This window comes from Balaenoptera acutorostrata, chromosome 15 (genome assembly GCF_949987535.1).
Source record: "Balaenoptera acutorostrata chromosome 15, mBalAcu1.1, whole genome shotgun sequence".
NCBI classification, from domain to species: domain Eukaryota; kingdom Metazoa; phylum Chordata; class Mammalia; order Artiodactyla; family Balaenopteridae; genus Balaenoptera; species Balaenoptera acutorostrata.
The window spans coordinates 56,126,716-56,194,635 of NC_080078.1; the positions used below are offsets into that span (position 1 = coordinate 56,126,716).

The window sequence follows — 67,920 nt, forward strand, 5'->3', positions numbered from 1 at the left end:
TGCAGCTCAATATCAAAAAAACAAAAATCCCAATCCAAAAATAGGCTGAAGACCTAAACAGACATTTCTCCAAAGAAGACATGCAGATGGCCAACAAACATGTGAAAAGATGCTCAACATCACTAATTATTAGAGAAATGCAAATCAAAACTACAATGAGGTATCACCTCACACCAGTCAGCACGGACATCATCAAAAAAAACTACAAACAGTAAGTGCTGGAGATGGTGTGGAGAAAAGGGAACCCTCCTGGACTGTTGGTGGGAATGTAAATTGATATAGTCACTATGGAGAACAGTATGGAGGTTCCTTAAAAAAATAAAAGTAGAACTACCATAGGACCCAACAATCCCACTCCTGGACATATACCCAGAGAAAATCATAATTCCAAAACATACACACACCCCAATGTTCATTGCAGCACTATTTACAATAGCCAGGACATGGAAGCAACCTAAATGTCCATCAGCAGAGGAATGGCTAAGGAAGATATGGTACATATACAATGGAATGTTACTCAGCCATAAAAATGAAAGAAATTGTGCCATTTGCAGAGACGTGGATGGACCTAGAAACTGTCATACAGAGTGAAGTAAGTCAGAAAGAGAAAATCAAATATCTTATATTAATGCATATATGTGGAATCTAGAAAAATGGTACAGATGAACCTATTTGCAAAGCAAAAATAGAGACACATGTATGGAATAAATGTATGGACACCAAGGGGGAAAGGGGGATGGCATGAATTGGGAGGTTGGGATTGACATATATCCACTATTGATACTAAGTGTAAAATAGGTAACTAATGAGAACCTACTGTATAGCACAGGGAACTCTCCTCAGTGCTCTCTGGTGACCTAAATGGGAAGGAAATCCAAAAAAGAGGGGTTATATGTATACATATAGCTGATTCATTCTGCTGTACAGCAGAAACTAACACAACATTGTAAAGCAACTATACCCCAATAAAAAGTTTTTAAAATAAAAAGTAAAAAGAAATATTTGATTTGGGAATTCCCTGGCAGTCCAGTGGTTAGGACACCATGCTCCACTGCAGGGGACATGGGTTCGATCCCTGGTTGGGGAAATAAGATCCCACATGCTGCACGGAGCTGCCAAAAAAAAAAAAGAAAGAAAGAAATATTGATCTGTAAGTGCTAATATTTAAGTCAACTAGTAGAGCTCTTTTACAAATTAATTTTTATATCATCTGGAGGTAGAAACATCATATTTTTAATGTGCACACAGACATACATACATCCAGCTAGACACAGACAGAGATTCATAGTTTTCCTGCTTGAGTTTTAAAAGGCCTCTTTTCCCTTTTTTTTTTTTTTTTTTTTTTTAAGTTTTAGGTTCTACTAATTGAGCCAGGGCTGTAGTCTCAGGTAATGTGGGCTATGTTTACATTTCAAGGACATGACAAGAGTTATAATTTCAAATATTCTCCTAGGAGTGCTTTTGTTCTCTCAGGGTCAGAATTTTAAAAAGATGTTTTATCAAAGTAGCTTTTTCTAACTGTGCACACAAAAAAACAGTTTTGGAATGTCAAAAGTGTCCCAAGTGTCCCTGGCCACTGTAGGGCTAGATAAGTACTTGCAAGTATTAGCTCTGTACCAACTGTACATGAACCTAACTGGAGTTCCAGTGGGTGGCTGCCTGTCCAGGAGCTGGTAGGCGTTAAAAGCAAAATTTCCCACCCTTTTTTTTTTTAGTTTCATTTTACTGTAAAGGACAAATATTTCCAATTTTAAGCCACTTTTTTTTTTTTTTATTGGAAAGCAGAGGAGCCCTGACTTGTTTAGAGCATGGGACTGACATGATCAGATTTGTGGGGGGTTTTTGGGGTTTTTTTTGTTGTTGTTGTTGTTTTACTAATTTTTGGCCACAGTATTCTATTCTATTCTATTTATTTATTTATTTTTGGCTGTGTTGGGTCTTCGTTTCTGCGCTAGGGCTTTCTCCAGTTGCGGCAAGCGGGGGCCACTCTTCATCGCGGTGCACGGGCCTCTCACTATCGCGGCCTCTCTTGTTGCGGAGCACAGGCTCCAGACGCGCAGGCTCAGTAGTTGTGGCTCACGGGCCCAGTTGCTCCACGGCATGTGGGACCCTCCCAGACCAGGGCTCGAACCTGTGTCCCCTGCATTGGCAGGCAGATTCTCAACCACTGCACCACCAGGGAAGCCCTAAGCCACTTTTTAAAAAAAAGGTCAGCCAACTCAGTTCACTCCAAAGTTCCTTCTAGGCTTTTCCTGCCTGGAAATTCCCTCTAGGTTCTCTGCCTAGTAACTTTCCCCTAGGTCCCTTCCACTAGGAAATGTACCGGTTTGTTATCTTAAGACTCCAAGTCTTAAGATAACAAACAGCTCAAATAAAATTCATGGACTGTCACTTAATGCAAGGAGACCCAGATATCAGGAAAAACTCACTGAAGCACCTGAAAGGTGCTGTGAAGCTGGAGGGGCTCACGGGGCCCGTGCTTTGTGCCAAGCGCTGGTCCAAAGTAGACTCCAGGCGATTTCAGGTGGGTTTCTCTGACATCCTACAGGCTATGCCAAGCAATGTTATTGGAAATAATCAATAAACAATCTATAATAGGAATAGAAAAGAGTTTTATTTGGCCCAAATTGAGGACTATAGTTGGGGAGATAGCCTCTCCAATAGTTCTGAGGAACTGCTCTGGAGAAGCATGGTTTTCAGCACTTTTACATCTTGTCAGAATAAAGAACATCAAACAAGTCAGGGATACATTCTTTCAAGGTTTCAAAAACAAACAGATCAGCACAGCACATACACAGCGAGTCAATATGTCCTTGGCAACTGGGAAGGGTGTCTTATCATCGAAGGAATACCAGCACTGCCATCCCAGGAAAGGAGACATTTAATCTTTATTTTTAATATGGACATTCTTCTAATCAATGCACCCTTTTCTTTAATGATTAAAGCAGATGTTTGATACACCACAAACAGGCTGTTTTATCAATAGTTTAGCATAAACTTTAAGCTAAATCATTTATAAGCCAGAATGATTTCCCCATACTTCAATATGTGAAAATTTCTTCCATTACAGAGATGACCAGAGGATGGAGATCAGTGGGCCGTGCAGTGTCCTGCAAAAAGCTCCAGCTCTGGGGTCACTTGGATGTAGTGTGAATCCCAACTCTGGCCATCTATTAGTGCAGCAGCCTAGGGTTAGTCACTTAACACTTCTGAACTTCAGAAAATGTTTAAAAATAGGATCTACAAGGATGAGTTGTTTTTAAATTTAAGATTATGATCTATGTGAGATATGTATGTGTGTATGTGTGTGTGTGTGTCTGCACATATTTTCCCTAGGAGCAATGGTTCATTATTGGCTAATTCAGTGTTCATGGCAACTTTATAGAACATAATTCCCATGAATAATAAGAATCAACTGTATATAATATGTTTCTACTACTAATTCTTAATTTACCAATTTTAGACATCACCTGTGGACTTCCACGTGTAATAGATGAGTATTAAGTTTTCTTACAAAACTCCCACCTCCCAATATAGGTATATCTAGACTTATTTTTATTTTAGTTCTTCTCTTGGTTACTTTTATTACTTTAAGTAATATACTAAAACCTTGATTACTTGTTTATCAACCATATCTTTTAGCATCCCATAATGTAACATGAGGCTTTTAGCACCTCTAACATTTGCCTTCATCTATTCTTTCTTTCTTCCACCCTCAAATTCTGTCACCTGTGCCTTTATTTTTGCATTGTTGAGGTTGACTGGAGGGCTTTTTCCCCAACCAATTCTCTAAATTCTCTGACATAAATTGGGTGTCCTTCAAGTCAGTGCAATTCTGACACTGGCCACCTGGAGTAGCGGCAGACCCCACAGGTTTAAGAGCTCAGTCCCACAAGACTGCCCTCACTTCAGACGCCAGTTACAAGAATTGCATCCCCAAGTTACCTGTACTCTGACTTGGTTACAAAGTCATGGGTTCCCACAATCCCCCTCCCTCAGTGCCCAATAATTTGTTAGAAAGACTCACAGAACTCAGAAAAAAACACTGTACTTACTACTCCAGTTAATAAGAAAGGATACAAATGAACAGGCAGATGAAGAGGTACAGAGCATGAGGTCCAGAAGGGTGGCAAGTGCAGGGGCCTCTGTCCCTGCGGAGTTGGGGTGCACCACCCTCCTAGCATGTGGATGTGTTCACCAATTCAGAAGCCCTCCAAAACCCATCACTGAAGGGTTTTTATGGAGGTTTCATTACATAGGCATGATTGTGGCAGTTGGTGATTAACTCAAGTTCCGGCTCCTAGTGATTAGAGGGTAGGACTGAAAGTTCCAAGATTTTAATCAAGGCCTGGTCTTTCTGGCGACCAGCCCCCAGCCTGAGGCTATCCAGGGTCCTGCCAAGAGTCACCAGTTACAATGAAAGACACTCCTGTCACCCTTATCACTCAGGAAATTCCAAGGGTTTTAAAAACTGTGTGTCAGGAACTGGATAAAGACCAAATATCTTTCTTATTATATCACACTGACAATGTTTACATTCTGTTTCATAACTATAATTAAGTCTTATTTGCTTTGTTTATAGATTAATTTTTGAAATTGAAAAAGTTATATTTCCTTTTTCACATCCATTTGCTTTCCTGAATTTTCTAAATGACTATTTTTTCTTGTCCTACTTTCCTTTACCATATCCCAAATCTTTTTCCAAACTTCTCATAACATCAGATATTCTACGATGTCTTCTTTTGCCCCAGAGACCTCCTCCCAGGGCAGTCAATTCTCCCTTGCTTTTCTGGATTGGATCTACTGTTTCCTGCATCCTAGGTCTTCCTCCCTCTTGATTCACTTCCTTGTTTTCTAGAGCTCATTTTGAGAACGTTTCTAAGACAGGTTTTGTGAGAATTAAATTTTCTGAGTCCCAGCATGTCTGAAACATATTTGATTGATGGTCTGACTGGGTATAGAGTGTTCATTTGGGTTCTTTTGTAGATAAGCTGTTTTTTCTTCCTAAAAGCTTTTAGGTTTTTTATATTTCCACAGTGATCTTACATTTCACAATGCTGTACTTTGGTGTAGCTATCTCTTATTTATTTGATGGGTATCCAGTAAACTCTTTAAACTGGAGGTTCATGTTCCTCATTTCTGGGCAGTTTCTCACATTATTTCTGTGATAATTTACCCCACTGTATTTTTGCTCTTCTCTTGTATTGACCCTCTAGGTTTCTTATCTTTTTACTCATTTTTTTGTGTTAAATTTTCTCATGTCAATTATTTCAATAAAACTGGAAAAAATAAATTAAATAAAATAAAATAAGGATTTTTTAAAGTTTGCTTCTCTCTCATATTGGAGGATTTCCTTAAATGTTTGATAGCATTTGAGAATGAGGATATAGTTTTTATGATCTATTTGGGAGGTTTCACTGATACGCTTTGCTTTAGGGTAATTGAGTGGGGAGTTGGCCTTTATACCAAGTAACCTTTTCAAAGGAAACATTTAACTTCTTCTTTTTTTTTTTAATAAATTTATTTATTTATTTTATTTTTGGCTGCCTTGGGTCTTTGTTGCTGCGCACGGGCTTTTCTCTAGTTGCGGCGAGCGGGGGCTCCTCTTCATTGCGGTGTGCGGGCTTCTCATTGGGTGGCTTCTCTTGTTGCAGAGCACAGGCTCTAGGTGCGCGGGCTTCAGTAGTTGTGGCTCGCGGGCTCTAGAGTGCAGGCTCAGTAGTTGTGGCGCATGGGCTTAGTTGCTCCGCTTCATGTGAGATCTTCCCAGAGCAGGGCTCAAGCCTGTGTCCCCTGCATTGGCAGGCGGATTCTTAACCACTGCGCCACCAGGGAAGCCTGGAAACATTTAACTTCTAAAGAGCAGAGCCCTCTGGATTTGGCCCCGCCGGGTGGAGATCTTGCAGCCATATATTTACCCTGAATGTGACAGTGAGGGGACTGACTATTCTTTATAGAGACTTTCTATTCATTCCCTTGTTTTTGACAATACATTTCATATCCACTGTCTGTCATACCTGACATTTCCAGGACTTGAGTTTCTCTGAGAATATTCTGGAAAGCCTCAGTTACATTCCCATTTTCACTCCTAGACTATGGATTTCACTACTCTGCTTCATTACTAACCATTTCTTCTTCAATTTTCTATCTTCTAGGAAATCTTGAAATCTCTTATTGGCTGATGGCCTTTCTCCTGTTAACCTTTGTCATTGTAGGTTTATACCTTTTTATTCCTATACTATAATTTTAGCAGGGAGTCAATAGGAAGGAAAGATAAGTATGAGTTGCCAATCAACTATCTTTAACCAAAAATCAAAATATGAAGTTAGATTTAGAAAAATAAAGGACCATGACCGTTCTCACACTCAGCATTCTGGATTTTTCAAAATCATACCTGCTACTATAGTAGTAGCTAGTGTTTATTGAACATATATTACAAGAAAGCAGGACAGAAATCATTCCAATATTTCTAGAGCACCTTACACCTGCATTGGATTTGGAAAGAGCTCACTGTGACCCTTTTCCTGCTAACCTGGGTGTAAACTGTCACATTTTCCCTGAGGTGCAGTCTGAAAAAGTTAATAAATTCCTACGGGTTCACCTAAGTGACAATTCCTCCCCTTCTTTGGTCCCTTACCTGTGAGCAAGAAAGGAGGCGAGGTCTTACTTCACTGGGATGAGATGCAACAGCCTCAGAGTCTCCAATTCCTCCTCTTTCCCAGAGAACACCCCATCCTTTCTTATTTACTTATTACTCTAGTAATAAATAAAGTTATTGAACATTTTCCATGTTCCAGGCTCTGTGCTCTGTGCTTCAGGAACATTCTCTCATTTCACAGCACCTTACGAGATGGGTATTATTACTCCCATTTTACAGAACCAGAAACTGAGATCAGAGAGCTCTCAGTTTCGTCAGGGATCCAAACTAAAACATGCCCAAGCCCTCTGATCTGTTGTGTCAGCAGTACCAGCAGGTGAACCCAAATTTGTCAGTTTTCAAATCCTGAACCACCATGCTATAAATTCACTGCTGGGGTAAGAATACCAGACATGGGCCCCAAACCCCAATCCAGTTTGAAAACTCTGGGTTACAGCAAACAACCATCTGTACATGGACTTTTCTCCCCCTGCTCACTGGAGGTCATAGCTGAATCCAGAACCCTGAACGCTCCTTATCGTCTTAGTGAGTTGCTTCAGGGTCAGAGCATGCTCCTGCCACCGCCTTCCTCCTCCTCCTCACTTTAAATAATTTTAGACTTATAGTAAAGTTGCAAAAATGGTACACAGAGAACTTATCTACCCTTGTACATAACTACAATACACTTATGGAAACCAGGAAATTAGTACTGAAATAATACTATTAACTAACCTACTGCCCTGTTCACATTTCACAGGCCTTCCCCACCCATGTCCGCTCTCCATTCCAGGACTAAATCCAGGATCGCACATGGCATTTAGCTGTCACTTTAGTCTCCTCTGATCTGACACAGTCTCTCAGTTTTTCTGTCTCTCATTCTCACTTCTGAAGAATATTAACTACTTATTTCATAAACTGTCTTCCAATTTGGGTTTGTCTGACATTTTCTCATGATTAAATTGAGGTTGTATATTTTGGGCAAGAATACTTCAGAAGTGATGCTGTGTCTTCTCAGGTGTGTGAGGTCAATATGCATTATTACAGATGATGTTCATTTTGATCACTTGATTAAGGTGATAACTGCCAGTTTTCTCCACTCTGAAGTTACTATGTATCTTTCCCTATGTAATTGACAAATACTTTGTAGTGAGATATTCTGAGACTACAAATATCCTGTTTCTCAACATACTTTTACTCACTTATTTTATAATCCATCAATGATTCTTGCCTATGATTATCAGATGGAAACCTCAGGTACATCTTGTCTTTGCATCTCACTCACTTCCAAATTAAAGTTGTGTCTGTGTGTGCCTGAGCGAAAGGATCTAGGTCATAGGCCTGTGCAAGAGAGGTTGAGAATTTGAGCTCTGATTTCTAGACTGAAATAATAACATAAGAATTTCTACAAATATGTAAAGAGGACTTTCCAAGGGTGGTAGGCAGCCATGAATATGAATGATGTCCACTACGATAACTAAGATATTTTAAAGTGAGAAAACTAAACACAGAAAAAAATATGTATAGAATACTACCATATAAAAGTTAAATAGTCTACGGACAAAGACTATCTCTGGAAGGTTCAAGAGGAAATAGTAACAGTTTTCTCCGGGGAAGGGAACTTCATTATCAGGAGAGGATGAAGACTTAATTATCAGTGTATATTCTTTTGTACCCTTTGATTGAGATGGATGCTAAGGAAGGAAGAAGGAAGAAGAAAGAAATAAGGAGGGGAAGGGAGGGAGGGAGGCACCATCTTTCTTGCTCTTCTCACTCTCAACAGCAAGGAGCAAGGCCTTCTTTGCTCTTCCTCACACTTCTTCATCCGGTGCCTGTCGATACATCAAGACACACCTCTCTACCCTGTCAGGGAGAACATTTTAGAACTTGCCTGGGCATAGAAAGTGCTCATTATCTGTACAGCTGGAAAGGAGGGTGTAGCTATAATAGGCACATTCTGCTTCTTTGCACTCAATAGAACACGTTGTCCACAGACATGAACACAACTGCTGAGTCTCAAGGACTCAGTGAAAACAAAAATACATTTTCGGTGACTCTTGCCATTTCTTAGTTGCCAGACTTGCAGAATGTTTATAAGCTGAATGCGCAACACAGACATTTACATTGGGTAACGGCCTATTTGTTTTGTCAAATAAAAGCATCAATCAGGAAAAAACACCTCTTTTCTCCTTCTAGCAGCATTCTCATTCTCTCTAAGTTAATTATAAAGAATTTTTTTAAACTTTGAGGGCTCGTGTGGTGGAAGTAGAAAGGTGTTAGAGGAAGAAAGTCACTTGTGCTTCACAAGTTGAAGTAGCCAGGATGGTCAAAGGCCCTCTACTGCTGTGTTTCCCTTTTCTGTTCAGCGATTAAGAACATGGCCACGGGCTTCCCTGGTGGCGCAGTGGTTGAGAATCTGCCTGCTAATGCAGGGGACACAGGTTTGAGCCCTGGTCTGGGAAGATCCCACATGCCGCGGAGCAATTAGGCCCGTGAGCCACAACTACTGAGCCTGCGCGTCTGGAGCTTGTGCTCCGCAACAAGAGAGGCCGCGACAGTGAGAGGCCCGCGCACCGCGATGAAGAGTGGCCCCTGCTTGCCACAACTAGAGAGAGCCCTCATGCAGAAACGAAGACCCAACACAGCCAAAAATAAAAATATATATATATATATAAATTAATTAATTAATTAAATTAAAAAAAAAAAAAAGAACATGGCCACATCTCTCATCCACTCCAATGTATTTATTACCAAGCTCTTACTGCTCTCCACATAACAGGCCAATAAATCGAGAAACAAGCTGTTGGTGCAAGGAACAGCGAATTTACTTAGAAAGCCAGCAGACTAAGAAGATGGTATACTAGTGTCCCAAAGAACCATCTTCTTGGAGTTAGAATTCAGGCTTCTTTTACACTAAAAGAGGAGCAGTGTGGCTGGTTATTTCAAACTTCTTGGTGCTGGAATCCTTTGTGCTTGCAGCTATCCATGTAGGTCAGGTCACCATGTTCCTGTAAACCTCTGTTCCACAACATTTTATCTCTACATGAATGAGAAGTGTTATATCTTTAAAGGGAGGCAGAGCCTTGAGAATGGGCTATCATGTACATTTCAGGTTTGTTCTTTTCTGTTACACACTCATATCCCACATGATAATGCAAACATGACTAACTTAACCTATTGAGGGTAATGATTCTCAGGCCAGCTTTGCCATATATAAGTATCTGATAATAGTTATTGTTTCAATATTTGCACCATGAACATGGAAATTTTTAAGATCAGGAAATACATCTCTTGAACTACAATAACTATCTGCTAACTAAAAAATACCTTAAAATATTTTTCTAGAAACTACAGGTTATTATAGGCAACTAAATCTTCCAATTCCATCTCAAAACCCATCTCCTCTCTGAAGCCTTTTCTCATACTCCCCACCACGCCACACAACTGGGAGAGGTACACACCCGGGAGAGGTACACATCCCTCCTCTTTATTCCTTCACATCATATTATGATACGAAGATAAAGTCTGTGCCTAATCTGAGCATTCTCAGCACTTGTTTTGGTGTCTAGCTCACAGTTATACAGTGGCTGAATGAATAAATAAGCTTATTCATTGCTTGATGAGTATGTGTGGATTAAATAACAGACTCAAAGTGTTGATTCTGCTTGTTTTTTAAGAGGGATTAAGGTGAGTATTGCTTGTTTATATATGTATGAAATTTTGAAGTCCAGAATATACTTTTTAATACACTTCTAAACCAGAACCTTAGGGGATGAGTTGGACCTGCATCACAATAATAGCTAGGTAGTGAAAAAAAAAAAAAAAGCCTAGGACATTCAATATGGATGAAACTAAAAAATATAATGCTGAACAAAAGAAACCTGACACAAAATAGCATACATCATCCAATTCCATTTATGTATGGTACAAACATCAGCAAAACCCATCTGAGGATTAGAAGTCAGGATAATGGTTACTCTTGGTAAGGGGTGGTAGTAACTAAAAGGTGGGATTAGGGGGCTTCTGGGGACTGGCAATGTCCTGTTTCTTGATCGGAATTTCATTACACAGGTGTGTTCAGTATGTGAGAATTCATCAGCTGTATATTTATGATTTGTGTTCTTGCGTATAAATATATAATATTTCCATTAAAAAGCTTTAAAAAGAATTTAGGCCAAGCAGAAAGCTTAAAACCAGTTAAATTCTTTGGCACAATCCAGATAATTTCAACTAAAATGGAAAACCAATTTGGTGTAAAGAAAGCCGTTACTGCTTCATGATCATATCCAAGATCCTGAAGACAGTCCATGGTCTGATCAACCATGCACAGTCTCCAGAAACCAAGTCTTAGACACTTTCTGCTCCAAATAAGTGCATATTTGCTCAGTTGGTATTAGGTATGCAGGGAAGTCAGACCAGATGACAGCTGACCACTTTCCTATAGTTGACAAACTCTACCAAATTAGGAAATTGTTTCAAATTTTTTAATCATTTTAATTATAAAATCCCATATTTGCTGACGGTTGTTCAACTAACCTTTTAAAATTAAATGTAAAGTACTTTCAAAACCATAATAATGGCTGAATATGGTCATGTCCAAGCAAAAACAAAGATTCCACTTCTAAATTTTACAACATCTTAAATTAATATTTAAGTTATCAAAAGCTTTACGTACTTGACAAAAATCACTAAAGACTACTATACTGCGTAGAACTCCTCCATGGACTGAATGCAATTCTGGTGGTGGGAATTCCATCCCCTTACCCATTTTACAGATGAGAAAACTATAATTTCCTATTTTATAACCACTGTATCCTCAAAGCTCAGCCCAGGCCTGGTGCATAGTAAACACTCAACAAAAGTGTGTAATTTGGGCGAAGGAGGCTTGGAGAGGTTGTGTAAATTCCCCAAGGTCACCCACCCTTCCTGCTCTCTTCGGAAGTGAATCCAACAGGAGGGTGAGCGGAGGGCTGGGTGGTGAATGTGAGGTGAGCCACCCAGACTTCCGCGAGGGGCGTGGCCTTGGGTTCCCCCGGGGTCTTCCATCGTGCATGTTTGGGGTGCCTCACCCTTCTCAGGGGTTTACACCACCCTCTTACTCAGAGATGAACCGCTTTTTTTTCTTCCACCTGGCGACCACAGGTCCTCCAGGCTCTCTAGAGGGGAGGCGGTTGTTCTCGCCCGAAGCCGAGGCTCCTGGCGCGTGGACGCACCCCGGGGTGTGAGTGACTGGTACATCCTGAGGGCGGGGAAGTAGCAGGACCTTAATCACCGGGCTAGTCCCGGGCGGGCCTCGGGGAACCAGGAAACTGGAGGCGGTCTAAGAGAGGGTGGGCAGGATGAGAGGTCGCAAGAGGGGCACGGGGCTGAGCCTCCGCCGGGTTCTCCCCGCCCTCTCGCCGCGCGGTAGCCCGGCGACCACCCTTTGCCCGTAAAGTCTGCGGAGCGCCCCCTCCCCGGGCAGCGGGACCTGGCAGGCGGGGGCTGGGCGTGCAGCCGCCTGCCCGCTGTGCTGGCCGGCCTTGCCCCGGGGGCCGCGCGGGGCGGAGACTGGGCGGCGGGGGCGGGCGCCAGTCTAGGTGGCAGGTCCGCGCGCAGCCTTCTCCAGCCGAACCTCGCGGAGCAGCTGCCGCCACCGCGCGCCCCTGGCTCGGCCGGAGTGGCCTCTGGCCGGGTCTCCAGGGGGCAGCGACTCCGCACGCCGCAGGCTCCGGAAAGGAGGTGGGTGGCGAGGGGCCGGGACCAGGCGGGGAGGGGAGGCTGCGATGGGCACCGCTGGTTCCCGAGACCCCCGCCCCTGCCTTTCTACAGCTCCTTGCACTTAAATGGCTGCTGAATTAAAAACCGCGTCCTCGGCTTGTGACCACCTTCTCCGTCCTTGCGTATCTGGCTGCGCAAAGTAAACTCTCCGTCCAGCTGCGGGTACTGTATTTATGGGGGTAGGGGGCAGGTTTCTACCCACCCACCACACTCCCCTGGGCCCCAGGACCCTGCAGAGCTGGCAAAAGACAGGCCAGAGGCCTTCGGACCCACTCACTCTCTGATCTTCCAGGGAAGCGTTGCGTCTATTTCCCCCCGTCTTTCTCTCTGTCTGCCTGCCTGCGTCTGTCTGTCTTTCTTGATTGAGTTTTCTATAAAGGACCCGAGGAAGTGGTAAACTGGGCTTCCCCAAAGGAAGGCAGGTCTGGTGGTGCGCTTTGCTTCTTGTTCTGGTCTTTAACTTAGATGTGCTTTCCTCAACAAGTAACAGCTTGCTGAACATGAGAAGTTCGCTCAAAAAGGCGCAGAAAAGATAGGAGAGGAATGCGGGGAAACCAGATTGTCTGATTTTAGCCAGAATTTCGTTGTAAGGGAATCACCATTTATTTCCTAAATGAGAAGTGTTTTGATTGCCCAGGTTAGGAAAAGAAAAAACCCTGTGTCTGATTGTTCACGAAACAAGCAGCAAGGAGTCACCTTAAAAGTAAGGTTATTTTCTTTATGTACAAAACATTGTAAATAACAAAACCTCAAATCATAGCATTTTAGAGATTGTAAGGATCTTAAAGTCAAATACTTCAATGGCGTGTTATGAGTTTGAGTTATCTTTATTGTGTCCTCACTGGGAAAGATTTATGTTAGTAGGAATGCTTAGTGAAGGTACTGAGAGTTTAGCTCAGAGTTTTAAGAGTTGTACAATATATCCTTGTAGCTTATTTTTTTTTAAATTATTTTTATTGGAGTAAAATTGCTTTACAATGTTGTGTTAGTTTTGGCTGCTTATTTATTTTATACATAATAGTTTGTACCTCTTAATTTCCTACCCCTATCTTGCCCCTCCCCCCTTTCCTCTCCCCACTGGCAACCACTAGTTTGTTCTCTATATCTGTGAGTCTGTTTCCTTTTTGTTATATTCACTAGTTTGTTTTATTTTTTTAGATTCCACATATAAGTGATATTGTACAGTATTTGTATTTCTCTGTCTGACTTATTTCACTCAGCATAATACCCTCCAAGTCCACCCATGCTGTTGCAAATGGCAAAATTTCATTATTTTTTTATGGCTAATATTCCATTCCACATCTTCTTTATCCACTTATCTATTGATGGACACTTGAGTTGCCTCCATATCTATTGTAAATAATACTGCTATGAACATTGGGGTGCATGTATCTTTTCTAATTGGTGTTTTCGGTTGTTTTGTTTTATTTTGTTTCTGATATATACACAGTAGTGTAATTGCTGGGTCATGTGGTAGTTCTATTTTTAGTTTTTTGAGAAACTGCCATACTGTTTTCCACAGTGGCTACACCAATTTACATTCCCACCAACAGTGTAGGAGGGTTCCCTTTTCTCCACATCCTTGCCAACACTTGTTATATGTAGTCTTTTTGATAATAGCCATTCTGACAGGTATGAGGCAATATCTCACTGTGGTTTTAATTTGCATTTTCCTGATGATTAACATGTTGAGCATCTTTTCCTGTGCCTGTTGGCCATCTATATGTCTACTTTGGAGAAATGTCTATTTAGGTCTTCTGCCCATTTTTGAATGGGTTGGGTTGTTTTTGCTTTTGTTTTTGTTTTTTAATTGAGCTGTATAAGCTGTTTGTATATTTTGGAAACTAATCCCTTGTCTTTTGCATCTTTTACAAATATTTTCTCCCATTCCATGGGTTATCTTTTCATTTTGTTTATGGTTTTCTTTGCCATACAAAAGCTTTTAAGTCTAATTAGGTCCCATTTGTTTATTTTTGTTTTTATTTCATTTGCTTTAGGAGACAGATCCAAAAAAATATTGTTACAATTCAAGTCAAGGAGTGTCCTGCCTATGGTTTCTTCTAGGAGTTTTATGGTTTCTGGTTATATTTAGGTCTTTAATCCATTTTGAGTTTATTTTTGTATATGTTGTTAGAGAGTGTTCTAATTTCATTCTTTTACAGGTAGCTGTCCAGTTTTCCCAGCACCACTTATTGAAGAGACTGTCTTTTCTCCATTGTATATTCTTGCCTCCCTTGTTGTGGATTAATTGACAAGTGTGTGGGTTTATTTTTGGGCTCTCTGTTCTATTCCATTAATCTATGTGTCTGTTTTTGTGTCTGTCCCATACTGTTTCAATTACTGTAACTTTGTAGTATAGTCTGAAGTCAGAGAGCGTGATTCCTCCAGCTCTGTTCTTCTTTTTCAAAATCGTTTTGGCTATTCGGGGTCTTTTGTGTTTCCATACAAATTTTAAAATTATTTGTTCTAGTTCTGTGAAAAATGCCATCGCTATTTTGATAGAGATTGCATTGACTCTGTAGATTGCCTTGGGTAGTATGGTCATTTTAACAATATTAATTCTTCTAATCCATGAATGTGGTATATCTTTCCATCTGTTTGTGTTGTCTTCAATTTCTTTCTTCAGTGTCTTATAGTTTTCCAAGTATAGATCTTTTACCTCCTTAGGTTGGTTTATTACTAGGTATTTTATTCTTTTTGATGTAGTGGTAAATATGATTGTTTCCTTAATTTCTCTGATAATTCATTGTTCGTGTATAGAAATGCAACAGACTACTGTATATATATTTTGTGGTCTGCAACATTACCAAATTCATTGATGAGCTCTAGTAGTTTTCTGGTGGCATCTTTAGGATTTTTTATGTATAGTATCATGTCATCTGCAAACAGTGACAGTTTTACTGCCTCCTTTCCAATTTAGCTTCCTTTTATTTCTTTTTCTTGTCTGATTGCTGTGGCTAGGTCTTCCAATACTATGTTGTATAAAAGTGGCTAGAGTGGGCATCCTTGTCTTGTTCCTGATCTTAGAGGGAAATACTTTCAGCTTTTCACCATTGAGTATGATGTTAGCTGTGGGTTCATCATATATGGCCTTTATTATGTTAAGGTACGTTCCCTCTATGCCCACTTTCTGCAGACCTCCTCAGAGGTCACCATAGTCCTGGCTTAATAAGTGATCTAGTTAGTTTGAAGGGAGGAACTGAGTCCTGGAGCTAATTTTTCAAGTGGCTGTTGCAATTTGAGGGTGTGAGAGGAAGACCAGCATTAGCTGGAGCTTGTTATGAATGCAGGGTCTCCACATCCACCCCAGACCTGCTGACTAGAACCTGCATGTTAATAAGATCCTGCTGAATAGAATCTGCATATTAATAAGGTTCTCAGGGTTCGTGTGCACTTTCCATTAGAGAAGCCCTTTCCTGGGCCGTTTGCATGCACAGATGTTTCTTAAAAACAGGCCTTATGAAAACATAGATTTCTCATAAGCTGTCTTTACCTAGCAAAGTGAAAAACATTTGTTGTCACTTAAATGACTGATTTTTATTTTAAATCTTAAAATAGCCAGGAGAGGTAGTATCATTTGCTTTCTATTTAAGAGAGAGCTGACATTTTTAAGTTCTGCCAATTTGGAATCCCAGTGTTCCTATTACCCCCACAGCACTCAGTTCTGATACTGCTTAGCTTCTTTCATCATAGTTCCTCCAACGAGGAGAACACTATGGGTTTGAAGTTCTCACCCCTAACTGTACTTTGAAGAGTGGGTTTGTATGTCTGTCACTCCTGTTTTAAATCTGTTGCTAAAGGTGTGTCCAAAAACTTAATTGATACACTTGTTTATCAACCTCTATATGATATAAAATGGTTACTCAAGTAAATCAAATATGTGGCAATAACTAATGACCTGTATCTCTATGTGCTTAAGATAAAACTACCTTATATGACTAGAAAAGAAACAATTTTGCTCTATTTTTATTTTTTGAATTTTCATACTAGAAGATGTCATCAGTATTTATGGGAGGAATGTAATAATACATATGTATATACATTAGAGATAAAGATTTTTTTTAATATTTATTTATTTGGTTGTGCTGGGTCTTAGTTGTAGCAGGCGGGATCCTTAGTTGCAGCTCAAGGGCTCCTTAGTTATAGCTCACTGGCTCCTTAGTTGTAGCATACAGACTCATTGTGGCATGCATGTGAGTTCTAGTTCCCTGACCAGGGATCAAACCCAGGCCCCCTGCATTAGGAGCACTGAGTCTTAACCACTGCACCACCAGGGAAGTCCCAAGATAAAGATTTTAATTTCCTCTTTTTTTTTTTTTAATAAGCATTAAGTCTGATTTTATCAGCTTCCTCATTTTTAATTAATTATATTTATTTTTGTCTGTGTTGGGTCTTCGTTTCTGTGCGAGGGCTTTCTCTAGTTGCGGCGAGCGGGGGCCACTCTTCATCGCGGTGCACGGGCCTCTCACTGTCGCGGCCTCTCTTGTTGCGGAGCACAGGCTCCAGACGCGCAGGCTCAGTAGTTGTGGCTCACGGGCCCAGTTGCTCTGCGGCATGTGGGATCTTCCCAGACCAGGGCTCGAACCCATGTCCCCTGCATTGGCAGGCAGACTCTCAACCACTGCGCCACCAGGGAAGCCCTTAATTTCCTCTTTTAATTTCCTTTTTTTAAGTCAGTTCTATTGACATATAATTTGCATACAACAAAATACATCAAAGTGTACATTTAAATTCAATGCATTTTATTGTATACAAATTATACTTCAATAAAGTTGATTTTTTTTAAGTGTCAAGGATTGCCATGATTTGTTGCCTATTGCTAAAATAGTTCAGAGAAGGTCAAGAAAAGTCAGTAGAGAAGGATGGATGCACTGAGCAGGCACAGAAAATAGCCAGGTGGACTTGGGAGGGTGGAAAAGTGAAGTACATAAATTTAGAAGGCTTGAGATCATTTTTATAAGACTTTTTGTCTTTAAAGTTAAGATGCTGAATTTAATATCAGGAACCCTGCTGCATTTTTGAAGACAGGACTAAAATGGGGGAAGAAAGAGTTTTGCTCTGCAAGGTCTGCTTGGCGAGTCCCAGTCTCCTTCTGATCTGTCTGCCTTTTTACGCACAGACACCTGCATTTGCCACAATGCTCTCATCCAGTGACTTTGCGTCTGCTTCTTGGGAACTCGTGATCCAAGTTGACCATCCAAATGAAGAGGAGCAGAAGGACGTCACACTGAGAGTGTCTGGAGACCTGCACATTGGGGGAGTGATGCTCAAGTTAGTGGAACAGATCAGTAAGTTGCTGCTTCTTTATGGTTTCTCTACATTTGAAACCCTCTCTGTTGCATCACCACTAAATGGCTGAACTGGATTGTCTGACCATCTAAATTTTTTTGATCATCCATCTTGTAATGGCCCCTGCCTGCAAGAGGAAGAGAAATGGGAAGACCTGAAGGAGCCCAAACCACCCCCTGACCCCCATTGTGAAAATTTGAGTCTTTGCTGGCAAACTAAAGCTCCCCAGTAGGTGTAAAAATCTATTTGCACAAGAACGGGACCCCTTCCATGTTGACTTTAGACCACACCTGGGGCCTTAGATTATTGTGTGATTCTCTGTTAATGCTTGATTGCTCCGTGATGCAGGCGGCCTGGTGCCAATGTGTCTTTTAACATTGTCCACCATTTGCTACTCACCCTGTTTAAAACAAGGAAAGAAGTCTTCAGGGTCAGAGTCTTCACATCACGAGTCAACATGAGGTACCTAGAATTTAATAATGTTCTATTTTCTTTGTATTTATTTTTTCTCTTCTACTTAAGACCACAGATGTTGGCTTTTCATTTACACCAGTGATATAAAGTATTTTTAAGTAAGCTTTCATTGGAGTATCATATACGTACAGAAAAGTGCACTTATTATAAGTGTACAGTTCAGTGAATTTTCACAGTCTTAAAACTACCACCCAGATCAAGAAAGAGAACATTACCTGATGCCCCACCCAAGTCCCACACCTAACCCCTCCCAGCCACTGCGCCACCAAGGGTAACCACTATCCTGAATTCTTACTCCATAGGAATAATTTTACTTGTTTGCAAACTGTATGTAAGTGGAATTATACAGGATAATATACTCTTAGGCATCTGCTTTCTTTCCTGCCACATTATGTCTGTGAGATTTAACCATGCTATTGCATATAGTTTGGGTTCATCGATTCTCATTGCTGTATAATATTCCATTGTATGATTATGCCACAGTTTATCCATTTACCTGTTGATAGATATTTGGATTATTTCCATTTGGGGGCTTTTACAGATAGTACCTGTCTTTTGGTGACTATATAGTACACGCATTTCTAATGCGTATATAGCTCAGAGAAAAATTACTGAATAGGACTTTCCAAAATAGTTATAGCATTTATACTTCTTCTAATAGCACTGAGAGAAAGGTTTTCTAATCTAAATAGAGAGAAAGAAAGAGGGAGAAACTATTTTTTAAGTAAATAAAATACCAGTGGCTCTTAATTTAGCAAAATAAAAGATTGAATATTGACTCTAACATTGGCAAAGGGGAAAGATTCAACCTAGATGCCAAGGGGCATTGAAGAAGGAGAAGAATTCAGTGTTGATGCTACCATTGAGAGAGAAAATATTCAGCTCTGATTTCAGTGTAAACACTTTGGAAACTGGGAATATGGTGGAACTAATAAGAGATGGACATTCCTGAGAAGAGTGAAATGTCAGCTTCCCAGTACTTCTGCGTGGAATTTGATTGGGAGCTGTTGATACTCCCTTGTGGAAGGATTCATTTCTATTAGAGAAATAATCTTGATTAAACAGAGGTGATGCTCCTGGCCTTCCCAGAAAGGACCATGACACCAAGGGACTTGGGAGAAGAGAACTTTAGTATTTCATCAGGAACAAAAATTGTATGTTTCTCTTCCTTTCATAGTATTTAAATATAAAGAAGGTAAGGTTCAGTCTATCTTCTACCTGCCCCACCTTAGGGACTTTTACAAGAAGCCAAGAATGATGAAACCTTGGGTTGTAGGAGGAGGTGGGAGCTGAAGACCAGCATTGGCTTCAGTTTTGCACACAAGGGATTTGACTCTGAGTGCTCACTCTCACTTTACTGCACTGTGTTCTCCGTTCTTGCAGACATAGCCCAGGACTGGTCAGACTTTGCCCTTTGGTGGGAACAGAAGCACTGCTGGCTTCTGAAAACTCACTGGACCCTGGACAAATGTGGGGTCCAGGCAGATGCAAAGCTTCTCTTCACCCCTCAGCATAAAATGCTTCGCCTCCGCCTGCCCAATGTGAAGACAGTGCGACTGCGAGTCAGCTTCTCGGCCGTGGTCTTCAGAGCGGTCAGCGACATCTGCAGAGCCCTGAGTGAGTTCCCACAGGCACCTGCGCCCTCTGGACTCTCAGCAGAGGAGGACAGGAAAATACGTGCACTTCTGCCAACAAGCAGTTGGCTTTACAGAACACGTCCCTTATTAGGAGCATACTTTTCAAGCCCAGTTCTGGAGACTTTAGCCATTTAAGTGAAGTTAAACCAAACGAAACATTATTGGAATAAATCAGGTTCACTTCCACAAAGCTTAAAACTATTTCAAAAGAGATTTGTAAACAGAAGAGACAACCCCAATAAGATTTCCCCCCCAAAACTCATTTCTCTAAGCCATACTGAAATCATCATTATATTTAAGACAAAAAAGAGTTCCATTAAATTATTATCACCATAGAGCCGATATGTCTTTATTGTTTTTGAGATAATGGTGATGCAATGTCTTAATTGCTTCCTTAACATTTGGCTCCAGTGAATAACTCTGTCCACAAACATCATTTGTGGAGTTTATTTTAAGCAGAAAAGTCCACTTAATTATGGATCAGAAACTTTAACAGCCATTAGAGACAACACTGTCCAAACCATTTCTTCTTCCTGGGACTTCCATAATAGGAGCAAACCCTGGGTCAGGAAGGTGTTCTTATTTTATATTTTTTGAAAGTGTGTAGGTATATTCTTGAATTCCAAGGCAAAGATTTAGTATTTGAACACAGTATATACAGTACGTGAGTGAGTGATCTATCTCCCCATTAAACTGTAAACTGCTCATTCATTCCTTCAACAAATATATATGTATTGGTTTGGCAGGCCCTGGGATGAGTGCTAGGGATGGGTTAAGCAATAAAAATAGCCCAAAATCTCTGCCCTCCTTGAGCTTACATTGTAGCATGCAGAGACAGAAAATAAATCATGTAAAAAATAAGATGTTAAAAGGAGATAGGTAGTGGAGAAAAAAAGGAAAAAGTATAATAGTGTACACAGGATTGAGAGTGCCAGTGTTGGGTAGTGCAGGCTGGTATAGTATTAAATAAGGTGAAGACAGAACCATTTCTTGAGCATGTCTGTGTTCCTAACACCTAGGAGAATGCCTGGCACACATCAGCTGCTTAGTAACTGGTTGTTGACTGAGCAGATGAATGGAAGCTTCCATTACAAAACATAAGTTCCAGAATTGTCCCTGATGCATGGTGAGCAAATGACAAGTACAGGGCGCCTTGCTTTCAGTAATATTCTAATGAAAATTTGAAGACAGAGTGAATGAGTAAATAAAATTCTACATTACACACACCACAGTTGACTGGAAGCACACATTGTAGCTGGGGCCAAAAACTTGAAGTTTTGAAATAAACAGAAACATTCATACATTCTTTTCTTTTCCAGATTATACCTTCATGGTAGTTCTAAAGGGCTCAACTTGGCATTTCTAATAAACCCTTTTTTTTTTTTTTTCTTTTTGACCATGCCACATGGCTTGCAGGATCTCTGTTCCCCAACCAGAGATTGAACGCGGGCCACAGCAGTGAAAGGGCCGAGTCCTAACCACTGGACCACCAGGGAATTCCCTAATAATCACTTTTTATATGTGACCAATTGAAACTAAATCAAATTTAGCAATAGGATGATTTTTTCCCTCGAAGAAAAGACAAGACACAAATCTTGGGCTTGGAGATATCGATGTTTTGTTTTGTTTTGTTTTGTTTGTAAAGCTTCCACTGCAAATTTTGATTCATCTCCAGGTTTTGTGTATAAATTATGCATTTGGAATGGTCACAGGTGTGTGTTGCAACCTGACAGTCACGCTTGGTTACTGGGAGGGAATCGAGCTCAATTGCCAGCCTCAGCCTCAGCACCAAGCAGTGTTTGAACCAAGAGGTAGGAGGACCTATGGAATCAGTGCATTTACCTCCAGGAAAGCTGCCCAGAAACTCTAACATCCACATTCCTTGGCTTTTACCTAGGATCATAGCAGCCCAGTGTGTTTATAAAGTTATCAGTTCTGATTGGAAATGGCAGTTATACGTATATTTGATTAATGGAGGAAAATGGGGACTATCTTCTTAGTTTGAGCACTCCAGAAGCAGACCTGAGATAAGAATTCAAGTACAAATATTATTTATTTGGAAGGTGATGCCAGGAAACACTGGCTGGGAGTGGGAAAGTGAGACTGGGAAGAGAAGGCCACTAATGAGCAAGTATCACTGATCAAGTCACACTGTGGGCAACTGGGGACCTCTGGGAGGCAGTGTGGACATGTCTTGGAGCTGTGCCACCCAAGGGGCAAGGGAGCTGGGGTGTTAATACACCATTCTCATCAGTCATTGAGTCATCGAGGGCTGTTCTTGGGGAGCGTTAATTCTCTGAACTCATGTGGCCTGTTGCATCTGTATCTGAGCAGTGTGGACTCTGGCATCCAGAGCAAGCCCTTGGGTAGAGAGACACATCCTAGCTGCCATTGGAAGGGGGTCAGAGCGCACTGAAATGGTGATGGCCAAGGGGTGGGCAGGACACCTACCATGTCTGCCTCGGGTATGAAAGTAGCTGTTGGGCAGAGAAAGGCTCTGAAGACCGCTGGTCTATAAAGAAAAAAGGTGGGGTCTTTGGTTGTTGCTTAAAAACCTAAAAACAGAAAAGGAAGGAAGGGAGGGAGGAAGGAAAGAAGCAAGGAGGGAGGAGAAAACGTAGTAAATAGATGACACATGCATAGCGAAATGCTGAGAGCAGTTTAAACAGAGTGCTGAGCACAGGAAGGAGCCACTATACTATTCCCTTCACATTGGATATGTTTGAAACATTTTCACAGTAGATTAAAAAACAAACTAGAAATTTTCCTAGACTGAATCTCCCTCAACTATCTGACCCCCACACACACCCATTTTAGGAGTCACTTATCCCCTTCAGTTTCTTCAAAAGGAATGCAATTTAGTTCCATTTATTTCTCAGGAATTTCCTGAGAAATGGTTTCAGATGCCCAACATGACTCTGAGTCTTAGAAGGAATTTTCTTTTTACTTTTTGCATTTCTTCTTTCTTTTTATTTATTTACTTATTTATTTAATTTGTTTATTTTTGGCTGTGTTGGGTCTTCATTGCTGTGTGCAGGCTTTCTCTAGTTGCGGCGAGTGGGGGCTACTCTTCATTGCGGTTCGTGGGCTTCTCATTGCGGTAGCTTCTCTTGTTGCGGAGCACGGGCTCTAGGCGCATGGGCTTCAGTAGCTGTGGCACTTGGGCTCAGTAGTTGTGGCTCACGGGCTCTAGAGCGCAGGCTCAGTAGTTGTGGCACACAGGCTTAGTTGCTCTGCGGCATGTGGGATCCTCCTGGACCAGGGCTCGAACCCGTGTCCCCTGCATTGGCAGGCAGACTCTTAACTACTGCACCACCAGGAAAGCCCTCTTCTTTCTTTTTTATATTTTTTTATTTTTTAGATATTAGAAGAGCAGAAGAAGTTTCCTTGTTAAAGCCTTCTGGTGAATATTTTAAAAAGAAGAAAAGAAAAGAAAAAAATAATAAGGAGCCCATAATTGAAGATATTTTAAGCCTGGAGTGTTCTCCAACAAATTCAGGTCCACCAGGTAAGATTTATGATAGGTGTTTTGTTGTTTTAATTCATTGTTAAATCCAAGAATTTCTTAAATTCTTAAGTCCCAAGAACTCTCCTCCCCTCTGCTCTCTCCCCCAAACAAAGAAGGACTAAAATTGAGGATTCCAGTGATGAGGATAGAATATCCAACTAATTTTAGAACTAACAGAAATTTTTTGACAAGGTATGTTGTATGGCTCATTATTTTAATTGTATGTATTAGGTTGCTGATGAATGTAAAACTTTAGTAGAATTGGCCATGAATTTGTGGGATAAAGGAAATTTGTTAGATCACTCAGATATACTTCTCTTCCTGATCCTACCTTCATATGACTCTTTCCTGAACTCAATTTAAATTTTGTGTTGGGCGTGTAACAGGAGGGGCAGTAAAAATTCTGTAAAGGCATCATCCTTTTATTTTTACAGTCGTACATCAGAGATATTGCAGACCACAGCAATAAAGCAAGTCACACGAATTTTTTTTGTTTCCCATCTCATATAAAAGTTTACACTCTACTGTTACTATTAAGTGTGCAATAGCATTATGTCTTTAAAAAAATGTACATACCTTAATTAAAAAATACTTTATTTCTAAAAATGCTAACATCATCTGAGCCTTCAGCAAGTCATAGCAGTAACATCAAAGATCACTGATCACTGATCCCCATGACAAATATAATAATCATGGAAAAGTTTGAAATATTAGGAGAATTACCAAAATGTGGCACAGAGACACAAAGTGAGCAAATGCCATTGGAAAAATGGCGCCAATAGACTTGCTCAACACACAGTTGCCACAAACCTTCAATTTCTAAAAAAACAAAAAACCAGTATCTGCAAAGCACAATAAAATAAGATATGCCTATATATAAGAATTAATCTCTAGCTTGCTTGCAGCTCTGAGGGTTTCTTGCATAGTATATTCCAATGCAAAGAATGAAAAGGATTATTTACGCTTTCCTTATGCAAATTAGAGTCAGATGATTTATAAACCATCAACTAGCTGGGTTCTTAAAATTGTAAATACTGTGATTTGTTTAGGGGATTTGCCAAAGAATATAGTGTATGCATGCATTCTGCAAGAGCTCCAGTTTTCTAATAGTGCCAGAACTCACCACCGAAATAGGAGAATTTTGAATTATTGAGGAGAAGGAGATAGTCCCACATCTGTCTGGGTTGATTTTGGAAGTTTTTACAGCCTATGAGTTCCCAAGCTTCCCAGGAGCTAAATATTCAGACAGGAGTTTTACCTGTGTTTAACTTCTCTCCCCATCACTCATGACTCATCTGATTATTTTAAATGATAACAAACATTTAAGTTCAAAATCCATTTTAGTACAAGCAATATTGGTAATTATTTTTCTAAAGATTCCTACCCCAAATCTCATATCCTAGTTCATACTCTCCTTTGCTTTGCAGTAAGTCCTGGCTTATACAGTAGAACCATGACCCCCACATATGACCCCATCAACGGAACGCCAGCGTCATCCACAATGACTTGGTTTAGTGACAGCCCTTTGACTGAACAAAACTGCAGTATCCTCGCATTCAGCCAGCCCCCTCAGTCACCAGAAGCTCTTGCTGACATGTACCAGCCTCGGTCTCTGGTTGACAAAGCCAAGCTTAACGCAGGGTAAGGACATGACTTCGTTTTGCTTCTATGTGAACTGATGTTGATATAGTAAGAGAGATGCTGCAGGGATGGGGGAGGGGGGTGTTTCATTTTTAAGTTAGCATGCCTAGGGATTGTATACTATTCACAAAAATCAGTGCTGATTTTAGCAACAAAAGGGAAAAATGCAGCCTTTCATCATTTCAATACATTTAAAGTGTGACAACATTTATGCACTGGGTTAATTCAAAGGTTTACCATATGTGAATACTAATTCTTTGCCCATACACGTGTGCAAAGTGTATTTTATGGAATGTAGAACAGCTTATAAGTGGGTTGGTCACCATGGAGCAGCAGGGGAGACCCAAGGTGGCCTCACTGTCTTTCGTAGAGCACTCCTTCTCCATTCTGCAATCCAGCGAGTGAGTCCTTCAGCATTTGTTTGAAGTGGTCTCAGAAAACACAATCTATTTCTCAAACCACCATCTATTTCACTCCCTGCTGTCCACCAAGCAAAGTCAAGTTTGTTAACAGCACTCCATTCCCTGTGAGATCTGGCCCCGAAGATGTCCATCTGTCCGTCCTGCTGTGCTCTCATGCACCCCATCCCCCCACGTGCATGCTCACTCTTCTGTCACCGCCTCATCTCCAGCTTTTCCCCTGCTCCAGAACCCTCTCCTTTCCTCCTCCTCTACCAGCCCATCCCTGTTTGTCCTTTAAAGCCCAGCCACATACAGTCTCCTTCTCAGATGTCACCATTCAAGATCAGTCACTTCCCTTGAGTCCTGTTCTTGGCTCCAGTGTTACCTTGTTCCTTTAGTATGAGGCTTGGTTACCCTACTGGACTGTCAGTTCCTTTAGGTTGGAGACTGAATCTTGGTTATTCTTATTCTCCCAAAAGGGAATATATAATATGTAATAGAATATTACATATATAAGTATATATAATCAATATATATAAACATATATAAAATACTTGATAGAAGTTCAAGCCATTTTCCTTCAGTGGTATTGGATGCCCCTCATTCCCACCTTGTTTTGTTGTTAACTTTTCATCACCCCTCACCATTGCCAGTACTTATCTTTCAAACTCTAGAATTGTGCTACCCAGTACAGGAGTCACTAGCCGCATATGGACATTTACATTTATGTTTGAATATAATTAAAATTAAAATGTGGCACTAGCCACATTTAAACCTTCAGTAGCCACGTGTGACTAGTGGCTACTCAATTGGGCAGGGCAATATAGAATATTTCCATCGTTACAGAAAGTTCTACATAGAACTTTCTGTAAGATAGAGCCAGTTCTGGGTTGGACCATCTGGTGTAGAAGTGGTCAGCAGTCAACAAGTACATGCAGCACAAGTACATGCAACAGTCAGCAAGCGCAGATTCTCATTCTGGCTCCACCACGAGGCATGTGACCTTGAACATATCACTTAATGTTGCTGAGGCTCATTTTCCTCATCCATAAAACTGAGAAAATAAGAACTGCCCTGGGGGACTTCCCTGGTGATCCAGTGGGTGAGAGTCTGCGCTCCCAATGCAGGGTGCCTGGGTTCGATCCCTGGTCAGGGAACTAGATCCCACATGCGGCAACTAAGAGCCCGCATTCCACAACTAAAGATCCCACGTGCCGCAACTGAGTCCGCATGCCACCACTAAAGATCCCACGTGCCGCAACTAAGACCTGGTGCAGCCAAAATAAATAAAATTAAATTGTAAAAAAATTAACTCAAAAAAAGAAAGAAGAAGAAGAACTGCCCTGGCTCCTTCAGTTGGTTACTTTAAAGTGTCAGTGAGAAAATATATACATACAAAAAAGCACTTGGAAAGCTGTATGAAAGCTGTATGTATAAAATGGAGATATAAGCTATTATCAAGTCATCTCCCTTACTGAGTTTTGGTTATATTACTTACCCGGACTTTGTTCAAGGGTGTATGTATACACACGTATACATTTAGATATACATGCATATGTATATATAAACACATTATATAATACTATAATTATGTGTGTAAAATTGATTGACTTTTAAAACTCATCCTGTTGTTTTCTAGTTGGCTAGACTCCTCACGTTCCCTTATGGAACAAGGCATCCAGGAGGATGAGCAGCTGCTGTTACGATTTAAATACTACACTTTCTTTGACTTGAATCCCAAAGTAAGATACTTTTTCTCAATTCTGTCTCTCCTTTTTTTTTTTAATGTGAATGCATGAAAGTGTAAAATTGAGTTATTTAGTTTTCAAAATTAGGATTAATTTATGTAACCTTCTGTTTAGCTCTGTAGGGTTAGACCAATAAATGTATACTGGTCTCTGGATTTTCATCTGTTTGTCTCTAATGAGCATGGTAGGCTACCCCTGAGTTAGGGGAGTCTCTAAGAGTCTTCACTCATGGCATGTGCTGCCCCTCTCCATTCACGGTGAAGCAGGAACAAGAAGAGAGTGGCTCACAGAGTTGGAGTCCTTCATGCTTAGGAAGGAGGGAGTTGTCAGGGCCCAGGGTAAGAGGGGAGGGGTTTTGGCAAAGAAGCCAGGACCTCATGATAGCACACACCTGGCTCCCCACTGCGGTGCTGAATGAGTCTTGGGCAATGAGACAGAGGGATCATCTGGATAAATAAAGACCCCAGCTGGTTGCCAACTCTCATTTTAAGTGCACATCTCCCACCTGAAGTTTCCTAGGACAGCTGAATGGTGAAATAACTCCTCTGAACATCTGCCCCTTCCTTGTCCCAATTCTCCCTTTTGTAGAGTTGTGAATTGGCACTTAAAATGGCCCAAAGTAGAAAACACACACTGGGTCACCAGTCCTCTGAGTGCACAGCATGATTGTATCCTTCCCATCCCAGTTCCGAGCTGACTGCTCTTCTTTGATTACCACCGGGCACTTGTCCAAGGGGCCTGCCTCGGGTCGCCTTTTCTGCACCCATCCCTTCCTCATCCATGGCAGTGTTTCTGCCTCTTGTGTCACTGTCTCTTCCTTGGTCCTCATTTTGTCTGGGCTCCAGAGGCCCATCTGGACACCCACTGCTTACCTAACTGGCATCTGATTCAAAATAAGCCCTCTTCCTTGTTTCTGTGGAGCTCTTGCTCAGTCTTTGGTTGAGATCCAGCTTTCTGCCCATGGGCCTAGCTTGCATCTGGAGTACGTCACTTCCAGTGAATCATGGTAAGAAAGCAAACTTTGGCTCTTCTTTGATAAAATCTTCTGGAGAAATTACTGTTATGGCTTCTCTTAACCAATTGTTTTGATTTTCTTAAGGGCAGTGTGAATTATACAACTATTCAGGTTTTCTTTTTTGTGTTGCCTGCTAGAACCAAATCTTTACATTTTCTGTGACCTCATTTTTAGCCTCATTCCTGACTCAGCTTTACTCTTTCCTTGACTAGTTCCTAGGTAACTTAATCTACCTTGTTGTATGCTATTCTAATAAACTGCCTTAAATTTTTTTCTGAAACTAGATAACACATAAATAAAACATACTTATGCATTTTCTAATTGCTAAGTCAGGAATGTGGCCCCAATTTATCTCTTCAGACTTGTGCCCCTGTTGTTTTATTTATTCATTTGTTTATCGAACAACTACCGTGTGCCAAGAACTAAGATAGAAGTTGAGGGCCCAAAACTGCTGGATGTTAGAATAACGTTTTCAAATTTATGAAATAAAATACATAGGATTGCAAAATGGAACTATATTGAACTATAGTAACCAAAATCTTTTTCAAAATGGATGTAAGTAACATATCTGTTTAATTAGTTGATATCAAAGTGATGATGAATGTGAGCATTATTTGAAAACAGCAACTGTGATGCAATATGAAAAATCTGTGATTCTGGTAGTCATGAAGTCATAAGTGCTCTGTAGTACTGCGGTTTGTGGCCTACATTCACCATGGAAGGAAATGCTAAATTTCCATTAAGAGCCGTTGCAAATAGAGGTGTAGGTTTTCCTAATCCAGGCTTATGGACCACCTGATTTAGACTCCCAAATCCAAGAATCGCAGATTCAGAAACCCTGCCCTAAGATCACATTCAGGTCTTATTCCTTCCAGAAAGGAGCTTTTCTCTACTCTTGGTCACACTGGCCCTTCCCTTCTCTGAGCCACAACTGAGTGTAATTTCAGGACTCACACCTCTAATTGTACCACATTCATGGATTTTCTCTACAAATAAACTGCAAACTCCTTGGAGTTAGGGAGCACTTCTGATATTTCCTTTACTCTCAACCCCTACGTGCTGCAAGGATGCTGGGAGAGTCAGACTTTCCTAGTCGCCTGCTCCAGGATGGGATCAGCTGGTCCTTGGAGACCCTCCTATCAATTTCTTTGCCAAGAGATTCCCCATTAAAACCCTTGCTTTGGCAATTGAGCTCAATGCTAAAAGTAAACTCAGTCATCTACTGCTTAAAATAATAGTCAGGAACATGTAAGTGACATCACAGTCAAGGAATTCAGACATGGCAGATCATCAGCATAAATATCAAACATGGAGGGGCAGTGTTAAAAATGTGTTGTCTAAAAAGTGGAAGATTAAAAGGAATCATACTTCCGAAGGGGACAAGAACCCGGAAGGCAAAGGTTACTAGGGCTGTTGTCCTAGGCTCTTTGCCTCCAGCCCCTGCTTGCTTAATTGGTAAGGAGTTCTGTGTCCATAGCCTATGAACAAAATGTATCTGAATCTAACTGCAAAATAGCAGCTGTCAACCCAAAGGTGACAGGAAAACTCAAGCTGGTGGGATAGGACTTTGGGGTGCAGGATGATTCTCAACCACTCTAGAGTTGTGGCAGCCCTCCCTTCTCTGCCCTCCTAAAGTACAGAGTGCTATAAATGAAAGCAAGTTTAAGGCTCCTGGGTAGAGGGATATAGAAACTTAAGATAGAGTTTGTGCTTTCAAAGAATCTACAATCAAATCAAGAAGAGCAAAGATAGCACCCATGAAACCACTGCAAACATACAAAGTACCCTACATTTAGGAGTTAAATCATATAATAGGACCAGGGAGCTTCTCTTCTCTGGCTTTCAGAGGAGAGATCCAAGCAAGCTGTAGAGCTGAGGCAACAGGCGCTGATTAAAATCTCAGATGTATGAAAGTACTAGAATACATTTCAAATATAATATACTTTAAAAATGCAAAATCCAGAATCCATAAAGAAAAGACTGGTACATTTTAATTAAAAAATGAAAATTTTATGCATGGCAAAAAATTATAAATGAAGTTAAAAAAAAGTCATTGCAACACATACTACAAACAAAAGGCCAGTCTCTAATATATCAAGAGCTCTTCCAAATCAATAATAAAATACCAACAACCCAGTAGACTAATGAGCAAAGGATGTGAACACATAGTTCATAGAAAAGGAACTACAATGGCTCTTATAAGGTCTTATTACTGGCAAAGATCAAAAAGTTTCATGCACTATCTTAGCAAGAGTGTGGGGAAACAGGCTCTCTCATACATACACTGCTTGTAGGTCAAATTATGAATTAATCTAGCCTCTATGGAAGGCAATTTGGCAATATCTATCAGAATTACAATTCTGCATGGCTTTGACCCAGAAAATCCACCCCTCGATATTTATACCACAGTTATACTCAAATATGTGAGTTGATATGTCTGTACACAAGAACAGTTATTACATTATTTGTTTTAGGGAAAAATTGGAAACCACCTAAACATCCATCAATAGGGAACTGGTTAAATACGTTATGGTCCATTCATATAGTGTTGTTTTTTTTTTTTTTTAAACTGTTGAGTTTAGTTGTCTTTTTTTTTTTTTTAACTTTGGGTTTGTTTATTTATTTATTTATTTATTTATTTGTTTGTTTATTTATAGCTGTGTTGGGTCTTCGTTTCTGTGTGAGGGCTTTCTCTAGTTGTGGCAAGTGGGGGCCACTCTTCATCGCGGTGCGCGGGCCTCTTATTATCACAGCCTCTCTTGTTGCGGAGCACAGGCTCCAGACGCGCAGGCTCAGTAATTGTGGCTCACGGGCCTAGTTGCTCCACGGCATGTGGTATCTTCCCAGACCAGGGCTCGAACCCATGTCCCCTGCATTGGCAGGCAGATTCTCAACCACTGCACCACCAGGGAAGCCCTCATACAGTGTTTTGATTAGGAAGAATGAATCAGCTTTCTTTTGATGGGGAGCATATTCAGGGAATATTACTGAATGAAAAAGAACAAGGTACAAAACCATCGGTAGAGAAACTACACTTTGTGGGGAACAAGGAAGGGTAAGAGACTGACTTTTTATTGTACACCCTTTGTCCCTTTTGAATTCATTCAAAATGAATTCCATCATTATATACTCTCTTGCCCCATTTAAGTGCATTTTATCTTTTTTTATTTTTTTATTATTTTATTATTTTTTTTTTATAATGAGAGCCTCTGGGAACTACAGTTTTGTCTTTTATTTTATTTTATTTAGTTATTTATTATTTATGGCTGTGTTGGGTCTTCGTTTCTGTGCGAGGGCTTTCTCTAGTTGTGGCAAGTGGGGGCCACTCTTCATCACGGTGCGCGGGCCTCTCATTATCACAGCCTCTCTTGTTGCGGAGCACAGGCTCCAGACGCGCAGGCTCAGTAATTGTGGCTCACGGGCCGAGTTGCTCCGCGGCATATGGGATCTTCCCAGACCAGGGCTCAAACCCGTGTCCCCTGCATTGGCAGGCAGATTCTCAACCACTGCGCCACCAGGGAAGCCCTAAGTGCATTTTAAAATGTGTGCATTTTTTTAAAAAAAACTTCTGTGACTCCAGTAGTTTATAGTATTTTTTAAAATGTTCACTAGAGAAAAGGCACATCAGTTTTTTGTTTCTTTGTTTGTTTTTATAAATTTATTCATTTATTTATTTTTGGCTGTGTTGGGTCTTCGTTGCTGCGCGCGGGCTTTCTCTAGTTGCTGCAAGCGGGGGCTACTCTTCCTTGTGGTGCGTGGGCTTCTCACTGCAGTGGTTTCTCTTGTTGCGGAGCACAGGCTCTAGGCACGCAGGCTTCAGTAGTTGTGGCAGATGGGCTCAGTAGTTGTGGCTTGTGGGCTCTAGAGTGCAGGCTCAGTAGTTGTGGCGCATGGGACGGGCCTAGCTCCTTGGCATGTGGGATCTTCCCGGACCAGGGCTCAAACCCGTGTCCCCTGCATTGGCAGGAGGATTCTTAAGCACTGAGCCACCAGGGAAGTCCCAAGGCACATCAGTTTTAATAAGAGGCCTAGAAGATACTAAAACTTGCTATCCAACTGGGGACTTCCCTGGTGGTCCAGTGGTTAAGAATCCGCCTGCCAATGCAGGGGACACAGGTTTGAGCCCTGGTCCGGGAAGATCCCACATGCCACAGAGCAACTAAGCCGTGAGCCACAACTACTGAGCCTGTGTGCCGCAACTACTGAGCCCGCATGTCGCAACTACTGAAGCCCGCACACCTAGAGCCCATGCTCTGCAACAAGAGAAGCCACCACAATGAGAAGCACGTGCACCTAAACGAAGAGTAGCCCACGCTTGCCGCAACTAGAGAAAGCCTGCATGCAGCAATGAAGATACAGCACAGCCAAAATAATTAATTAATTAATTAATTTTAAAAACTTCCTACCCAAGTTTTTAGGGAATCACTTAAGAGTGATTAGATCCAAATAGTAATCCTTTCCTGAGAGCATGAAAACTATGGGAGGTAGGTTTTGTTATTTTTTATATTGTTGGTTGGTGGAAGGAGGGAAGGGTTTACTGAATTGGCCAGATAGGGAGAAACAGAGATTCATGCAGTGGAGTTGGCAGAAACTACGTGCTTTGGTGGTTTCTATTTTCAATTAACCAGGAGACAAAGGAAATTGAGGGCCAAGGAGAGGGCAGCAGTAGCCAGTTCCCACCAGGGAAAAATTTGTTTCTGAGTCGCTGAAACCACTGAAAGAGTTCTCAGGAAAAAAGCTTTTGGGATACCTGTTAATGAATGAACCTGTGAAGACCCAGGACCTTGTGCTGTCCCAGAGCCTCAGTGGGAATGTGAACAAGCCTCCAAAGAGGAAAATCCAGAGCTCTGTGGATGCCGCAGAGGAATCCAGGTTCCTCAGCAGGAGCCAGGCTGGCCCGGCTTCTTCTCTTGATGTTAGTCTGTAAATGCAGGCAACTCTTGTTTAACCAATATTCTGTCAAAGAGTTTTTTTTTAATCTGGCTTGGGGTGGAGAGGAGTTAAGTATTTTTAGGTGAGGAAGCTCTTATTAAATTTTTAAAACCTTTTCTAACTGCATTTGAGAGAAAAGCCTTATAGGGTGATTTAACTTACTCTCACTAAAACCCCTACAGCAGACAGAGAGGGAGAGATAGATAGATAGATAGATAGATAGATAGATAGATAGATGATAGATAGATAGATAGATGGATAGATGATAGATAAATATGACAGTTTGTTAGTCCAATTCAGATTTCGGCAACCGCGCATACTATTTAGATTTTGCGTTTCAGCTGTGAATTAAAGGCGGGGCCTTTTTGGGGGAGAGGGTTGGGGGTTGGGTGCCTGGTTTTGGTGTGCACTGTGTGTGTGGTTTGTTTAGTTGTCATGTCTTTGGATTACAATATAATTGACATACCATAAAATTTACCCATTGTAAGTGTACAATGTGATTTTTAGTGAATCTATATAGTTGTGCAACCATCACCACAGTCTAGTTTTAAAACACTTGTGTCACCCAAAAATGTTTCCTCATACCCATTTGTGGTCAGTCCCTGCCACCAGCCCCAGCCCGCACCTGGTCTGCTTTCCGTCTTGAGTTTTACCTTTTCTAGAAATTTCACGTATGGAATCATACAGTGTGTAGTCTTGTATCTGGACTCTCGGCATGATGACTTCGAAGTTTATCTGTGTTTTTGCTGGAATGGTGTCCTATCGTGTGGATGGACACATTTGGATACACTTGTTTATCCATTTTCCAGTTGAGGGACATTGGGTTGTTTCTGGTTTGGAGCTGTTATGAATGATGATACCATGAATGTTTTTATGCGTGTCATGTTTTGGTTTGTTTTTGGAGGATTCTGGGGCAAACTCCTGAGGGTTTCCATGACACCTGTCAAAGTTCACAAAACCAGGACAGACTTTCTTAAGATTCTTATTGTTCCAGCCTCCTGAAAACCACACCCCTGGATCTGCATTTGCCCTCCTTTCCAAGCAGCTTTAGAAATGCTGAGAAGGAGGGAGCCTGTGGACAGGTCACAGTCCCACTGGCCTAAGAGCAGCACCGCTTGCCAGGCTCTGCTCACTGCGGATTTTGACCTTCCCTGTCACCTTTTTCCCTAGTGTACATAAAGTTAATGCAAAAGGAAAAACAAACTCATGCCAACCAACCCGTGATAAACCTGTTTAGGTATTCTGACTATCTTTCTATTTCTCCCCCATGTTATCTTCAACATTTTATCTTTTTTAAAGGATACAGTAAAGTGTAGCCTCAATATGAAAAAAAAAAAGAAAGAAAATCAAACATAGGAGTTATTGTTTAATCAGTACAGAATTCCAGTTTTGCAAGATGAAATGAGTTCTGGACACAGATGGTGGTAATGGTTGCACAGCAATGCGAGTGTACTTAATGCCACTGAACCGTACACTTAAAAATGACTAAAACTAAAAAGGAATTATTTAGAGTAAAAATGGAAAATAGTCCTTTACCATGACCTTTCTCCTGAGAACTAGCCACAGTTAACAGCTTAATGATTAATCATTCATGCAGATTTTTTCACATACATTTATAAACGTATTTTTGAACAGATTTTCAGGATCTTTTCTTCCTACATGAATAGGATCATGTATTTGCTGTGTAGCTCGCTTCTTTTTACTTCATAATATATCACGGCCATCTTTTCATGTCAGCATATGTGTCTGACTCATTTTTTTTAACCAGTACAAAATAATCAAAGGAAAGGCTATAGTTTTTCAGGACCTGTGAGTTGCTTGAAATGTTTCCTCTTTCAAAAACTGTGAACATTCTTGTACAAGTGTCTTTGATGAGTGCTTTGCATTTCTTTAGAATAGTAACTATGGACATGCTCAAGAAAGGGCAAAAAAACCATTTAAATATCCCGCCAAAGTTCTTCCTACTGATCTCATATGTGTAAGTGCCCGTTTGCACCACATCCTCACCAATACCAGCCATTATCAGTACTTACAGCCTGGGTAAATCTGATAAGAAAATAGAAATTATGTCATCTTGTTTTTTGGGGGTTTTTAAAATAAATTTATTTATTTTATTTATTTATTTTTTGGTTGTGTTGGGTCTTTGTTGCTGTGTGCAGGCTTTCTCTAGTTGCGGCGAGCGGGGGCTACTCTTCATTGTGGTGTGCGGGCTTCCCATTGCAGTGGCTTCTCTTGTTGTGGAGCACGGGCTCTAGGCGCACAGGCTTCAGTAGCTGCAGCACGTAGGCTCAGTAGTTGTGGCGCACAGGCTTAGTTGCTCCATGGCACGTGGGATCTTCCCGGACCAGGGCTCGAACCTGTGTCCCCTGCATTGGCAGGAGGATTCTTAACCACTGCACCACCAAGGAAGCCCTATGTCTTCTTGTTTTAATTTGAATTCTCTGATTACTAGTGAGGTTGAGAATCTTTTCTAATGTTTATGTGGCCATTTTGGTTTCTTCTGTGAATTGCCCGTTGATATATATATTTGCCCCATCTTCTATTGAACTCTTTATATTTTTTGTATTTATTTATAGGAGCACTTTGTGTGAAATGGATATTACCTTTTTTATTGCAGATATTTTCTTTCAATCTATATCTTATAAACATATAATCTTCTTCAGGGTATTTTTCACTTAATAATGTTTAGTTATTGATTGTCAACTCAGCCTTATGCAGCATAACCTGAAGTTTTCCTGTCTTGCTTAGAAAAGGCTTCCTTGCTGAAAAATTACAAAAAGTTTTTTGTCATGTTTCCTTCTAATAGTTTTGATTGTTATCTTTAGATTTTTTATAACTGCTTTTAGATATATAATTCACATAATACCATGCATTTCACATACCAACATTTCACCCATTTAATATGTACAAATCAGTGTTTTTTAGTATATTCGCAGAGTTGTGCAACCAACACCACTATCTAATTTCAGAGCATTTTCATCATCCCACCAAGAAGTCCATCACCCATTAGGAGTCTCTTCCCATTTCCCTCCAACCCTCCCAGTCCTAAGCAACCATCAGTCTACTTTCTGTCTCTATGGATTTGCTTATTCTGGACATTTCATGTAAATGGAGTTATACAGTATACAAACTATGTGGTACTTTGTGACAGTTTCTTTCACTTAGCATAATATTTTCAAGGTCCATTCATATTGTAGCATGTATCAGTATTTCATTTCTTTTTATTGCCAAATAATATTCCATTATATGTATATGTATTTATGCATTTGTCGGCTGATGGACATCTGGATTGTTTCTACTTTTTGGCTATTATGAAAAATACTGCTGTGAACATTCATGTACAAGTCTGGGGTGTTTTTTTTTTTGACTTTTTTAAATTATGATAAAATATACAAATCATAACATTTGCCATTTTAACCATTTTTAGGTCTACAATTCAGTGGCATTAAGTACATTCACAGTGTTGTGCAACTATCACCACTATTTTCAGAACTATTTCATCATCCTGTACAGAAACGCTGTACCCATTAAACAAAGCTCCCCATTCTCCCCTTCCTCCAGCCCATAGTAACCTCTATCCTACTTCCCGTCTGTATGAATTTGCCTAGTCTAGGTACTCCATATAAGTGGAATCATACAATAATTGTCCTTTTGTGTCTGTCTGATTTCACTGAGCATAATGTCCTCAAGGTTCATTTATGTTATAGCATGTATCAGAATTCCTTTCCTTTTTAAGGCTGAATAATACTCCATTGTATTCCATTGTATGTATTGGATATATATTACATTTTGTTTATTCAATCATCTATTGATATATATTTTGGTTGTTTCTAGCTTTTGGCAATTGTGAATAATGCTACTATGAACATTGGTGTAATAGTATTTGTTTGAGTCCCGGTTTTCAATTTTTTTCAGTATATACTTATGAGTGGAATTGCTGGATAATATTCTATGTTCAACTTTTTCAGGAACTGCCAAACTGTTTCCCATGGAGGCTACACCATTTTACATTCCCACCAACAATGCACAGGGGTTCCAATTTGTCCACATTCTCACCAATATTTGTCATTATCTGTCCTTTAGATTAGATTCATCCTAGTGGATGTGAAGTGGTATCTCATTGTGGTTTTGCATGTTTAGATTCTTTAATCTATCTGTAATTTATGTGTTTTGGATGTGTAAGATTGTTTTGTGATTTTCGATTTTTGTTCTCCAAATTGCTTGGCATTTTTAACACTGTTACAGTGCTGAATTCTTTCTTCCCCTGCTGATAAAATGCCATTTTATTTTATATTAAATTATATACATACATAGGTCTGTTGCTAGATATTGCTTATTGAAATTTTGTGCATTGCTATACCAATACCACACTATTTTAGTTGCTGCCACTTTATTATATATTTTAATATCTGGGAGGACAAGTGTCTCCCCAGCATTGTTCTTTTTCAAAATGTTGTTGGAGATATTTGAACATTGTCTCTTCCAGCCCAACTTGATCAGCTTGCATGAAGTTCCACTAAAAACCCCTGTCAGATTCTGATTAGATTTACAGAGTCTACAGATCAGCCTGGGGACCCCTTCTCCTTATACTACTTATCACATAAACCATTTCACTACCTGTGTTTCCCAACAATAGAAGTGTGATAAGAAAGGGAAAATACTGGAATCTAAGATGGGTCAGTTTGGCCCCTTGAAGAAGCTCTGGAAAATATTTTGAGAAAGAAAGTTCTTAATTCAGAAGTAAAATGAGCTGGGGCAGTGGAAAGATAGAGGGGTTTCTTTCAGTTACCTGAACTAAAGTTTATTGCATCTGATTAACAAGGATTGGCCTCAGTTATTCTAGATCTTTTGTATTGTGGAATGTAAATATGCCCCCTCATACATATACACACACGTATATCTATTTCTTTCTCTAGTACGATGCTGTCCGAATAAACCAACTCTATGAACAAGCCAGGTGGGCCATTCTCTTAGAAGAAATTGACTGCACAGAGGAAGAAATGTTGATCTTTGCAGCACTACAGGTATGGGAACCTCGGTACCTTTCTCTGAAAGGAGACAAAGCAAATTTGTTCTCCTTAAAGTTTCATTTTCTTCATACTGATTTTTTTTCTTTGAAAAAGAGCTGAAAATGAGGGTAGTAAATTTAAATTTAAAATATTCCTCATAACCCATCCACATGCACATCTTATAAGGCATCAGTCTTGCCGTCCTCATCTCTTCTGCACTACAAGTTCAACCAGTGATGGAAAAGAACTGAGTTGGAACATGACTAACCATAAATCTCAGAATAATTTAAATTGTATTTCATTTTCCCTACATAGCTGGGAGATCTCCTTCCAGGAGATGTTCAGTATTACAGGGGAATTGTCTTCAAAGAAGAAATGACCGATGGATTCCCTCGTGTTTATAACATTCCTAAAACCTCTGTTTTTGTTGTAGTATCACATTAGCAAACTGTCGTTGTCTACTGAAATACAGGATTTTACAAATGAGCCTGAGGTCGACGAAGTAGAAGCAGCACTTTCTAATTTGGAAGTGACCCTGGAAGGTGGAAAAGCAGACAACACTTTGGTATGAATTTTTCTGATAACTCGGAATTGTGGCTTTGCTCTGACTGATTGACAAACATAGATGAGGTTTTTTTATTATTATAAATAAGGGAATATTTTGTCTGATTTTGAAAAAGGAAAATACTCTCTTCATCTGACAAACTTAAACCTAGCAAGAACTGACTAGCTTTTCTCAGGTCGCTCTGCAAGAGACGGTAAGGTATTTTCATCACTCTCAATGACAATTCTTTCGTATTGTATTTCTTCTTAAAGATAAGCTAGCTTGTATGAGGGAAAGACTGCTGAGGGCTCCATTTCACTAGTGTGGAACATGAATTGACTCTTTAACTTAAGTCTAGAAGAATGAGGTAGCTGTGAAAGTAGAGAAACCATATGATTTGTTGACTTAGTCATACATTTCAACTGGGCAAGGTTGGACATTGTAAAAAATTCCTGAACCTTTTGACTTTAGTAAATAAAGAAAAACTCTCCAGTAAAACATAAAGAAATAACACTGTTTTATCATCTTTATTGCTCCTTATCCAAGAAATGTGGCTGAATGTCAGCTTTATAATTGCAGTGCCCCTCCTTGTTTGATTCATTCGTTGGGAGCCACCCTTTTGTTTAACTTCCTCAGTCATTAGTTTAATCACATTGAATCAGAGAGGTAGAGTCATTGTAATTGGCTATAAATAGTAATAGATAAAAATGAGTCATTATATAGTTTTGTATTTAATGTGAGTTCTATTATGGTTAAATTCCTTAAAATACGAAATTGGTATCATGCCAAAGCAAATACTTCATACAAACTGAATTCCCAGATTTTGTAGAGATTCAGGCCCTGAATCACATTTATCAGAGACATGGGCCCCATGAAATTGGACTTCTCTTTTGTCTACATCCTCCACTAAATCCTTACAATGGAAAAGTCATCCTTCTTAGAATAAATTAAAAATTCCCTTCTCACCTCACTCAGTATTTTTATTTGATGCCAAACAGTAGTCTTTTCAGTTTGAAAACAGGCACCAACCTACACCGCAGAATGAACTTTGAACGAGATTCCTTCTGAGAGTTTAATCAGTGAACTAGATATAGCTAGACTTATCCACTCTGATGTAAACATTGTAAAATATTTTGTTTATACATAAAAGTAGTAGTTTTTTTAATACATTTATTTATTTTATTTATTTATTTTTGGCTGCGTTGGGTCTTCGTTGCTGTGCACGGACTTTCTCTAGTTGCAGCTAGCAGGGGCTACTCTTCATCGCGGTATGCAGGCTTCTCATTGCGGTGGCTTCTCTTGTTGAGTAGCACGGGATCTAGGCACGTGGGCTTCAGTAGTTGTGGTACATGGGCTCAGTAGTTGTGGTGCACGGGCTTAGTTGCTCTGCGGCATGTGGGATCTTCCCGGACCAGAGCTCAAACCCGTGTCCCCCGCATTGGCAGGCGGATTCTTAACCACTGCACCACCAGGGAAGCCCCAAGTTAGTAGTTTCTAACTCAGATTTTTAACTTGAATGATAGTGTGTGGTAGTTTTTTAAATCTTTTTTCATTTGTGTAATATATGACACAGAAAAGTAAAAACTACAAAAACATACAGCTTAACAAATTAGTATTAATTTATCACCCTAGTCACCACCCAAATCAAGAACTAGAACTTTACCAGTCACCCCAGAAGCCCCACATGTGCCCGATCCCAGTCTTAACCCTCCCCCACCTCACCCCCAGGGTAACAACTGGAAATGTAGCTGGTGTGACTGAGGAACTGAGTTTTTCAATTTATTTAATTTTCATTAATTCTAATGTAAATAGCTACACATGGCGGGTGGCTACAGTGTGGGACAGTGCAGGTACAGAGTATCAGCACCACCTGTCTAATTACTGCTTGTCAAATGTTATCTGCTTTTCCTTAGGAGGACATTACTGATATCCCTAAACTTGCAGATAATCTCAGATTATTTAGGTAAGTCACCCTTGAAGAGGAAAGAAGTTACGCAAAATCTTGCAGGTAAAGAGTCTAGGAGTTTAAATTGAACATCCATTAGGCAGGTTCATGGTTCAAAGGTAAGAGCATGAGCTTTGGCATCAGGCAATGGATGGAGTCCTAGCTCCACTAAGCACACCAGCTGGGTGACCTCGGGCATTGTCCTTATGTCCCTGAGCCTCAGTTTCCTGATCTATAAAGTGGGGATATACCTCCCCTTAGGCTTGTTGGGAGAATTAAATTAAATGATGCATATGAAGCATTGAGCATGGTGCCTGGCTCATTAAATGATGGTGTAAACACGGCTGGTGTCAGTGATACTGAACACATATGCCAGCCTGGAATTCCTTCTATGGTCCACCTGCTCAGGACTCTCACACCATTTGAAAGCTCTTTCATGATTTAAAAATTAGTTGTCTCTAGAACTTTGATCCTGGGCTTATAAAGAGTAGTCACCTTAGTTTATCTACCTTCGCCAGTTAAAGTATTTCTGATAAACTCCCCAGTCACCTCCGGTCAATCTGAAACTGTTAAAAAGGCAGAGAAGTTTTTTACCTTCTTCATGGAAAGAAAGGGCTGCCACATTTGTGATGGTGCCAAGGTGGGTTAGGATGAAAGGAGTAGGGTCCCTTTGAAGTTCTATCAGTTACTTTATGGTTTGTTGACTTTTCTTAACAAGCTGACACTTCACTGAGTCAGTTGGCTTGAAAAGAAACACAAGTCGCTTTTTTTAGCATATGATGCAAGGAAAGACTTGGAAAGAATGAACAATGAATCAGCTATAAATGAGAAACAAGCATCCGAAGGTAACAATATTTGTCACTGGGTTTCTACAAGGTTTTCTTTTTTTGGTGTGATTTTAGCAGATGGTTCCAAACAATAGGGTCATTCATTTAATTTCTGTGGCATAAATAGTTGCAACCATGCATATTGTTACAGTCAGAGCTACAGAAAAAAATAATAATTTGAATCCACAAATATATCTTAATAAATTATTAATAATTGTTCTTAAAAGAAATTCAGTTGCCGTATTCTCTATATAGAGCAAATTGAGCTCTTTACAAACCAAATGATGACAATATTCTTCCTATAGATGTTTTTGATGAAGGAAACGATATCCTGAAATTAAGCCCTGCATCCGTATCACTTTAGGGTTATTATTATGCTAAAACTCATGAAGTTGTCCTCATATTTCACCAGGGGACACACTTTATCTACCAAAGGTTTCAAGGCATTGAACGTAATATATAATATGGTTTCTGGAAGAAAAAAATAAAGGAGGAAGGGAGGGGGGATGAAACAGAAAAGGAGAAGGGAAGGGAGGAAAGATGTTGGAGAGTGGAGCTCTGCTGCTAATGGGTGTGTGACCCTTATAGACCCTTCATTTCTCTGGGCCTCCTTTCCTCAGCAGGAGAAGAGCATTGAACTAACCCTTTGATTTTTAATTTTTTTTTTCTTTGACAGTGAAGCTCTTTTTTTCCCCCTAAACCACATCTATTGAACCACTATATAAATAGTGGACTTCACTTCCTAGCAACATGGCCTGTGATCTGATGCAAATCTCAGTCTCACTATAAATTCATTTGAATGTTGGGTAAGATAAAAAGAATTGTCAATACAAAGTTGATCTTGAAGTGAGACTGGGAAATCTCAGCTTGCAGGAAACGAAGAGGGAACTAGTTCTACAAATGAAGCTTCAGCTGCACAGGGGGATTTGGCCATGAACATTGATTCTCATGGCTCAGGGCTGGGATTTTAATCCCCACACAGGATTCAAGGTGGGGTTGCCTCCTGTAAGGCTGTGAGCCAGGACTGAAGCTGCTGCCTAAAGGCAGAAACTTGCAAGAGCTGCCTTCTCTGCTTAACAGGGAGTAGAAAAACTGCCCATCAGTCGAAGGAAGAGTACGTTCATCCTTGCATAGAGTGCTGTGTGGGGAGATGAAATGTCTCTTGAAAAATCAGAGCCAAGGTCTGTGCCACACACAGATGTAGATCTAAATTTAAATGTCTTATATGATAAGAGAATTCTGAAAAATAAAACACAAACTGGTCCAGAACCACAAAAGCTATGAAACCCTAGCAAATGTAATTGCAAAAATACTTGGAGGGAAATATTCACAATCTAGCATGCGTGGGCCTTCTACAGAAAACAGCAACACCCCCAAAACAAACAAACAAACAACCTCCCAATAAAAATTACTAACCATGTGAGTTCATGAACCACCATAAAGAAAAGTCAGTAGGCCCAATAAATAAGAGGATTAGCCATTTTAATAATTTTAGGTAATAGAACAATCTGAAGAAACCATAAAGTGAGTATGTTTAGAATCATTAAGTACATTGAAAGGTAAAAATTGTAATGAAAGGCAATATTAGAAACTCTAAAAAAGAAAAATATAGTCATAGAAATTTAAAATTGAATACATGTATTAAACATCAAGTTCAAAACACAAAGAGAGGACTTAGAAAGGTAGAGGTGGAAGATATGGTATAGATAGAATGAGAAGGTTCAATTAGGAGTTTCAGAAGGAAAAAAGGGGAAGAAGCAAACATTCCAAAGAGAATGCTTATTTTCCATAATTGTCGAAGACAAACTCCTTAAATTCAGGAATCACAAATCCCAACAAAATAAATCAGTATAAACGTACATCTTGGTATGGCCAACCATTGGTAAGAGAAAGTCTTTAAAGTCAAAGAGAAAAGATAGATTTCCTATAAAGGAAAAACAGTTCTTGCTGGCTGGAAGATATCTTGAAAGGGCTAAAAGAAGATAACAATCAATCTAGAACTTTATGCCCAATCTCTCAAGATTTTACTTGCTACAAACCCTTAAATATAAATCAGGCAAGATACAATCCTAATAGTAAATTACATATTTAGTAAAAACAATGATTTATCCCCAAACTGTAAGGTGTAACCACTGTTGGAGAGACTACCTTGGAATAAATGGCTCCACAGCAGGGTTATAGGGAGAGGTTACAAATAAAACTCATTCATGGGGTCATTCATAATCAAGTTACTGTAGCAAAGAAGTTCCAGTCAGACGTGCCCAATGTGCTATAGAAGACTGTCAGTGTGATTTAGTTCATAAATATGAGACTCTTAAATTTGGTAGAATCTTTACAGTATTTTTAAAGAGATAGAGGGTGACCACGAAAATCTTTGGTCCTACTCTAAGGCTCACTGGTTATCACATGCAAAATTACCTGTAAGAGTTATACTTTAAAAAAAAAAAAGAGTTAAGGACTTCCCTGGTGGCTCAGTGGTTAAGAACCCACCTGCCGGGCTTCCCTGGTGGTGCAGTGGTTGAGAATCTGCCTGCCAATGCAGGGGGCACGGGTTCGAGCCCTGGTCTGGGAGGCATCCCACATGCCACGGAGCAGCTAGGCCCGTGAGCCACAATTACTGAGCCTGCGCGTCTGGAGCCTGTGCTCCGCAACAAGAGAGGCTGCGATAGTGAGAGGCCCGCGCACCGCGATGAAGAGTGGTCCCCACTTGCCGCAACTAGAGAAAACCCTCGCACAGAAATGAAGACCCAGCACAGCCATAAATAAATAAATAAAATAAAATTAAAAAAAAAAAAAAGAACCCACCTGCCAATGCAGGGGACATGGGTTCGATCCCTGGTCCGGGAAGATCCCACATGCCACAGAGCAACTAAGCCCAAGAGCCACAACTACTGGGCCTGCGTGCTGCAACTACTGAAGCCCATGCGCCTAGAGCCCGTGTTCTGCAATGAGAAGTCACTGCAATGAGAAGCCCGCTACCACAACGAAGAGTAGCCCCTGCTCACCGCAACTAGAGAAAGCCCACGCACAGCAACAAAAACCCAATGCAGCCAAAAAAAAAAAAAAGAAGAAGTTCCAAATCTGTGACCTTTCTGTAATGATAAGTGGCCATCAGTAGTGAGCCTCCAGATACTTTCAAAATAATGAATGCACCTAATCTGTCATTTAGGAAAAGGTGATTGTAAAATGAGTGAGAAAATAACCAGTTTTTGAAAGATATTAATGCTGTGAAGAGAACATTTTGAAACAATTATTTGGAAATGTTTCCATTGCCACAGTGTTGCCAATAATGATACTGCCTATTAAAACAATATTATCTGCTCACCTTTAAAACCTGGAAACAGAATTTTTCTGTGTTAAAGCATCCAAATTAAGAGTGATAGTGTATTTTAAACCCACTTATTAAAAATATTAAAGTGCAACATATCCTGATCAATTTGCATAAGTGAGTGATTGACATCAGGGAAGATGGAAATTAACAGCCTTGTTTCAACAAAAACCTTCACAAACAGGTAGACGGCATTAAAATATGAATAGTGTGATTTAGTAAACACGGCCAACAGTGTGCTTCCTCCACTGGGGTTTGTATAACTGAGCAATAATCTCCCTTCTTGAAACAAACCAAACTTTTCATATATATTTATTTTTAATTTAGGTTTATATAAGTTTTGTAATGTATATATTACAAGTATTACAAATAAATAATCGTAAATATGTTAGGGGGTAGGTACTCAAAATATTTTAAGGATTGGGTGTGCCACATTTTAGTTTGGAGATCACTGGTCTGGAGTTGTGTTTCTCAAACGAGGGAACCAGGTTAGGAAAGGTTACTTAAAATGAAGATGCCTGGGCCCTAACCTGGACCTGCTGAATCGGAAGGACTCTGGGACTGGGCCCAGGCTTGTATATCTTCAACAAGTTCCCTTCCAATTCTGATGAACACCAGAATTTGAGAACCACTTTTCTAGAAAATAAAGCCCAGCTCCTTAGGTGGACATTCAGAGTCCCACCGTGGCCCTGGTCCACTTGCTGTTCTGGTCCCCATCAGCCCCACACATGGAAATGCTGTAGCCTCAGAAACTGCCTCTTTGCCCATTTCCATGGCTCAGCCTAGCACCCAGCATGAGGCAGATGTCCAAGAAGTGTTGACCCAACTCCTACCAGCAAGGTGCCAGGCTCTGACTCGTCTCGTCTCTGCATTTCACACATGCAGTTGCCTGAACTCTTTTTTTGTTTTTAATTTTATTTATTTTTGGCTGTGTTGGGTTTTTGTTGCTGCATGTGAGCTTTCTCTAGTTGTGGTGAGCAGGGACTACGCTTCATTGCAGTGCACAGGCTTCTCATTGCAGTGGCTTCTCTTGTTGCGGAACACGGGCTCTAGGCACACGGGCTTCAGTAGTTGCAGCACTCAGGCTCAGTAGTTGTGGCACACAGGCTTAGTTGCTCCATGACATGTGGGATCTTCCCGGACCAGGGATCAAACCCATGTCCCCTGCATTGGCAGGCAGATTCTTAACCACTGTGCCACCAGGGAAGTCCCTGAACTTTTCTTTTTGAAATTTCTTTTCCCTGTTCCTCCCATCAAATTCTTATTGATCCTTCATTCTATGTTTAAATGTTGTGTACTCTGTTACTCACCACTCCTATGTCCTTGTTGTATGACTTACCACATTTTATTATATTTATTTACTTATACATTTCCCTCTTTTACTTACAAGCTCCATGAGTATTTGACACTGTCTCTTTTCTTTTTTTTTTTTTTTTTTGTCATTCTTCAGGTAACATTTATTGATTGCTTGTTTTGTTTTTTGGTTTTCTGAAATTTATTTTTACTGAGATAACATTGATTTATAACATTATATATTTCATATGTACAACATTATATTTCTACTCCTGTATACCCTACAGTGTGCCCACCACCAAAAATTTAGTTTCTATCCATCACCATACAGTTGATCCCCTTTACCCATTTCACCATCCCTGCCCCACCCCTCCCCCTCTAGTAACTACTACTCTGATCTCTGTTATCTAGGTGTTTGTTTTGATTTGGTTTGGTGTGTTCATTTATTTTGTCTTTTGTTTTTTTATTAGTTCTTTGTATTCCACACATGAGTGAAATCATATGGTATTTGTCTTTCTCTATCTGACTTATTTCACTTAACATAATACCCTCAAAGTCTATCCAAGTGGCCACAAATGGCAAGATTTCATTCTATTTTGTGGCTAATATTCCATTGTGAATATATATATATATATTCATATACATATACATACCACATCTTCTTTATCTGTTCATTTATCGATGGATGCTTTGGTTGTTTCCATATCTTGGCAATTATAAATAATGCCACAGTGAACATAAAGGCGTATATATCTTTTCAAATTAGTGTTCTCGTATTCTATGGATAAATACCCAGTAATGAAATTGCTGGGTTATATGGTAGTTCTATTCTTAATTTTTTGAGGAATCTCCATATTGTTTTCCATGGTGGCTACACTGGTTTGCATTCCTACCAACAGCGTATGAGGGTTCCCTTTTCTCCACAACCTCACCAATACTTGTTATTTCTTGTATTTTTTATAATAGCCAATCTAACAGGCATGAGATGATTTTAACCTTGTAGTTTTGATTTGCATTTCCCTAATAATTAGTGATGTTGAACATCTTTTCATGTACCTGTTGGCCACCTGTATGTCTTTGGAAAAATGTCTATTCAGCTCCTCTGCCTGGTTTTTAATTGGGTTGTTTGTTTTTTGTTGTTGTTGAGTTATATGAGCTCTTTATATATTTTGGATATTAACGCCTTATTGGATATACCATTTGCAAATATCTTCTCCCATTCAGTAGGTTGTCTGTTCATTTTGTCAATGGTTTACTTTGCTGTGCAGAAGTTTCTCAGTTTTATGTTATCCAATTTTTAAATGTTTGCTTTTGTTTCTCTTGCCTGAGGAGATTTATCTAGAAAGATATTGCTAAGACCAATGTCTTAGCAATGTTAGCAAACATAGGCATACTGCCTATGTTTTCTTCTAGTAGTTTATGGTTTTAGGTATGGTTAAGACTTACATTCAAGTCTTTAATCCAAGACTTACATTCAAGTCTTTAATCCATTTTGAGTTGTTTTTTGTGTATGGTGTGAGATGGTGATCTCGTTTCATTTTTTGCCTGTAGCAGTCCAGTTTTTCCAACACCATTTATTGAAGAGACTATTCTTTCTCCATTGTATGTACTTTGCACCTTTGTCATAAATTAATTGTCCATAACCACATGGGTTTTTCTGCCAATACCATGCTGTTTTGATTACTATGGCTTTGTGATTTAGTTTAAAATCAGGGCGTGTGATACCTCCAGCTTTGTTTTTTCATTTGTTTGTTTTTTGTTTTGTTTCATTTTGTTTTGTTTTGTTTTGTTTTCCCCCTTAGGTTTGCTTTTGCTATTCAGAGTCTTTTGTGGTTCCATATAGACTTTAGAATTTTTTATTCTATTTCTGTGAAAAATGTCTTTGGGATTTTGTTAGGGATTGCATATAATCTGTAGATTGCTTTAAGTAATATGGACATTTTAACAATGTTAATTCTTCCAATTCATGATCATGGAATATCTTTCCATTTATTTGTGTCTTCTCCAATTTCTTTCAACGGTGTCATCTAGTTTTCAGTGTACAAAAAACTGTCTCATTCTTGTGTACACCATTCCCCACCCAGACACCTTCTCCACTCCTCCTTCCCTGCCCTGCTTCAGCCTCTGGAACATCATTAGTTTTGGGGATATGCGAAAGCAGCTGGAGGATGAACCAACCTGGAAAAAAATAGTAGAGGGAATTTAAGATCTTTTGATACTCTTAAAGTCCAGTTAAATTAGAGAAGCAGAGTTTCATTCTTAATTCTGAATGGAAATATTTAGATGCCTAGGACTAAACTGAGACTTCACTGTCTTTTGGTTGTTAGGCCGTGTCTTTAGATTTTATTTTGAAAATATTAACTTTGGAGAATCTGATTCTTAGACAAATAACCTTTTAAATATGTTCCTTAGAATTATACTACCTACAACTCTCAACATGATAAATACTATTTTAATGTAGTGATTTTCTAAATCCTAGAAATATTAACTCCGTATAATGTTTTTCAATTTTATTGTGTGATTGTGATATAATAATCTCCTGTAATACACTGGTTTTTTAACGAACATCTTCTCCCTTATCCTGTTGTTAAGGATAGCACATTTTTAGCTAATGAAAGACTAGTACTGACATATTAAAAGACTTACCCCAAATTATATATGAGTGCAGTTAAGCCCAAGCTTCCTCTCTTCCTCTGTTCTTGAATGAGAAATCTACCCCTCAGACATGAGATACCCTGATGCACCCCCAAGGCTGGGATTGTTCCACTGAACCACATACAATTCCTATTACCTTTTCTCTGTCCATCTGTATCCCCTTCCCTACTCCCCAGCTCGATCTCTTGTTTTCTGTTTTGAATGACCCAGCTGAGGCTTGCCATTGGCACCGCCAACCTTGTCTAGCCCAGAGTACAAAGTTTTCTGGCCCCAACGGATATCATGGTTGGAGATCTTCCCCCAAAATATTTTTTTAATTGAAGTATAGTTGATTTACAATGTTGTGTCAAAATATTTTTTAATAAGAGTAGAGTCTATGTAGATTAGCTGTAGATTTTGGTGATTTCCATGGCTCACTAGGGTCTCTTAAGGGTCAAGAGGAAAGTACAGAAAAGTACTTTTATATCTGATTTTTATGTCTGATAATCTGAAGATTGTGTTGTCCGTATAGACAGCTTTTTCAGATTCAAGAAGTAAACTGAAATTTTAGATGTCACCAGATTCATGGATGTTTCTCACATCATCATCATAGTAATAATAATAATAATTTGTTGAGCACTTCAGTTTGCCAGGTACCTTATAGAGATAACCTCTTTCCTTCCTCACAAAAGCCCTGTGAACTGGAGGCTGATACTCTCCCATCACACAGAAGCAGTACATGTGGCCCAGATAGATGAAGTGTCTTTTCCAGGGTCACGCATTTATACAGTAGCAGAGCCAGAGTGTAGCCCCAGGTGGTCTAGCTCCTGAGATTTTGTGTTAACTTCTGCATCTCATATCAAAACCCCATTTTCAGTTTTTAGAAATGAGTTAGCAATTTGAAAATTATTTTTAAAAATACAGAGGATGTTGTTTCAAAGGGTCCCTAGAGCATCTTGATCCACTTGAATTTGTGATGTGTCCTACATTTCTGGATGCTTTTTCAAATGCTTACTGTACTTTAATTTGCAGGCCCAAGAAGCTAATATTAAAAGCTTTCAAACAATATTGGTTCGTCTTTAAAGACACGTCTATAGCCTACTTTAAAAATAAGGAACTTGAACAAGGAGAACCAGTAGAAAAACTAAATCTTAGAGGTAAGAGGGTCCATTATCTTTGTATGACCTGTCACGGCCCAGCAAGCGGAAGAAAGCCAAGACTCCCACCGGTGAAGCAGGTTCACTCCCAGAGGAACCTCTTATGTCACAGGTTGTCAGTGGCCGCCTGCCTGCAGCTCCTCCTCCCTGTGAAACATGGACCTGAAATGCAAACCAGTGAATGGTTATTTGTGTTATGCTGTCCCTTCTTTCCCAGTGTGTCCAAGTCTCTGAAGTGGTGGTAATTGGTGTCATAAACGTAGTACATGAGACATTTTTGGATCCTGAAAAGCGCTCTGAATTCCAAAACAGTTATGTCTAATTCAGTATCACTTTTGTGCCTGATTTCTGAAAGTGGCTGTGAGTGTACTGGTAACTCCATTAACTAAAAATTTAATTAACTAGTGCACTCAATTCCCTTATCATTGTGACAATCAGAGGATTCCCTCTGCTTTAATTCATTTCAAAGCTTATATTCAATAATCGATTATATGAGTTAGAATAGCCAAATCAACCAGAAAAATGAATTCAACTGATGATTATTTAAGAAATCCATAAAAGAAATATTTTTATTTATCCATGTTATGTTCATAACTTATCTAGTTATCCTTTAATTAATGTTATCAGCCTGCTCCTCAGTTTTTCAGAAGAGAACCAAATCTGAGGAGTTTACGTTCAAAGTCTTTATTTTAGATGCACATCTGATATTTGTCTAAGAGATCTCTCAGAACTCATTTCTGTCCTTGCCTTTTATCATTCAGGCTGTGAAGTTGTACCAGATGTAAATGTAGCAGGGAGAAAATTTGGAATCAAGTTACTAATCCCGGTTGCTGATGGTATGAATGAAGTATATCTGAGATGTGACCATGTAAGTAAAACCACAAAAATGGTAAGTCACTTCACCTTTATTAAGCCTCAGGACAAACCGTCTCAGGTGTTTTCTCAAATGAGAGCACTCATCAGTCAGCTATTGCTTTGTAACAAACAATCACAAAAATCACAAAGACACATACCAATAAACATTCGGCAGGTGGGCTGGGGATTGAGTGATCCAGGCTGAGGGCATCTGGGCAGATCTGCTTCAAGCCATCCACCTGGCTCGGCTGGCTCCTTATCGCAGGCTGAGCTCATGGGATTTATTCTGGGTCCCAGGCTGCCTGGGGAGGAGGCTCTTCTCATAGCGATGGCAGAAGTGCCAGAGGGGAACTGGGAACGTGTGAGACCTCCTAAATCTTAAGCTTGCAGTCAATCAGTAGGTACACTGTCATTCCCACCCATGCTCCACTGACTAAAGCACATCCATGGCCAGGCCCAAAGTCAAGAGATGGGAAATTACACTCTGGCTCTGGTGGGAGGGACTGTAAAATTACATAGCAAGAGGTGTGGTTGCTAGGATGGTGAAGATTGAGGCCAGTGATTCAGTGAACCACACCTACTGTTGCCCTGAAGAATTAATTCGACTCTTCACCTGCATCCCCTCGGCTTCTGGGACCACTCCCCTTCGCTCCCTGAGGTAACAAATGAGCACAGACATTAAAGAACAATAGAAGCCACCACTAACTGGTTCAGCACCACCAATGGACCTGATTCTTACCATGGGATTAGAATCTTTACTAAGGATAGGCCAGAGGAGAAATAATATGAGAAGTCAGTTAATGATTTTTCCTCATTTTCTTCTGTCATAGAGATAAGATGTGATATGAAAATGGAAATACGTGTCAAGGACGCTATCGGGTAGTTTGGGTTTTCACCTGTCTGTGCCCCATGGAGCTCCTTTGTGTCCTTGGTTCATCTTTTTTTTTTTTTAATTTATTTGGTTGCATCGGGTCTTAGTTGCGGCAGGCCGGCTCCTTAGTTGCAGCTCATCAGCTCCTTAGTTACAGCACACGGGCTCCTTAGCTGTGGCTCGCAGGCTCCTTCGTTGCGGCATGCAAACTCTTAGTTGCAGCATGCATGTGGGATCTAGTTCCCTGACCAGGGTTCGAACCCGGGCCCCCTGCATTGGGAGCATGGAGTTTTATCCACTGCACCACGAGGGAAGTCCCTCCTTGGTTCATCTTTAAATGCAAAATTCTCCACACGGAATTTCTTTTTTTTTTTTTTTTTTATTTATTTATTTATTTATTTATTTATATTTTTGGCTGTGTTGGGTCTTCGTTTCTGTGTGAGGGCTTTCTCTAGTTGCGGCAAGCGGGGGCCACTCTTCATCGTGGTGCGCAAGCCTCTCACTGTCGTGGCCTCTCTTGTTGTGGAGCACAGGCTCCAGATGCGCAGGCTCAGTAGTTGTGGCTCACGGGCCTAGTTGCTCCGCGGCATGTGGGATCTTCCCAGACCAGGGCTCGAACCCGTGTCCCCTGCATTGGCAGGCAGATTCTCAACCACTGCGCCACCAGGGAAGCCCCCGCATGGAATTTCTTAAAGTTGGCATTCGTATTCTCTAGCCCCATGGTATCTAGAAATTCAACACAGGACTCAAAAGCTCTCATTGGACTTTAAATTACGTGGTTAACAGCCAGTCTGAATGTGTGCCACTTCGTATCTTCCCTTGCTGGGAAGGTGACGGTTTTGTATCATAGAGATGAAAGCCCAGGTCCTGCTCTGTTCCCAGCACGGCTGCTTTGCATTTGAACTTACTTCTCAGCTCTCTGGTGTTTGCTACAGGAGAGTCAGTATGCCCAGTGGATGGCTGCCTGCATCTTGGCATCAAAGGGCAAAACCATGGCGGACAGCTCCTACCAGCCAGAGGTCCTTAACATCCTTTCATTTCTGAGGATGAAAAACCGGAACTCAGCATCTCAGGTGGCTTCCAGTCTCGAAAACATGGATATGAACCCGGAATGTTTTGTGTCACCTAGGTGTGCAAAAAAGCACAAGTCTAAACAGGTACTGCTAATCTGGTTGGGGTGATTATTTGCAGCAAATTCTGTATTTTCTGAAATAAAATAAATAATTAAAATGACTTCGATCATCATCATGAAAAATCAGCGGATGGGGAAATCTGACTGTGAACTGGGTATTAGATGATATTAAGAAATTAATGTGAATTTTGTTAGCAGTGACTATACTGCTAACTGACCATGGCAATATTCTCAGAATAAACCTAATTTAAAAATAATGATTTAGTCCCCACAAATTAAAATTTTAAGTTATGCTTCCATAAGAGCGGGTTGAAAGTTACACAGATAAACTGATTCAAGTAGAACCGTTGTCCCTGGAGACCACAGACTGCAGAAAGAAGAACTTAGGACTCTTCATCTACATAAAGCTTAGATGCTTATGTGTTGGTCCATCTTCCTGTTTCTCCACAGTGATTTGCATGTATTATAGAAAGAGAGAGAGAGAGTGAATTAATGAATGAATGAATGGGAGGAATTGTCTTTGTGGAGCTGTAGTTGGGCCTTGCATTCATTCTTCTCGTTGGGGACCCGGGGCCAACGGGATGATTGCTGTAGAGAGTCAGTGCCTGTTAAGGAGAATTTGACATCTCCCACTTCTGCTTAGCTGGCAGCCCGCATCCTGGAAGCCCATCAGAACGTGGCCCAGATGCCCCTGGTCGAAGCCAAGCTGCGGTTCATTCAGGCATGGCAGTCTCTACCTGAATTCGGCCTCACCTACTACCTTGTCAGGTGATTACAATGCTCACTTGCCTCTCTCACTTTCTGTTCAATTTTAAGTGGTTTCATGGAGCCCAGTTTATTCTCATTTGGTCTAGAATGTAGAACTCTTTCTTTTTTTTTTTTTTTAATTTTAGAATACTGTCCTGTCACAAATGGCCCAAACACTTCTGGCTGCTCATGACAATCTTCCATACCTCTGTTCACAGTGCCTACCAGATCTCTCTGCTTCTCCTGGGTCCCCTAAGTTTTCAACTTAGCAGCAAGAGTGATCCTTTTAAGATCTCAGTCAAACCGCGTCAGGCCTCTGCTCACCACCATCTGAAGGCATTGTGTCACACTCAGAGTAAGAGCCAAATCCTTACAGTGGCCCTACAAGACCTTAGTGCTGGAATTTCACATCCTCTCCCCTCCTTCACTGTGCCCAGCCACACTGGCCTCCTAGCAGGGCCTTGAGCCTGAGGAAAAAAAAGAAACTCTGGCCTTCGCACCGGCTGTGCCCTCTGCCTAAGATACTTTTTCCCCAGATATCCACATGGCTCACTCCCTCACAGACATTAGTTCTTTGATCAAATCTCCCTTCTCACTGAGATCTTCCCTCTCGATTTAAAATTGTAACTACATCATTGCCAGTATTCCCTGTCCCACTTCTGTGCCTGATCCTCCTTTATGACCTTATCTGGCATGTATATTTCACTTATTCATGACCCTCTCCCCCAGCTAGAACACAAGCTGCATGAGGTCAGGAATCTTCTGTCTGTTTAGGTCACTGCTGTATTCCCAGTGCCTAGAAGGGTACCTAGCCTACACAGTTGGTGCTAATTTGAATTAACTGACTTGACTGCCTCCTTTTGCTTTCCTCTGGTGTCAATTTCACTTAAATAATGTCTGCAGGACAGCCTACTCTCCAGCCTTCATATTCTATCCTAATAAAAATGCCCTTCTATAGAAAGTTAATCCCTCATTGTCTGTTCTTCAGAAATGATTTGAAATGTTGGTATTATCTTTAAGAAGTTGTATGTGAATGAACATCATGTTAAGGAAGCAGTTACATGTTTTAATTATTTTTTTCCAGATTTAAAGGAAGCAAGAAAGATGACATTCTGGGAGTTTCATATAATAGGTTGATTAGAATCGATGCAACCACTGGGATTCCAATTACAACATGGAGATTTACAAATATGAAACAGTGGAATGTAAACTGGGAAATCCGGCAGGTAAAGAGAAAGTTTTTGGTACATTCAGCATTGAGCCTATAAATGTGTGTTCCCTCAGAACTGCAGCTTATTTTGATTTTAAGAAGGTGTTATTATACTTAGAACTCAGAAACCACAAGCATGTGGTAATTGTCTGCTAAAATAATCACATGCAGTTCTGGGCAGTTTCCTAGCAAGCACAGACCAAATGCTTTTGAATTAACACAAGTTGGCTTAGTCTCCATACAGACAGACTCTAAAATTGCTGAGCAGTTTGATTAATTTCCTTCAACTCATTGTATGATTATGTAAGATTTAGGCTGATAATTACTTAGCTGAAACTACCTGAGATGTAAATATCATACAAAATAAATCCAAACAGGTGTCATCTGACTAGCTGCCAAGAGGTGTAACTGGTTGAGAACTCAGAGGTTCAACTGCCCACCTGGAGAGCATTCCAGTCCCAAAGGGGAAAAGTATCAGAGAAGCCAGCGAGGTACACAGGGGAGGAAACTGTGTACCTCCAATGGAGGAAACTTAGCCTCTGAGTTCAGGAGCCCTCAGCCCCCATCATCTCCATCCTAGGAACCAGGTCAGGCCATGCCTGCATCACAGGACGTGCTAGACCAAGTCAGACACACCTGAGTGTCCTGATGATTTAAGACATTCTGCTGTTGCTGATATAGGATTTTTACCTCATTTCTTTGGCATTCCCATTTTTCCAGTATAAAGCTGTCAGTGTAGAGCGAGGATAAGAGACTCACATTTTTCTTTTTTTAAGAACCATGGATTCCTCTCAGCAGGGCTGTTGGCCATCTGGACTCATTTGCAGAACAATGTTCTGAGATTAGATGGCCTCTAAGGCAGTGACTCGAAAACCTTGTTGTACCCTCAAGGCCATGTAAATCCGACTCTGGGAAATGCAAATCAAAACTACAATGAGGTGCCACCTCACACCAGTCAGAATGGCCATCATTAAAAACTCTATATAGAGCAAATTCTGGAGAGGATGTGGAGAAAAGGGAACCCTCCTATACTGTTAGTGGGAATGTAACTTGGTACAGCCGCTATGGAAAACAGTGTGGAGGTTCCTCAGAAAACTAGAAATAGAATTACCATATGATCCAGCAATCCCACTCCTGGGCATATATCCTGATGAAACTCTTAATTCAAAAAGATATATGCACCCCTCTGTTCATAGCAGCACTATTCACAATAGCCAAGACATGGAAACAACCTAAATGTCCATCAGCAGATGAATGGACAAAGAAGATGTGGTACATAGGTACAATGGAATACTACTCAGCTATAAAAAAAAGAACAAAATAATGCCTTTTGCAGCAACATGGATGCAGCCTGAGATTATCATACTAAGTGAAGTAAGTCAGAAAGAGAAAAACAAATACCATATGATATCACTTATATGCAGAATCTAAAATATGACACAAATGAACCTATCTACAAAACAGAAACAGACTCACGAACATAGAGAACAGACTGGTGGTTGCCAAGGGGGAGAGGATTGGGGGAGGGATGGAGTGGGAGGTTGGGGTTAGCAGATGTAAGCTTTTATATATAGAATGGATAAACAACAAGGTCCTACTGTGTAGGATATAGAGAACTATATTCAATATCTTATGGTAAACCATAATGGAAAAGAATGTTTAAAAAAGAATGTATATATGTATAACTGAATCACTTTGCTGTACAGCAGAAGTTAACACAACATTGTAAATCAACTACAATTTAAAAAAAAAAAGAAATGATCCAACTGTGCACCTTAAATAGGTCTGTTTATTATACATCGGTTATACCTCAATAACGCTGTTTGGAAAAGAAAAGAATCTGACTCTGGGAATTACTGAGATCAGTGATTCTTTTTTTGTTTGTTTGTTTTTAAAATAACATTTATTTTTTAAAAGTTAACATGTGCATGATAGGAAACCGAAAAACACAAGAAGCAAAAAACAAAGTCATCCATAATCATAAGCAGTTTACCATTTGATGTCTCCTTCTAGGTTTCATTTGTGTATCTATACAACTAAGTATCCATTTTCATATAAGTAAGATCATACAGTTATGTACTGTGCTTTTTCAGACATCAGGAATATTTACCATTTCAAAGTCACAAAGCTATTTGAGTATTTTGATAACCAAGAATACACTACACCAACTCAATCTACAAGGAAAAAATGTAATCCTGCCTTTCTTGGCAACAAAAATTTCATAAAAGACAAAAATGGCAACAGGCCTCTATATAAAGATATTGGCAGAGTTATGATTAAAATACTACATTCCCTTAATGTTCCATCAAAAATGAGACAGAAAGCAAAATATAAATACGAACACATCCACATACATGCCTCCCTTTATACTTCCTTCTGCCCCTCTGCTGCTAACCTAATGAGCTAGTCCTGACGTACATTTCTCAGAGACGGTTTAACAATTCCATATCCAAGATGCTGCTTTTATTTATCAGTTTTAACAAAGATATTCACCCATTGGTTAATTCACTAGCTCTACTTTTTATCATACATTGTCACCTCAGGACATCTGAAAAGCTTAGATGTTGCAAACTAATGAGCCTTGAAAAAGATTTTTGCTGGTGTATACTATTGAACATTTCAACTTATCCATTGCTCTATGTTACGTGCCTTTGGTTTAACTTTACTGTATATATTATGTATATACTGGACAAATGGGTCCTAATTTTATAATATCTAGTCTCTAGATATTAAAGGGGTTGCCAGTGTATGACAAAAGTAGAGTTAGTAAACTAACACATTTTGTACACTTTGTGTTAAAATTCATTGAAAGGCCGTCTTCTGAAAAGGACCTTTGGAAATGAAATTGTAAATCACATCTAAGTGACACATGTGCCTGTACTCACCCACTGTTCGATGATGGAAAGAAGGAATTGGGAGAAATGAAGGGTTCTAGACTAGAATGTTCTGTGTAGATCAGTGATTCTTAAAGGTCCCCAGCTGATTCCAGTGAGCAGGCAAGGTGGAGAACGGGTGAAGCTTCGGTTTCTTCTAGTGTTATAGTTTATGACTTCCAGCTGGGAAGGAGTGAGGGCCGTGGCTGTAGGAAAATTCACGTGGGCCTTTTCCTCTCCACTAAAAAATCTGCAAAGCACTCTGCCCCTCCACACAGGGAGTGCTTAGACAGTTCTTTCATCTAAACAAGAGCCAGACAGGAAATATCTTTTGTGTTGAGCGTAAGAATGTTTTGCCCGGTGTGCAGCAAAGCTGACACCACAAGAGGGCGCCCAGAGAGCAAAGACGTTTTCTGTAAGCTTTGATGCAAGCGGTGGGTTCTGCAGGGTTTGGGGAAACCCATCTGTCAGCACCTCAGCAGTCCTCAGCTCTGGGACCATCTCCAGCCAAGCGGCTTCTTTCTCATTCGTCCTTGTCAGAGCTTAAGCATACCTGTGCCTTCCTTTTACAGGTGGCGATCGAATTTGATCAGAATGTCTCCATCGCATTCACCTGCCTGAGTGCGGATTGCAAAGTCGTGCATGAGTACATCGGGGGCTACATTTTCCTGTCCACCCGCTCCAAGGACCAGAATGAAACACTCGACGAGGACCTGTTCCACAAGTTGACCGGCGGCCAGGAGTGAGCAAAGCAGGCCTGCTGGGCCTACACAGAGGGCGGGCCTACCCGGACGTTGGGTCAACAGCCTGCACCACGTGTACATTCCAGGCTGACAGCATATATTCACCACCGGACACCCAGACCCTCGCCTCATTTCCAGCACCCTGCCTAGCACATCCCTCTCCTCACTCTGCCCTCTGCTACCCCCCGTGGAAGGGGCCTCAGTTCACCTCTTCTGTAACGCGGGGCGGGAGAGAGGACACTGCTCGGCATTGCTCTAAGGCTCCGCATGTAGCTATGCCCTGCAGAACCTGCAAGTGCATGGCTAGAAGCTGTCCGTGTGCTTATCTGCTTTGTTGCTAAGTCAAAGGAAAGACAGGTTAAATGCACATGTAGCAAGGACAGAGCTCATTCCCCAAACTCAGGCATGAAAAGAAATATGTCTTTCCTTAACAGAAGTGCCTTTAACTACCATCTCGTGAAAATGGCAGAGGGAGCCTCCGCATACACTTTTGTCCTGTAGGTCAAAGTCTGGGGGTGAAGGTCTGGGGAAAGGTGGGGTTACCTGGTACCAGTTGGTGACAAGGGGTCAGAGTAGTGGCCCTCAGTGTCATCAGTCCCGAGTGACATCTGCCAAGGTGACCATTGACCCATCTGGTCTTGGACATTGGTTACTGCCCCACCTGCAAGTCCCATTCCATTCCTGGGGATCCTTCAGCCAGGATTAAAGGGGATCCCTTAAGTCCTTCTAAAGACACCGTGACACAGGGGTTCAGGGAAACCCATTCCTCAAACCCACTCCATGTCTCAACAGCTTCTATTCTGGGTTGGGGCTCAGGAAGATGGGCTCCGTTCTCTCTTCATGAAAACCACCTCCCAGCATCAAGGCTTCCAGTGAGGTCTCCATCCCAACCAGTCCGGGAGAGAAGAACAGGACACAGGGCAGCCCTGTCCCCAAAGACCACCAACTTAAGGGCTCTCAGCTTCCCCAGGGGCTTCTGTCTACTTACGGCCTTTGGCTGGTCTGTGGGGTAAGGAAGCCTTGCTCTTATCACTACCCAGTGTTCTGGATTTGTGTCTGTTTATATGACTCACGGCCTTTCTCCTAAAGGCCTCTGGCTTTGTAAATCAAAAGCCGATAAAGGACTTTTTTTTTTCTCTACTTTTTGCTCTGTTGTCTCTGCCTTGAGACGTGAATGTGGGCCAATTAACAGCTGCCTCAATTGTCATTTTCTGTTTTGGTTCATCAGTGTTGGGAGGAGTGAGTTTTAAGAAGGTAAAAAGCAGTACTGGGGTTAGAGGGAAATATCAGATGTATTTTATTATGTTTTTATAAATATTCTCCTGTCACACAAAGGATGTGGGTTGCAAGGGTAAGGCTGAGACTCTGTTTCCATTTTGAAGTTCTTTTAGGATGCAAACCTCAGGGGGCCTGGCTGGACTTCAGATGCCCAAAAACATTGGCTGTTGCTTTATTTTCTAACAAAACTGTTTGAGAAGAGAGATCTCTGCAATTCTGGGGGCCACCTCGAGACAGCCTTGGCTGGGGACCCTTGGGCCCTGAGCCAGAAGCTGTCACTGGAAATTCCTCTTTCAGCCTCTCTTTAGAGGTGAATGTTAGTGAAGAATCTTCAGGCAACACCTGAGCTTCTGAGGCCTAGCTTAAAGCCTGGATGTGGCTCGGGCACTTGGAAAATCTGGTCCATGTCAAAAAGAACTGACTTTGAAACATTTTGTGCAGAAACCAGTGCCAAGTGAACTGCGTTGAACTTGGTAGTCATTTCTCCATAGTCCTTGGCTCCATTAATTTAGAACCTAGCTGGGCCTGACATTAAAATAATGCTCCTTGATGTCACAGTTTACCTGTCTGCTGTCAAATGCAGCTCTGCCTAATTTACCAAAGCTAAACCTTTGGTTCAACCTTCTTCCTTAGCTTTTCCTGGTTGTCTGACATTTCCATGAAAACACTCAAAAGAGTTGACCAGTTTTAACCAGACTTTCAGGGGAGCATTTCTTCCACAACTCCACAGCCACATCCCAGAGGAATAAACAAGCATGGCAGGAAAACCTTAAACACTGCTTTTCCAAAGAGCAACTTAAGAACTTTTTTTTACATTGGGTGCAAAGGTCACCTGACTTCCTATGATGAAATTTGAAATTAATGTGTGCCTTTCAACCCTGTTTGATTTCTTATCTACAGTACGTTAGGAAGTCTGCATTTTTGTGTGTGTTATTTTATATGACTTTGTAAATTAAAAGGTTTATATGGATTTGAATATGGTCTAGTTGCGTCCTCTCCAGTCTGTTGCCTCTAAAAAGGTGAACATTTCCTCCATTATGAAAAAGGAGTGCAACTTTCAGGTTTAACATTTGCTTTTCCTCACAGTTCCAATATCTGAGCTATTCTCTGCAGTGAGATTGACTTAGAAACCTCACTTAACCATTGGTTTCAACTCTTTTCTCATTGACTGTCACTAGATTTCCTGACATATCGTGAGCTTTTTTATACAGGTCTACCTTTTGGAAAAAGCACCATAGAGCAAAAAAATAGCCAGAGGCAGAGGGGCATCAGAGGGCCTGATTTGATGACCAAATGTCATGGGCACATCTTTGATTTAGTGATAGATGGTCCATAAGGGTTAGGAATGTGCAGTTTTTAGATATCCCTTCATGAAATTCTTTTTTTTTAAATTTAACTGCAGTTGATTTACAATATTGTATTAGTTTCAGGTGTACAGATTCTTATCCATTATAGGTTATTGCAAGACATTGAATATAGTTCCATGTGCTGTATAACCCTTTGTGCAATTCTCACATCAACCCACAGGGAGCAGAAACGGCTTGCCTTCTCATTTCACAAAGGAGAAACCAGGCTCAGAAGGTGAAGTAACTTGCCCAAGGTCACGCCAAGAGTAAGCAGTGGAACCAAGATTCAGAGCCAGGTCTTAACTCCAGAGACCACTGAGCTTAACCCAGCAAACCCCACCCTTCCATTTCCAGCCCTGCTCAGCCTTGAACTGCCTGCCCCACCCCCAGCCCCAAGGCAGGCCTCTCCTGAGCTCAGTGTCCGCATGTCACACACCGGTGGGGGAGGGCCAGGGAGGTCAGAGGATTGGCTGACCCAGAGGAGCTGGGGAGGTGCAGGTGGACCTAAAAGGTCTAGGAGGGGTTTCCCTGGTGGCACAGTGGTTAAGAATCTGCCTGCCATCGCAGGGGACACGGGTTCAAGCCCTGGTCCGGGAAGATCCCACATGCCACAGAGCAACTAAGCCTGTGCACCACAACTACTGAGCCTGCGCTCTGGAGCCCGCAAGCCACAACTACTGAAGCCCGCATTCCTAGAGCCCATGCTCCACAATGAAGAGTAGCCCCCGCTCGCCACAACTAGAGAAAGCCCACGTGCAGCAATGAAGACTCAATGCAGCCAAAAATTAATTAATTAATTTTTTTAAAAAAGGTCTGGGAGCCAGAGAAGTGAGTATTTTGATTCTGGGAAAGTTTCATTTTCAGTCCCATGGTCGAAAAAGTAAGCAAATGAGTCTTTCATTTGAAAACTCATCTTTGAGTTGTAGGCACTTGAAGCCAAGACATCCTGCAATATTTGTTTTCTGAAATTGCTAAAAAAAAAAAATGTAATTCACTTGTAAGTAAAGACTTCTTTTTCACTTCAGTACATTCAGCAAAGAGTAAAATAGAAAGGGAGGCTCCCTTCCACCCCTCCAACCTCCCTGAGAGATTCTGCAGTGACAGGAGGAAGGGGAAGAGGCAGGAAAATCATGTGAAATAATGAAATACATACGAACTATATTCTTTCATTATCTTCCCACACGAACACATGATTTTTATGAAATCACAGGAGATATGATCATGTGAAATAATGCTATATATATGAATTTTTTTCATTATTTTCCCATACAAACGTGATTTTCCTGCTTCCTCCTCTCCCCGCCGCCCCACTATCACCCAAGAATCTCTCTGGATGGCAGGGGTGGGAGGAAGCCACCTCCTCTTCTGTTTCACCCCTTTTTTCCCTTCATGCCGCCTTCCTTCGAGAGCCATTGAACCCTGGAAATCCTGGAAAAGCTGAAGGTCAGCACGTGGCCCTTCCTTGTGTTCAAGTTTCCCTGTCCCCTTTCTCAACAGCAGGTACCTTCCTGAAGCCGAATGGAGTTACTGAGCTCCATCAAAGAGAATAAAACCAGCCTGCGCATTCTCCCTCCTCGCAAATGCCTGCGCTGCCCTGGAGCTCCCACCGGCCTTGGGGTGATGGGTTCTCAGACTTCTTCAGAGCTGAACCCTTTTGCTGAGTGAAAGGTCTGATCCCAATGAATTAAGCCACCCTTGAGCCCAGAGCTCCAGCGAAGCCACTTCACATAACACCAGATCAGACGATTTAGAAACAGCCTCCAGGAGCCTCCCCACATTTGCCCAAACATCCGTGTTGCATGAAGACCCAGTTCCCTCAGAAGAGCCCCTATGAACGCACGTAAGCAGAATGGGAATGTGAGGTTTCTCTTCAGGCTCACTAATGCTCCTCACTAACAACTGTTGAAGAGATTTTCAACTAAATGAATTTACTTCCTTCTGACTCGCCATGTGACCTTGAAGACCCATAATTCCCCAGCAGGCCTCAGTTTCTCCAGTCATTACAGAGGAAAAATCCCACTGCCCCTCCTTCTCAGGGGACCCCCACTGACGGTGCTGTCCTGTCCGGGAACCCAGCAGGACGTTGTTTCTCTTCTTGGGCCAGTGAGTTGGGAGACCCGGCCCCTGGCTGCTCTCTGAGATCCCTGGGATGTGGGAACTGCCCAGGGAAGAGGCGGAGCCCTTTGTGAGGTGACCCAGGGCCTCAGGGGAGGGGAGGGTCCAAAGCCCAAGCCTGTGTCCTCTGACTCAAGGGATGTGTCGTCAGGGTCCTTGTTGACCCCAAGCAGGGCCCATGACAGGGAAGCAGGGAAGGCAAATGAGGTTCCAGAAGGGAAAAAAATTATGTATATATATCTCCTTGAGAAAAGAGGGGGCGGGGAATGCAACAGAGCCTGGGGGACTCAACAGTAGGGGTTGGTGATGGGATGGCTGGTTTGAGCCCACCACCTGGCTGGTAAAGGAAGCCCCCACTTGTGCCCACTGTGGCTATTGGGAGAGAACAAGGGTGCTCTTGCAGGCAATATGATGGAAAGTGGGGGAGCCAGTTCTGGAATAGTCAGGTATCCCAGGAACCGGTCAGGCTTTGGGATGGAGGTCTGATGAGGGGCTTACAAAGGGGCCCTAGATATCCGTGCTACCACTTAACTCCCTGCAATGTTCCCAAAGCATCAATATTGGCAGCCAGGTCAGCCCACAAGATCCAGCGTTAAAAACATAGCAGAACCAGTGTTCTTTTCTAGGACTTACAAAGCCCACGCACCCAGCTTCAAAATGGAAAGCATCCTCTTCGCTATTGAGGCTCGGATACCGAGCATTAAACCCACATAGACTGCAGCTTGAGACCTTGCTACTTAAAGTGTGTTGCTTGAATCCACAGCATTGGTCAGAAATGCTGAATCTCACAGGGCCGGGACTAGCAAGTTACCCAGGGCACAACATTTAAGGAGATCCCACCATCAGGGCCTCCTTACCTCACCCTAGTCCCAGCTCCGAGGCCCACCTCAAACTTCTGAATCAGACTCTGCATTTTAACAAGACATTCGGGTGATATGTGTACACAATTAAGTTTGAGATGCTCTGGCCTAAGACATGTGGTATGGATTTGGCGGGGAGGACACCAAACACTGGAGGAATTATGAGCATAAATGCCATAAACTCTGCATGCCAGTGTGTGAGTTGACTAGTGTCCCCCAAAACTTCATGTTCACCCAGAACCAGTGAATGTGACTTTAACTGGAAATAGTCTTTGCAGATGTAATCAAGTTAGGATGAGGTGTACTAAATTAGGGTGGACCCTAAATCCAGTGTCCTTATAAGAAGAGAAGAGACACACAGAGACAAGGAGAAAGAAGGCCATGTGATGACAGAGGCAGACATTAGAGTGGTGTAGCTGCAAGTCAAGGAATACTGGCAACCACCAGAGCAAGGAAGCGTTCTTCCCAAGAGCCTTCAGGGAGATCACAGTCCAGCTGACATCTTAAGTTTAGATTTTTAGATTGCAGAACTGTGAGAGAACAAATTTCTGTTTGAAGCCACCAGGCCTATGATAATTTTTTATGGCAGTTCAAGGAAAATAGCGTAGCCAGAATTTTCACATCTTTAAAACTGGGGTTGCTGCTTTCCCCACCATATCACTGGGCTACTGGAAAGAATATAGGACAGAATGATGGCAAAGATGTTTTAAAAACTATAAAATGCAATACAAAGGTAAAGTATCATTATTTTTAATGAGGACATACTTTCAGTTATAAAAGTATTTACGTACTTATTTTCAAAGAAGTTCACGTGATAATTTGGATACTTGCTCCCCTCCCAGTGTGGGTAGTGCATACCTCCTGCTCCATTGTACGGGCTTGGCCATATCACTTCCTTTGGCCAATGGGATGTTAGTGGTTGATGTGAGTAGAGGCCTCCATGTGCTTGTACAATCTGACTGGCTTCTTGCACTCCTGTCACCCACTGTGAGAACAGGCTCCCTAGGTAATCACCTGGGCCACAGAATGAGACACGTGCAGCAGGTCAGAACCTAATCCACAAGGTGGACCCAAGCCTGGCTAGATCAGCTGACCCTCAGACTATTAGTACGGGAATCAATTCTTGCTATTGAAACTGAGTTTTGGGGTCATTTGTTAAGCAGCATTATTGTGGAATAGCTAACACAGAATAAAGTATCACAAAGAGCAGAAAAAGAAATCGATCCGCTATCTATCTATCCACACTAACATTATCCAAAGACATACTCTGTTGGCATTTTTGAGTGTCTTTCCAGTCTTTATACCATCCTGTACCCTGGTTTGTTTTTGCTTTTGTTTTTGTTTTTTTGTATTTCAATATAGTATCTATTAAGGTATTACAGGCTCGTGGAAATTGGTTAATTAATTGATAAGATATTCATTGGGGGAAAAAAAAAGTAGCTATTTGAGTGCTGTCTGAATGCACATTGTGGGGCTATGATCCTGCTCTAAGGCAGCTTACAACTTCTGATGTGGAACATAATGCTTCATCTTTTAAGACATTATCTTTCTTTTTTTTTCTTTTTTTCCCCACCTTCACCAATTTCTCCCAGCTTCCACTCCCCACCTCTGGCAACCACCAATTTGTTCTCTGTTTCTGTGAGTTCAGTTTTTTTAGATCCACATATAAGTGAGATTACACAGTATTTGTCTTTTTCTGTCTGACTTACTTCACTTAGCATAAAACCCTCCAGGTCCATCCATGTTGTTACAAATGGCAGCATTTCCTTCTTTTCTATGATTAAATAAAATTCCATTGTGTGGATGTACCACATTTTTTTTTACCCATTCATCTGTCAATGGACACGAGTTTTTTCCACATCTTGGCTATTGTGAATAATGCTGCAGTGAACATGGGGGTACAGATACCTCTTCAAGATAGTGATTTAATTTCCTTCAGGTAAATACCCAGGAGTGGAATTGCTGGATCATATATGGTAACTCTATTTTTAATTTTTTGAGGAACCTCCATACTGTTTTCCACAGTGGCTGCACCAATTTACATTCCCATTTTACGATATTTTCTCGCTTGCTTTTCTGATCCCATTCAGAAAATTCTCTTACAGATTCTGAACTTGATCTGGTTTTCACCATAATCAAAATCTAAGAACATCAGCCTGGTCAAAAATGAAACTGGAAAAACAACAGTAAAGGAAGATCAAGCCTCGGTCTGAGAGTGTCTGTCTCCTCAGCTGTAAGGCAAGGGTTTGGCACTGTGTGGTTTCTTGTAACCCCTTACGTCCCAGCATTCAGTGATTACGGTCCATTCCTCCCCCTCCTCCCCCCTCCCCCCAATCAGGCCAAGTTGCATCCCCTACTCTGATGTAACACCCCGGGCCTTTCTACCACGCATTTGCTTTTCTCTCAAAACTCTGGCATCACTCTGCCAACAGGACCCTGTTATCTGTATCAGGCAACATAGATGACTCAAATATCAGGACAGGTTGACAGCCTGCCATGGCAGTCAAATATGGCCCAGGGGCAAAAGGGATACCGAGAGGTTAGATGGCTGTGCCATTTTAAAGCCGCTGAAGTCAGCTCCTGCCTCCCCAAAGAACAGTCTCAACAATAATATAGCTAACAGGCCACAGCTAAAAGAATTAGGAAGCTAACACGTATTAAGGGTTATCACTTGTACTTCCCACCAGGTCTTTCAATTCATCCTCTAGGTGAGATAGGTATTATCAGCTCCGTTGTACAGATCTGGAAAGTGCAGTGGAGTCCTGATAAATTTTTAATAACTCCATGGGCAGGAGGGAGCCCTGATTTGCCAGTTTCCCTGGTATAAAGACTCCTACTACAGCCAACATGACCCCAAGAGGACATCAGTGAACACAGAGTTGGGAAGAGATTCAAACACCTGGCTCTCTGACAGGGCTGACCCGACTCCAGCACACACTGGAACTGTATACAGAGAGGTCAAGCAACTAGTCAAGATCACCCAGCTAAAATGTGGGAAGTGAGGATGTGAACCCAGACCTCTGACTTTAGCACAGCTCTTGATATTCCCATGTGAACGGCAAGGCCTTGTGAGCCAAGAGCCCTAGACTGTCTTTATATGTGATAATATACCCCTGAGATGACTTTTCCCAGAACATATTAGATCAGGACTACAAAACTCCATAGACATTTTTTTCCTCCCAATTACATTACATCAGATTTCAAACGTCAAAATGGTGAAAATTTCCTCTAAAAAATCTTTAGACCCCAACAGCTGGTCTACCTGTCCAATGACATTTGACGGCAAATCTGGGTCAGAGATGGGGTTTAGGAAGGGAAAAGAGTTCTATCTTCTTCCCAACAGAGCAAACACCAAACCATGACAGGAGGCAACCCCTCCCACCCCGACACACAACCCCTGCCCCCCACCCCGGCCCGACAAAGGGTTGGCCTAGCTCCTGCCATTGCATATAAATGATTGATGACAATTCAACCAGGGAGAGGTGACTCTTCCTCAGGGACTGAGCTCTGTTTTCAGAGGCTGAGTGAAATGTGTTTATTCTGCCTTTTCTGCCCTTTATAAATGGTCCTTTGAAACCGGTAAACATCAGGAGAACAAATGGGCAGTCAAACACTTTGCAAGCTGTTGAATAATCCATTGCTTAAAACCTAACAGAGTCCACTCTAGGCTAAAGCACTGTAAATGCAAATGCATTCGGGGGTAGGCAATGTGCATGGGCACAGTAAGTCAGCTATGAGACCACAGGGATTCGTGAGGCATGCCCAGCCTAGTATTCGCATATCTTTAAAATATGTGAATATATATCCAATATATCTGAGAACGTAATGCAGCCTATGGGCCAAGAGTTTTCAAGCCATGCTAGGGTTCAGCCAATTATAATTCAACCAATTTAGTTAAATACACACACACACAATTTTTACACATTTCAGTTAGAATTGTTTAGCTACAAGTGACAGAAAACCCAAAATAATAGTGGCTCAAAAACAAGAAAATGTTTTTCTCTTCCACCTAAAACTAAGGCAAGCCTAGGCCAAAAAGACATTATATACCATGTCAGGGACCCACATCCTTTTAGCTTTTTACTCTGCCATCTCATGGTGTGACTTTGATGTC

The 67,920-nt window shown here is 41.0% G+C and overlaps 1 protein-coding gene across 4 annotated transcripts; it reads left to right on the top strand.

Moving 5' to 3' along the window:
• Positions 1 to 11,935: 11,935 nt before the first annotated feature.
• On the top strand, positions 11,936 to 60,437 carry FERMT1 (FERM domain containing kindlin 1). Of its 4 annotated transcripts, XM_007191724.2 has the most exons (17): positions 11,936 to 12,355; positions 13,032 to 13,097; positions 17,514 to 17,682; positions 19,541 to 19,774; positions 23,156 to 23,302; positions 24,730 to 24,943; positions 26,984 to 27,086; positions 37,956 to 38,063; positions 38,482 to 38,613; positions 40,506 to 40,555; positions 49,652 to 49,776; positions 50,538 to 50,644; positions 52,438 to 52,659; positions 53,278 to 53,402; positions 54,466 to 54,607; positions 58,037 to 58,206; positions 59,000 to 60,437. In XM_007191724.2, exons 3-17 carry the CDS (start codon positions 17,532 to 17,534, stop codon positions 59,049 to 59,051), a joined length of 2,082 nt encoding a protein of 693 aa, XP_007191786.1. In that variant the 5' UTR covers positions 11,936 to 12,355; positions 13,032 to 13,097; positions 17,514 to 17,531; the 3' UTR covers positions 59,052 to 60,437. The 4 variants fall into 4 exon arrangements, with proteins under 4 accessions (XP_007191786.1, XP_007191785.1, XP_007191788.1 ...); XM_007191723.3 differs by lacking the exon at positions 13,032 to 13,097; XM_007191725.2 differs by lacking the exons at positions 11,936 to 12,355; positions 13,032 to 13,097 and adding an exon at positions 12,389 to 12,556.
• The last annotated feature ends 7,483 nt before the right edge of the window (positions 60,438 to 67,920 follow it).

Bases quoted from the DNA above. Each gene is read 5' to 3' on its own strand.
- FERMT1 (XM_007191724.2), top strand. From the start codon at position 17,532: ATGCTCTCATCCAGTGACTTTGCGTCTGCTTCTTGGGAACTCGTGATC. The intron at 38,064-38,481 runs GTATGGGAACCT...TTTTTGTTGTAG, and splicing joins TGATCTTTGCAGCACTACAG to TATCACATTAGCAAACTGTC. The intron at 53,403-54,465 runs GTGATTACAATG...ATTTTTTTCCAG, and splicing joins CTCACCTACTACCTTGTCAG to ATTTAAAGGAAGCAAGAAAG.